The sequence below is a fragment of the Mus musculus genome, chromosome 15, assembly GCF_000001635.26.
Source record: "Mus musculus strain C57BL/6J chromosome 15, GRCm38.p6 C57BL/6J".
Taxonomy (NCBI): Eukaryota; Metazoa; Chordata; class Mammalia; order Rodentia; family Muridae; genus Mus; species Mus musculus.
Window position 1 is genome coordinate 63,107,406 of NC_000081.6, and position 72,089 is coordinate 63,179,494.

General features: G+C 38.9%; 1 long non-coding RNA gene across 1 annotated transcript; it reads right to left on the bottom strand.

Moving 5' to 3' along the window:
- Positions 1-3,059: 3,059 nt before the first annotated feature.
- Gm30159 lies at positions 3,060-38,041 on the bottom strand. The gene is made up of 5 exons (XR_384132.1): positions 36,298-38,041; positions 32,968-33,115; positions 32,038-32,142; positions 5,401-5,906; positions 3,060-3,247 (listed from the first exon to the last, which is right to left on the bottom strand). It is a non-coding gene; the product is annotated as a predicted gene, 30159 (long non-coding RNA).
- Between the last annotated feature and the right edge of the window lie 34,048 nt (positions 38,042-72,089).

A 72,089-nucleotide genomic window follows, 5' to 3' on the forward strand; every position in this document is an offset into this window, starting at 1 on the left:
ATAACACTACTTGATTTATTCATATAGATCTCTAATGTATCACTAAGTAAATAGAATACAACAGAGTTACTCTTTACCTCTTTGTTTAGACTATTTCCTTATAAGAACTGTTGGTTTTGATCATGTATTTTGGGTTCTTATGGGAATAGTCCTAGGGATGAAGTTGATGATTCCTAGGTTAGGCATATGTGTTGCTTTAGGAGAGATTGTTACTGGGGTATTTCAAAGTAGTTGTCTCCCTTTACACATTCATACACTTAGGGGTTTTATCTTCAACCATCTTTGATTCAAACAGTCTATGCAATTAGTCTATGACTTATTTCAATACTATTCCAAATCTACAAGAAAATGTAGCAATGTGTTTAACAGTCTACACTTTAAGCCCAGCTGCTGAAGTTGTAATTCCAGGTCTAAGACTTACCACCCATGTAAGTTTGATTAAGATTCCCAGTCTCTCTATGCCACAGCATTCTTAACTACAATATACAATTTACAGACATGCTTACCCACAGAGTGGTTTGACAAAGTGAATGAGTATTGTTCAGTTGCTAGAAAAACACATTACACACATTAAAATTGTGTTTGAAAAGTTGCTTTTGAAAGTTATTATATTTGTTTATTTTGTGTATTTGTCTGTATATGCATATTCATGAGCATGCCACTTGTGCCTTTGAAGGTCGCAGAACAACTTGTGGGAGCCAGGTCTCTCCTTTTACCATGTGGTCCTGGGAATTGAACTCAGGTAGTCAGGCTTGGCAGCAAGTTCCTTTACCCGCTGAGCAACCTGGCCAACTCTCAAATTTTTTTACAGGTTTCAAAAAGTCATAATACATTTCATGTCAGTTAATTATACACAAGAAAACAAGAGAAGAACAAAAGAACCACTGAGGGTGTTCATTGTTCCCCAGAAAAGTATTCAGAACACACTAATTTATACAATGACATTAGGCACAAAGAAATATAATCACTAAACCTGGACTACTGAAGAATTTCAACACCCACCTCCTGTATTTTACCCTCTGAATGTTCTAGTGAGCACAAGATCGTATTCAGCCAGGACAGAGAGGAACGGTGAGCATACTCTCGGGTAAAGAAGGATCTCATGGTCTTTCAACTATGACCCCCCTTCAAAGAGGTTTTTCCAGGAGTGATTATATTTTCTGTCATAGACCTAGATATCAGTGCTGTTATTTTCCTTATTTTGTTGCCATAACTGCAGGGCAAAGTCATGAGATCATCAAGGTTCATGTTGGCCTTGGATGTATCAAGGCTAGAAGAAGTAAATTACGGCCATTACAAGCACTACGATTTCTTTCTGAGAGTTTCTACGTCTTCTTTGAAGTCAAACATCTGACTTGGCTTATGGCCTGAAATTGCAAGTACCTCCAAGTTCTGCTCTACTCATTCTCACCCATCCGCCCTGCTCTAACACATAGGACCCCTATGGATCGCATGACCATTTCTACTCCTCCATTGCATCCCATGCAGGCCCCAGAGTCCAATTAAGTCCTGCTGAGTAAGGACAAAAGGGCTCTGTGCACACTACCCTTTGCAACAGGATATTGCTGTTATTTCTTCCCTTGAATAGGCTTTAAATTATGTTAACAGAGACCATTGTGCCACATCCATGTTTTTCACGTTCCTCTTAAATTCAGGAGCAAGAACAGTAGATAGTGAACTGTGTTTGAAAGTGAACCCGGATCCTTCAGACCTGAATTGTGAATTTTTCTTGACTAGTATATATCTTGTACAGAATATAAGCACAGAATGTTTGTAAAGGCTTCAGTGTCATTACCTGGCTTATGAGGAAATAACATTCTACTTGCCTGGAAGAATATACACCATATGTTGTCTGCTCATTTTAAGATAGAATTTGTTTTCCCACTATGCTTCAAAAATGTTTTAAGATGTACACAAGCTATTTAATCTTACTTTGAAAACTGAATTATCCTACCCAAAAAAATTTAAAAAAAAAGGAACAAAACACTTTCTTCAAATTTTTCAAACTAGGGTAAAGAGGAAAAAGTATCACTGTATGGTCTAAAATTAAAAAAAAATAAAATTGAATTAGAAAGCTTCCCTGAGTGTCAGCTGGGGGCCCTCCTGCTCTGTACACACAAGTTCATGTGTTAGGATTCTGTCTGTCCTCACCTTCGTAGGCTTGCATTTCATGAATTTTGTAAGATATGTGGGCTAATCTCATTTGCATTTTTATCCCTTCAAGCGGTTGAGTAACATAGTATCCTCAACCATTTCAGAGATCATCAACAAATACCTAGTCAATGAAGGACTAGCATTCTACACAAACATTCTTGAAAGGTTCTAGCAAAAAGACGGACTCAGCAAAATATATGGTCTACTTTAGTCCTCCATGTGGGCCTGCCCAACTGTTACTATTTATATTATTTTGCAAAGATAAAGTAAACAATTATAACTATATCTAAAAGCTAGCTCATTGGGTAAAGTGCTTTCTCAGCAAGCATGGAGATCTCAGTTGGGATCACTAGTACCCATGCAATAGTCAAGCATGTTGGTCTGTACCTATAACTGCACGCTGGAAGGTGGAAACAGAAGGATCTAAAGAGCTCACCGGCCAACCAGCCTAGCCAATCAGGTCATTCCAGGTTCAGTGAGAGACCCTATCTCAAACCTCCAAGGTGTTGAAGTGATTGAAAAAGATACAGGAGGACAATCTCAGGCTTCCACATACACATCTTTCCTCATAGACACACAATTTGGTACAAGACAATCTCAGGCTTCCACATACACATCTGCCTTCCTAGACACACAATTTGGTACAAAAACATGCTCATAAAGGGGGGGGGGGAGGGAGGGAGGGAGGGAGAAGGAGGGAGAAGATGAATAAATGTGCAAATGTCTTTTATGATATGTGATTTGTAAATAAGTCTTTTTAACTACCAATGTTTTTCTTGCTTCTTCTCTCTCTTACCCTTACCTTCCCCTTATTTATATTTTGTCTCTTTTTCTCTTTTCCCCTATGACCAGCATAAAAAGCCTATAAACCCTTTAATGAAAGAAGGAATGAACACAAGCATGTTATATGTGATAACACCATTGAGGCTTTATTTAGAATGAATATTAAAGTAGATACTAAAGAGATCATTCAGTTAGGATGGGCAACAGAGACATGAACCTGACCATTCTTCTTATCAACATTTTCCACGGTGAGAACCTTCTGTTTCTTTCCATCTACTTGCTAGGCAAGCTGTTCAAATTATTCCATTGCCTACAAGGCAAATGAAGACAACACAAGTTACATAGCCGTGATGTCAACAAAAAGATCCCATACTTTGACATATAAACACAGAAATCTTCTCTTCCTTCCTCTTCATCCACTAAGGGATTTCAAGTGGCTTTTTATGATCAAGCATTTCAAACATTTTTTTTTTCCTCTGCTCATTGGTTTGTAGCTGCAGCTTTCTTTTCTTTTCATCTCTTTGGTAATTTGTGCATGTTTTTATAAAACATATTTCCTTGGAAAGTATTTCAAGAAAAAAGTAGGAACTTTAGTCCTTTTTGGCAGACTGTAGATGATGTTCTTAGACCTCCAGACTGAAGATGGGGGCACTGCCACCAAGAGAGATGGCATCAGGCCTGGCTCGCTGGTTTCCTGGTGTGAGGCTGGCATTGCTCATGTGCATTTCTCTTCTGTTTGTCAGTAAAATAGGAAATGCCAAAAAGGAGGAGGTCTGATAGGTAAGTCAGAATCTTAGAAGGAAAGACCACTGTGGACTCCTTGTTACACTGGGACTAAAATATTAAAGAGTTTCTGGACAACTGTCAACAGACCCACAAGTACAAGCTAAATTTAGGCCACAGAGGATGGGCTAAGAACAGGGAGTCTGATCCCAAACTGGTTTCAAAACTCAGTTAATGATGATTAATATACATGTGTGTTGGCATGTAGATTGCCCAAAACTGTGGCACCTTAGCATCTTCAATAGCTACTTGAACAGCAACCTGAAAAAAGACATTGGAAGCAAGATCTTTCTAAACTTCTGTCCTTTCTCTCTATCCCTTTCCCCAAGATACTCCCTAAAAAGCTGGAGCCCCTTTCCTTTACAAAAAGTGAAAAAGTATTATTCAAATCTTCCCTTGACTTCCTGTGTAAGGACTGACCAGAAGGATATTCTCTAACACATTCTTGTGTGAAGAAAAGTCATAGATGTGATCCCAAAAGTGTCCTGTCATTTTTGATGAAAAACTAAGACTTATATAGAAGAATCAATAAGAATCTGAACAGTCTGGTAATGCTGAGTTTCTTTCCTAAGTCTGTTACTAATTTTCCTGCCTGATCATTGTGGGAAGCCGCAAACGCCATTACAAGATGGTGCTGGCTACCACTGGCCACCGCCCATGATTATGGGTAAACAACCAATGTGCGCATGTGCATAAGGGTTTTTTTTTGCCAAGTCACTGCCTGGCCCGACGCATATTAATGAGGTACTGGTAGCATAACCAATCAGGTATGGACACGTCACTCCTAGGCCTATATAAGCAGCACCATTTCTGGGCTCAGGGTCTTTCGCCGATGCAGTCAATGCTCTCCCAATAAACGTGTGCAGAAGGATCCTATTGTGGCGTCGTTCTTGCTGGCGAGTCTGGCGCGCGCAAGAGATCATGTGTCTATTTGGCTGTCTGCCTTACATGTGACCTAAGTGCAAAGGAGGAAAGTATTTTCGAATCGTTGAGTCTTCATCCTAAAGCCTCCTCCATCATATAAAATTCCAATTGACCATGTTATTTTTATTTATTTATTTTTACTTCCAGTGATTGTGTCTTTGTTCACATTTTGGTTCCAGTCATCCAGGAATCAAAGACTCCTTGTCTCTTGCTTACAAAATTGTTCTTCATGACCTGAAAGTGCTAATGTAGCAGAATCAACATGGTGGGGTTATGAAAGACCTTAAACAAATTTGCACATGCAAAACATTTAGAAAATTTCTTGCCACTCAATGCTATCTAAGTGTCACCTATAATAGTAGCATTTCTATTAATATCATCCAGAGTCATATGGGTAAAAGAAGATAAGATTAAGAGAAATGTGCAGGAAGGATTTGAAATGTTAGTTGGTATGCTACCATCCTTTTTTCACTCTATCTTATTCCCATGACTAACACTTTGATACTAAAAGTACGGAGTCACATAGGTAAGTTAGTGTTTCCTAGTATTGTTTTTTACCAAGTACACTCACCTGTCCTCAACAACAAAACAAAACAACAACAAAAAACCAACAACAACAACAAAAAAACCCACAAAAAAAAAATGTGTGCCCAGAGAAATACTGTGATTAGTCTCTGTAATATGAATGTTCTACATTTGAATTTCTTACTTCTTTTAGTCTTTAGAATAAGTCTGTGAAGGAGGCAATATTCTCACCTCTCCATAGAGAATGACTCTGGCCATACGGAAAGACTTTGTCCAAGTGTATTCAGCTGTCCAAAGCAGAAATGAAATGTCATCTTTGTTCTCTTATACGAACTTCAGAGCTTTCTTATCAGAGAGCTTTTCTCTCTCTGATACATCACACACTATAGACGATCCTTATGGTCCAGCTCCTTGGATGACATTGAGAGGTAGAAATAGACCATCCATCAGTGGGTTCAATGTCCAGTTCCAGTTATGAAATTTAGATCCCGAATCCTTGGCTACTTTTTTCCCATCCTCCACAAGCTCTGAGAACTGCTTCCATAGAGCTCCATCTAGTGCCCTAGGGCAGGGTGAGGCACAGGGGTGAGGGAAAACAAAGGTCAGGATTCCCTAGATAATCCAAGGATTAATGGAAATACTGGATGACTTGGGCAGCCTCAGCAGGAAAAAGGCATGACTCTCCTTTCAGGATGACTCTAATTTGTTTCCTGAAACCTGAAAGAAACAACTTTGGACTCAAAACATAGATTGATAAAGATTATTTTGACTACTCGAATTGATAATCAATCATTTCTCACTGAATTGTTTTTGTTCATGCTGTGCATTTCGTTATTCTGGAACAGTGTTCATATCTTAAAGTTTTCGTCCTTGGAGAGTCTTTAACCTTCAGACTCTTTCCAGTAGTGCCCCTCTGTGCTCATAGACACCCCATTGTCTTGATCATTACACGTAACTATTGATATTGGAGGAGACTAAGTATTGTAAGCTTCCAGATATAGATATAATTCTTCTTATTACACAGATGTTAAAAATGAAACCCAGAGAATTGATAGTCTTCAAAGTCTTGTGTCATAATATTGGTGTGAGAGAAATGAGAGGACTCGAAGGCAGAAAGGTCCTTGTTTCCTTGTTTGCTCTGTTAAGACTTTTTTTTTTAAGGCGAACAAAGAATGAGGCTAAGTCACAGCTATGCTGTTATATCAACAACCAACCAGGAAATGTGTTTCTTCTGATTCTAACTCAATAGCTATTCTTTGGGCAAAATCTATCACTGCCTTCACACATTTGATCTCAATCAATAGGTATCCCATTATATAGATTAGTTGTTTTATAGCTTCTTATAGAAATATATGTTAGAAAATATATATTAAAGGTATATGATCATATGAATATATAGGAAAAATAAAATATTAATAAATGGAACCCAATACAGAATAAAAATAATTACATAGCTTGGCCAAATAAGATTTATCTAAACTATATAAATTAGCTTGAAATCTCAAAAGCAAATAATGAAAACATGCAGCTATAAAGAGCAGTCCTGTGATCAGAGCTGAGAAAGCAGAAACATTTGGCAAATATCAATACTCATTCAAAACAAAATCTCAGAAACCTAAAAGCAGGATTCATTTCCAACTTAATAGAAAAAAATCTACCTTTAAAATACTTTTTAATGATTTCATTGAGAACTTCATAAAATGTATTCTGAACCTTAACTGCTACCATATCAACCTTTGTTATTTTCCCTTACCTCTGGACATACCCAACTCATACATTTGAGTGTTTTTCCTACCCACCTATATTGTGTCTGTTTTGTATTACCTAGTTAAGACTTAACAGTGAGGCTCTTCCCCAGAGTATGGTCCAGCAATCGGGGTCACATAATTAAAGAAAGCCTACTTTCCTTCTACCAGCAACTATCAAATGCCAACAGGTCCCCAGCTACTGGTGAGATTTTATTTCTGCCTCCCTCTCTCCAGGCTTGAATTTTGTCTGCATTAAGATTGTACAAATGTGTGCATGCTGTCACAAGTTCATAGATGGGATTGACCTGCCACCCCCAACAAAATCTACTGCCATAGTTAATAGGAGAAAGTTAGACTCATCTCCTTAAGTTTGAGAACAAAACAGAGTATCCCTTCTCATTCCCCCTCAACATGGTATTAGAAGTCCTTAAAAATGCAGATAAGAAAGGGGGAGCGAGGGAGGGAGGGAGGGAGGGAGGGAGGGAGGGGAGAGGGAAAAACGGAGAAGGATATTCTCTCTCTCTCTCTCTCTCTCTCTCTCTCTCTCTCTCACACACACACACACACACACACACACACACAGAGGGGGTTATTTTAACATAAAGAAGCAAAACTATCCTTGTTTGCAAGTGACATTACAAGATTGTAAGATAAAAGGCTAATGCAAACAGTCAATTTCATTTTTCTTCATTAACAATGAATTCACAAGTTTCAGATTAAAAACACACTTTAATTTTATATTTGCATCTACATCAAGGAGATACTGCAGTCCATATATACTAAGCATATCATAGAAAGTCAGATGATGCTAATACACAATATCACATAATTAAATTAATATGTTTCTCATTTTATGTAGGAAGCTTTGATATTCTTCTGGTATCAGTTTTCTCAAGTTTTTCTATACATATTCATTACAGTTCTAATTAAACTCCCAGAAAGTCATTTTGTAGATATTAGTAGATGATTTCTAGAGTTAACATGGAGAAGAAATCTCCCTGAAGTCAACACAACACTAAAACACAAAACCAGAGGAATGCTATCACCTAATATAGAGACTTATATTAATGATATGGTGATCAGAAAGACAATGTGGTATTGGCAAAATAACTGACAAATGGATCAAATAAATAATATAGGAACCTTGAAATACAGTCTAGTCAGTTGACCTTCAACAAGAAAATGAAGGCAATTCAATGGAGAGAGGACACTTTCCAATAGAGGCTACTGGAACAAGTAAATATATACCTAGGCTGTCACAAAAACAAAAAATGATCTTTGTAAATAAGAAAAAAAATGCATTTAGCTCTAAGCACTAAAGAGCTGTCTTATTGTGCTACAATGAGATTCAGGCATACTTTTCATAATGGAATCCTGAGTCAAATACTTCATGCTTATCAATAAACTAACCCTTATCTAGCCTCATGTTTCATATGCATTGGTCCAGTAGCCTCAAAATCCATTCTCAGCATGTTTTTTTAAACAGTTACAAATATATGTAACTGGTACTGAAACACCATCATGAATCATCCCTTTCCCCTAAATTAGAAACAATAATTCCTCAAGGTGGAAGTGGTAAGACTCTAATTATTGGTCTGTTAGAAATAGGAGAAGAAGCGGATTCAGATCTTAAGAAAAAAAGCCCATGTGATGATTTACTTGCCTCAAGTATGGTCTGCATACGATGCAGGCAAAAGGTACCCTGTACCTTCTAGTGCAGTAAGGAAGATATTTGAGCCATGGAAAGGGTTGAAGAGAATGGGAGTTTCAAAGTTCTCAAGCACTGTTGCCCAGAATTCACTAATCTGGATCCAAACCACAAAAAAGTCTTAAAAAGACTTGAAGAGCACAAAACGTAATCCAAGATAGATGCTGTGGCTTCAGAATCTGTCCTTAATTGGTGCCATCATAATCTTATCATGGTTTCCAGTAGTATCTAGTAGCTATAGAAGAGACTCTGTTCACATACTGCCATGGATATTATTTAGATTTATTTCCAACAATCATAGTGATTGTAGTTGGTTGAGAGCTAGTAATAAAAGATATACTCACTGGAGCCAATATGATTTTATTTGAATTTAAAGTCCTTGAAGAATATATATATGTATAACTGATAAATGAGTCAAAAATAATATAGGAATATTGAAATACAACATCCAGTCAGTTGACCTTCAACAAGAAAATGAAGGCAATTCAATGGAAAGAAAACAGTTTCCAATAAAGGCTACTGGAACAAGTAAATATATACCTAAGCTCACTCACTTGCTCGCTCTCTCTCTCTCTCTCTCTCTCTCTCCCTCTCTCTCTCTCTCTCTCTCTCTATATATATATATATATATATATATATATACACACACACATATATAAATAAATTACTTCAACATTGAACAACATTGAATATGAGTTTCATCAGTACCAGATGTTGATAAAAAAACAGAACACACAAAGACACTGGGAAATACATCTGGCAGCAAAGATGGAGAGGTGACCGTCAGATCCCAGGGTTTCATCCATGAATCAAATATTAAAATTTATTTGGGGGGGGGGGGAGTCCCAGGAACAGTATTGTCAAAGAAGACAAGTAAAAGCAGATAGCAGATTCCTTGAAACTTGAATACCTTATGTGAGCTTGTGTGGAGCACTTTCCCGAAGGGTACGCTCATTCAGGAGACCTAGAACCTCTCGTAATATCCAGCATATTCTGGAGTCTTCTGCTACAACTCTTTAAGTGATTTTTTTTTTTTTTTTGGTTAGTCACCATTTTTTTAATTTTTTATTGGATATTTTCTTTATTTACATTTCAAATGTTATCCCCTTTCCCAGTTTCCCTTCCTCCCAGAAACACCCTATCACATCTTCCCTCCCCCTGCTTCTATGAGAGTGTCTCATGAGGCTGCCTCCTGAGAGTGAAGGCTGTCTCCTGAGAGGCTCTGTCAGAGCCTTACAAATACAGAGGTGGATGCTCACAGCTAACCATTGGACTGAGCATGGGGTCCCCAATAGAGGAGTTAGAGAAAGGACTGAAGGAGTTGAAGGAGTTTGCAACCCCATAGGAAGAACAACAGTATCAACCAACCAGACCCCTTCCCCTTCCAGAGCTCCAGGGCCTAAGCCATCAACAAAGGAGTACACATGCTTAAGTGATTTTAACTATGCTTTGATTCCATTTTTCTATAGCCTTGATCTACAGAGGTCAAAGAAACCTTCATCCCAAGAGAACTAGAGATGAGTGAGACCAACTGGTATAAGATAAAGGGAAAATGAAGGGGCTATGCATTTATGTGAATATGTGTTGAATACCCCAAATCTAATACATGACTCAAGTAAGGGAATGAAAAGGCTGGTAAGAGGAAAGCCTATTGTCTTAAGTATAAGAGTAATGTGTTATTCAGTATCTACCTCTGGAGGTTTAGTTCTAGGAGTCCCTGCAGATATCAAGATCTGAGGATGTTCCAGCTCCTTACATAAAGCACTTCAGTAGGCCTTTAAACATGCTTATCTCTATATTCTGAGAAAATAATAAAATAAAATATAAATTATACTTGGGTAAGTATGTTGGTTTAAATGAGAATGGCCTGCATAGACTCATATATTTGAATGCTTGATCCACAGTTTGGGAAGGATTGCAGGGTATGGTCTTGTTGGCAAAGGTATGCTAACTGAGGTTGGCTTTAAGGTTTCTGAAACCAAAGCCATTCCCAATTTCGATTTTCTCTGCCTGTCTTCTTTACATCTTGCTTGTGGATCAGCTGTGTGTGTTCATAGCTATTACTCCAACAACATGCCTGCCATGCTCCACATGATTGTGGTCGGGGACACTACGACCCTTTGGAACTATGAGGCTCAAGTTAAGTACTTCCCTTTATACACTGTCTGGGTTGTGGAGTCTTTTCACAGCAAGAAAAATGCCCAAGATCACAGGTATAGCAATATATTGTTTAAGAAATAACAAAAATAAAAAGTTGTATGTGTTCTGTTTAGATACATTTTAATATTTTGAATCATTTTCCCTTTTATTAACATTATTTTCTCATACAGTATATCCTGAGTACAGTTTCTCCTACCTCTATTCCTCCAAGTTTCTCTTCCCATCCTTTCCCCTCCAAATACACTCTGTTTCTACCTATCATTAGCAAAGAACAGGCTTCTAAGAAATTACAAAATAAAGTAAAATAAAGATAATAAACTAAAACCAAACCATCACATTGAAGTTGGAGAAAGCAAATCAACACAAGTAAGACAGCCCCAAGAAAAGGTACAGGAATCAGAGACCCACCCATTCACACATTCAGGAGTCCCATAAAAATATGAAAGTGAAAAATATAATAAATAAGCAGAGGAGGTAAAGACCCATGTAGGCACTGTGCTGCCTCAGTCCTTGTGATTTCATATGGCTTTGGTCAGGTGACTTACACTGTCTTCTTCTCCTGGTGTCCTCCATTCCTTCTGGCTCTCCCATCCTTTCCACCTCCTCTTTCCACTTCCATAGGGTTCCTTGAGCTCTGAGAGTTGGGATTTGATGGAGACATGTCACTTAGAGCTAGGTATCCCAAAGTCTCTTTTAGACATATACCACCACACACAGTTTATGCAAAGTTGGGGACGATTCCTGCATACTAGTCACGCACAGTGCTGAGTAAGCTATGCCCCTCTGCACATTTTTCATGCATACAAATTAAATTTTAGTGAAGATATTTGAGTAAAAGGTACATTAGTAGTTTCATATTCTTCTCATTCTATGCCTAGTCTAATAAAAATAAACCTAAACAAGTTAGAAATTATTCCTCTTTTTTATACTTTAACCACCCAACAGTAATTTTCTTTCTTCTGAAAATTTTGGCATTCTGCCATTAATTGTATGATTTCTGCCCCCAAATATTATGCTAACATATATTTTGTACTTGAAAAGGTAATGTAAAATAAAATGAATTTTAAGAGTTATATGACACATCAGAGAAAACCCGAGCCAACCATACTTCCCTGAGCACAACGGTAGACTATAGGCATACTCATCAAACCCTGCTTGTTTTTGTTTTCTAGTCAAGTTCTAGTTTAATAAGAAGAAAATGTGAAGTTGTAAAACAGCATCTCTCTCTCTCTCTCTCTCTCTCTCTCTCTCTCTCTCTCTCTCACACACACACACACACACACACACACACACACACACACACACCCCTCAGTAAAGAATCATTGTTGACCTTTCTTTAGTCCACAGTACATGCATCTACCTAGACTTTTAGTTTGAAGTGTTAAACATTAGAGTCAGTATTTAAGAGATTTAAAACCTCAGCAGCAAATACAACTTCAAAGTCTCTTCTTTTGTCACATGTGCTTGTTGGTATCAGATTTTCCTATTAGCACCTTCTTTAAATTTCTTCTTTACACAACACCCCCCCCCCAAAAACAAAACAAAACAAAAAAAGTATAACAGATACCATGGCTGTATGTACTACCAGCCATGTACATTTGGTTCAGAAAGACTGTGGCATGGAGCAGAATAGTTGTGGCTCAAAACCCTCTCTTGTGTATATTTGGAATGAGATCCTGGAGAGAAGAAATGTACTGAGGCCTCTTAGAGGCAACATGTTGAAGATTTAAGACTTTCATGAACAAAAGTTTAAAAACCATGGAGTCAGGTGAACTGTATTGTAAATGGAACTGATGTTTTCAGCTTACTTTCCAAATGTTTGCAGCTGGTATTAACAAAAATTGAGAATTGAGAACAGTGGTGACAGATGTTCATCCAGCAAGAGGTATAGTCAGGAGGACTAAAAACGCAAAGTCAGCATGGACTACATATCTCAAAAACTAACAGATGGGAACTCAGTAAACCTTTCCTTGCTTACCTAATTTTGGATCCCTGGCACCCATATAACAATAAAAGTTGTATGTGGCTGTGTGTGCATCTAATTCCAATGCTTGGAAGGTAGAGACAGGAAAACCCCTGTGGCATACTGGTCAGCCCGTCTAACCAAGTAGAGACCTTCAAGTTTAATGAGAGAGCATGTCTCTAAAACAAGAAGATGTAAACCTCAAATTCTCATTCACAGTTCTGCATCTCATGATCAGTATTTGGCATCAGCTGGATAAATAAAATGATCAGAATTTGTGACTTGAGGATGATGTAGTTAAGTCAGAAGACAGTTTTTGCTGTCTATAACTTGCTTTGGAAAATAATTTAGGCTGTTATTAAGTTGGGAGTATAAATCTGGGAATGAACTTTCTTTTGTAAGTGCAAGACAAAGCAACCCAACAAAAGGAAAAGAGCCCTAAGAGTGGGAAAAAGAATGTAAGGCCCACTTCCACTTGTTCATTACGTTCATTACATAGAGATCTTATAACCACCTACTCCTACTTCCCATTGCCTTTGGATTTTTGTACTGGTCATTACCATTTTTATACCATGGTATAAATTTGCCTTAAATAGTCATTAGTAAATCAAATATTTTGGAGGAAACTATATTTTTAACTCAAATCTTTGCTACTTCAACTAACCCTTCATTCCATCTTGAAGATGCAAATTTCTATCTGTATTCTTCTCCTCTGGCAGAAATATTTTCATTCTTTCTATAATACAGGTTTTCTGGGGACAAACTCCTGTAGTTTCTGTTTACTTAATGTTGCTTTCTTCAAGTTTCCTGGTTCTAGATGAGCAATATTCCTTCACACAAATTATAGTTTTTCTATATGCCATGTTTTGTAAAGCCTCATTTTTTCTCTTTGCATACTTTCCAGTACTTCTGTCTATATGGAGATGATGTAACCAGATATGAGCAGCCCATGATGACCAGGTGGAAAGTAAAAAGTCGTTTAACTCATAAACTAAAAGCAGACGTAAGTTCTTGGGTGGGAGGGAAAAGGCAGAAGTTGAGTTTGCTTCCCTGGCGATATAGACCCCCTGACAGTGTGTGAAGCAATACTTCCCACTCTTATGGGAAAGGAGATCTGTCCACATGGGGTAGCGACTTTGATTTCCAGCTTGTTTGTTGTTGTTCGCTATCTGTGCCAAATAATTGTATCACTGATATAAACCTTTAACCTTGGATCTCATTCTAGATCTAACCTCTATTCATGTGGACAAGCCTCACTATCCCATTACTCCAAGACCAGGAATTCCTACAGGCACATCTGGGTGTTTCTAAGAGCTCTCTGGTAAGTGTTCTTCCCTTCCTGCACTCCCATGAATCCAAATCTACAGAAGACTCAAGAGGAAAAAAAAAAAAAAAAAAGAACCCCTTGTGTCTTCTTGGCTCTTCTTACAAATATACTTTGCTGCACTGGGATTCTTAGCAAATGAAAGAAAGTGGAGATTTTCATCTTCAAGCCAAATATGAAATTAAGTCCCCTTTTGCTGCACTTCCAGATGATACTGTTATTGAAATTAAAGGGTCTGTCAGACGAAGCCTTCCCAGATGCACTTGTGGGTTTTTTCTCCCCTCAGTGAAGTACAGTCTGTCCCTACATTTTATTTTTTAAAATCGCTAAAGATGTGCTCCTCTTGTAAACAGACTCTGTAGCCTTAGTAACAGGAATCACAGTGACCCAGACAGTGATGAGCTTGGAGCATGGGATCTTTGTAATCAGGAGGGAATCTATACTTTTGTTTTGTTCTGTTTTTGTTCTTCTCTCTTTGTTTATTCTGTTTTGCTTTTGGTTAGGGTTGATTTATACAAGAACTTTGGGTTCACTTTAGAAAAACATGGATTAGTAGAACTATGAATTATTCTTGATAGGTAAAAATCAGATGAGATAAAAGTGTAGAGGTTTTCCTCATTTATGAGCTCCTCTCATTTTCTGATGTAACTGAAACTCAGGAAGCTAGGATGAGTAGGCCAAGTGTTGGGGAGTGGAAATTCAAAAAGGGGTTGTTTGTTGAGGATTTGATAACAGCCAAGAACTTCATAGAAACTATAACTTAATCCAAATGACTTTAGGGATAGTTAGATTTGTATTTGCTTTATAAATGAAATTAGGGCTCAGAGATGCTATGGTCACCATACTTGCACAGACTGCACATATTTAGAGCCTGAAAAGTGTTTATGATGTGGAGGGCAAGTCACATGCAAATCTCTGTCACTTGAAAGCTCCTAATTTGGTTTAGGTTTTTAATTGGCTCCGATTGTCTGAGAGATCTGAAGTGGGAAAATGAATACATGTGTTTAAGGACTATGATTTCAGCAATTAGTACAGTGTTTACATTTAATAGCTATTTATAAACATTTCATGAAACTATGCTTTAGATTATTGGAGTTTTATTATAATAACCCAGTCATGCCAATAAATATGATTCTTATAGAAAGAAGAGATCACTGTTTGTATATATTCTGCCCTCAAGGAAAATAGAAGACATCCTGCATCAAGTTAAGTTATTAGACAGGGAAAATAAGTGAAGTCTCAGCAACTATAACAAACTTGGGCCATAGTCAAGTTGAAAGCAGACATGAATGGGTGGAAGATCATCCAGTTAATGCCAAAGATGAACAGGAAGAATATGCTCATGCCGTTATAAACATTGCACACATGCTGGGTTGAACCTGTATTAATTACCATGACAAAATAACAAAGATGTGTAACTTAAGAGAGAGCTTATTAAGACTTATAATTTAAGGGTACAGTCTATAACTGAGGAGAAAGAATAAATAAGGAACATTTTGCAGCCAATTATGCTGTGTGGACAGTCAGAAAGTAGAGAAGGTCAGGGTTCCACAGACTTTCCCCTTTTACTCACTCCTGGATCCTATGCCATTAAATGGTGTCACCCATATACTGGGTCAACGTTGTTTCTCTGTAAACCTTTCAGGACCTTCATGTGACCTTTCCCCCATGGTCACATGAAGTGGTCTGTTCCCATAGTGATTCTGAATCCAGTAAAGTTGACAATTAAGTAGAGTGCTGCAAATGATTTTCTCAGAAAAGTTCTACATGAAACCAAACCGAAAGAGAAAGCAGCAAAAGGCAAGCAGGAAATAGTTGCACATAGGAATTCACAGCGATTGAGATAGCATGCACAAGACACATGGAAGCTCAAGACAGTCACAATTCCAGCATGCCTGGTGAGTTTTGGATGCCTTCCCCCAAGCCACTGGGCCATCTCTACTCATAGGCTTAGGTCTAATTGAGAGGCTCATGCAGCAGCTGTCCCTCCTCTAGCTTCAGTCACATAGTTCCTGTACCAGCTTAGTCTAATACAGGATAGACTCATACACCACACACACAAACATAGATAGGTATTCACATGACCAGCTAACATGGCCAAACACAAACTACATAAAAGGACAAGCATGCATGTCCTCTTTGAGTCCAATTAGTCCTTTAGAAACGTTCTCCAGTGAAAATTACCTAGGTGAACCCCATGACAGAGAATTTAAAAGAGTATTCATGAAATTTACCAAAGAATTTGAATATTCTAAAGATAACTTGAGAAAACAGCTTAATGAACTTAAAATGGATACAAATAAATGTCTGAATTTCTTGTTTTAAATATATTATTTTTTATTTGTCTATTTATTTATTTACTGATATCAGCTCTCCTCTTCCAAATATGCCCTCATGCAGATCCTCCCCCCATTCTTCCCTCCTTGACTCCTCACACACTATACCTCCCTACTCGCCTCCCCAGCACATCAAGTAACTACAGTACTAGGCACATTCAGTCCCATTAAGGCCAGACAAGGTGGTCAAGTTAGAGGAAATGGGAACTGCAGCCAGGCAGGCAATGGATTCAGGGATAGCCCCCACTCAAGTTGTTAAGGGACCTGCCTGAAGACCAAGCTGTACACCTGTTACATATGTACAGGGGCCTAGGTCCAGCCTATGTTTGTTCTTTGCTTTATGGATAGTTCAGTCTCTGAGGGTCCAGATGCCTGAATCTTCTTCAAGAAAACAGAAATAGGTGGCTAAATGAAATGATGAAGACAATTCAAGATTTGAAAACTGAATTTAAGGATGATATAGAAATATTGAAGAGAATTCAAGCTGAGTTCATTTCATCTCTGAAATGAAGATGAAATTGAAAAACCCAGTAACTCAATTAAAATGCAGAAAAGACATCTTTCAGTAGGAAAAATAAGAATATAGAATAACAATACTTAAAGTACAGAAGTAGGGATAGTCCAAAGTATGAAAAGAAAGATTAAATGAAGAACTGTGGGATACCACAAATGGAGTAATCTTTGGTTATAGACAGAGATGAAAGAGAATAATGCTGGGTTAATGGTACAGACCAGATAATCAAGAATATAATAGAATAAAACTTCAAGTTAATAAAACATAGACCCATACAGATATAAAAAGAGAAAACACCAAATAGATGGGAACAGAAAGGAAAAGGAATATTTAATATAGAAAGAGAAAAATCACAAGTAACATTTACAGGAAAATTTATGAGAATAACAGATGATTTCTCAATGGAAATCATAAAAGCCAGATGAGTCCAGAATAATATACTTCAAAATTTGAAAGACTGTGGATACTAACCCATACTAACTGTCTTAGAGCTGCGAACAGACACCATGACTAAGGAAAGTCTTATTAAAGACAACATTTAATTGGGGCTGGCTTACAGGTTCAGAGGTTCAGTCCAGTATCATCAAGGCAGAACCATGGAAGCATCTAGGCAGGCATGGTACATGAGGAGTTGAGAGTTTTACATCTTCATCTGAAGGCTGCTAGTGGAAGACTGGCTTCCAGACAGCTAGCTGAGTGTCTTAAAGCTCACACCTACAGTGACACACCTACTCCAACAGGGTCACATCTTCCCTGGGTCGAGCATATACAAACCATAACACTACCATAAGCAGAAAAGATATCATAGCTCAAAAAAAAAAAATAAAAGAAAAACAAAGCTTGTGATGATTCAAATAAGTTAAAAGACCTAATATCCATTAAAAAGCAACACTGGAAGCAACACTTTATGCTGAGTAGAGAAATAACCATAGCCAAGGAATGATAGAAAGAAAAGAAATGAGGTTTTAGTTATTGGATTATATAAGACTAAGAGTACAAATAGCAAAACAACAACAAAAAAATAAGTAAGCATCACATAACGTTCAATGATAGCTTTAAGTATTAATGACCTCGACTCTCTTAATGAAAAGATTCATCACATATAAATTAAGAAACAAGTCTCCATGACTATTGCCTACAGGAAATCTATCATATATTCAAAAACAGGGTCCAGAATTTTCCTGCCTACAGGAAACACACCTCAGTGACAAAGACATTACCTCAGAGTAAAAGGCTAGAAAAATTTCCAAGTAGATGGCCCAAGAAACAAGCTGGAGTATCCATTCTAATATTCAATAAAGTAGACTTTCAACCAAGTTACTAAAAGAGAGGAGAATGAACACTTCAAACTCAAAAGAAAAATACATCAAGATGAACTCTCAGTTCTGAAAGCTATACCCCAAATATAAGGGCAACCATGTTTGTAAGAGAAATGTTACTAAAGCTCAAAACACATTGAATTTCACACAATAATAGTGGGAGACTTCAACACCCCACTCTCACCAATGGACAGATCAAGGAAACAGAAAATGAACAGAGACATATTGAAACTAACAGAAGTTTTGAACCAAATGAGTTTAACAGATAGCTAAAGAACATTTCACTCCAAAACAAAAAGAATATACCTTTTTCTCATCACCTCATGGTATCTTCTCCAAAATTGATCATAAAATTGGGCACAAAATAAGCGCCAACATATACAAAAAGATTGAAATAATCCCATGCAGTCTATCAAACATCCATGGACTAAAGCTGCTATTCAATAACAACAAAAACAGAAAGCCCACATCCTCATGGAAGCTGAACAACTCTCCACTCAACAGTAAATAGGTCAGGGAAGAAATAAGGAAAGAAATTGAAGACTTTTTAGAATTTAATGAAAATTAAGGCAACAGCATTCCCAAACTTATGGGACATAAAGTAGAGCTAAGAAGAAAATTCTTAGCACTGGGTGCCTTCATAAAGAAGTTGGAGAGATCCTACACTAGCAACTTAATAGCACATCTGAAAGTTCTAGAACAGAAAGAAGCAAACACACCCAAGAGTAGATGGAAGGAAATAACCAAACGCAGGGCAGAAATCAATGAATTAGAAACAAAAAGAACTATACAAAGAATCAAAAAACTAGAAGCTAGTTATTTGAGAAAATCAACAAGATAGATAAACTCTTAGCCAAACTAACTAAAGGACACAGACAGCATCCAAATTAACAAAATCAGAAAAGGTAGATAACCACAGAAACTGAGAAAATTAAAAAAAAAAAAATCACCAGATCCTACTACAAAAGCCTATACTCAACAAAACTAGAGAAACTAGAGGAAATGGAGATTTTCTAGACAGATACCAGGTACCAAATTTAAATCAGTACCAGGTAAACTTTCTAAACAGTCCCATAATTCCTAAGGAAATAGAAGCAGTCTTTAAAAGTCTCTCAACCAAAAACAGCCCAGGGACAGATGGTGTTACTACAGCATTCTATCTGACCTTCGAAGAAGACTTAATACCAATACTTCTCAAGCTATTCCAGAGAATAAGAACAGAAAGAACACTACCTAACTTGTTCTATGAAGCTACAGTTACTCTGAAATAACTCTGTGCATCCTACCTGATAATAGCACAATAAAAATCAAAATCAACATCAAATGAACTACTAGAAATTACAAAAACTTGTAGAGCAGAAACATCATATCACTTAATGACACATAGTTTAAAAAACCCTGAAATTAAATGAAAACAGAAAAACCTCTGAAACACATGACAAACATTCCTGAGTAAATATAGCTCATAGCCCCTACATTTAAAAAATTATATAAACACATGTACACACAAGTGCTCACACATGTGCATCCATGCATGTGTGTGCACACACACATAAGACTTAATGATACAACTCAAAAATATGGAAAAACAAGAACAAAACCAAACCTAATCTGGTATGTGGAAAGAAATAATAAAAAAATTCAGAGCAAAAATTAATGCAATAGAAAGAACCATAGAAATACAAAGAATCAATGAATCAAACAGCTGGTTCTTTGAGAAGATAAACAAGTCAACAGACTTTTGGTCTACTTGACCAAAGGAAGACAGAGATGATCCAAATTAGCTGAATCAGATGAACAAGAACACCTTTAGGACTCGAGACTCGAGCCCCGGGCTACCTTGCCAGCAGAGTCTTGCCCAACACCCGCAAGGGCCCACACGGGACTCCCCACGGGACCCTAAGACCTCTGGTGAGTGGACCACAGTGCCTGCCCCAATCCAATCGCGTGGAACTTGAGACTGCGGTACATAGGGAAGCAGGCTACCCGGGCCTGATCTGGGGCACAAGTCCCTTCCGCTCGACTCGAGACTCGAGCCCCGGGCTACCTTGCCAGCAGAGTCTTGCCCAACACCCGCAAGGGTCCACACGGGACTCCCCACGGGACCCTAAGACCTCTGGTGAGTGGATCACAGCGCCTGCCCCAATCCAATCGCGCGGAACTTGAGACTGTGGTACATAGGGAAGCAGGCTACCCGGGCCTGATCTGGGGCACAAGTCCCTTCCGCTCGACTCGAGACTCGAGCCCCGGGCTACCTTGCCAGCAGAGTCTTGCCCAACACCCGCAAGGGTCCACACGGGACTCCCCACGGGACCCTAAGACCTCTGGTGAGTGGATCACAGCGCCTGCCCCAATCCAATCGCGCGGAACTTGAGACTGTGGTACATAGGGAAGCAGGCTCCCGGGGCCTGATTTGGGGCACAAGTCCCTTCCGCTCGACTCGAGACTTGAGCCCCGGGCTACCTTGCCAGCAGAGTCTTGCCCAACACCCGCAAGGGTCCACACGGGACTCCCCACGGGACACTAAGACCTCTGGTGAGTGGACCACAGTGCCTGCCCCAATCCAATCGCGCGGAACTTGAGACTGCGGTACATAGGGAAGCAGGCTACCCGGGCCTGATCTGGGGCACAAGTCCCTTCCGCTCGACTCGAGACTCGAGCCCCGGGCTACCTTGACAGCAGAGTCTTGCCCAACACCCGCAAGGGCCCACACGGGACTCCCCACGGGACCCTAAGACCTCTGGTGAGTGGAACACAGCGCCTACCCCAATCCAATCGCGTGGAACTTGAGACTGCGGTACATAGGGAAGCAGGCTACCCGGGCTTGATCTGGGGCACAAACCCCTTCCACTCCACTCGAGCCCCGGCTACCTTGCCAGCTGAGTCGCCTGACACCCGCAAGGGCCCACACAGGATTCCACACGTGATCCTAAGACCTCTAGTGAGTGGAACACAACTTCTGCCAGGAGTCTGGTTCGAACACCAGATATCTGGGTACCTGCCTTGCAAGAAGAGAGCTTGCCTGCAGAGAATACTCTGCCCACTGAAACTAAAGAGAGTGCTACCCTCCAGGTCTGCTCATAGAGGCTAACAGAGTCACCTGAAGAACAAGCTCTTAACAGTGACAACTAAAACAGCTAGCTTCAGAGATTACCAGATGGCGAAAGGCAAACGTAAGAATCCTACTAACAGAAATCAAGACCACTCACCATCATCAGAACGCAGCACTCCCACCCCACCTAGTCCTGGGCACCCCAACACAACCGAAAATCTAGACCCAGATTTAAAAACATTTCTCATGATGATGATAGAGGACATCAAGAAGGACTTTCATAAGTCACTTAAAGATTTACAGGAGAGCACTGCTAAAGAGTTACAGGCTCTTAAAGAAAAGCAGGAAAACACAGCCAAACAGGTGATGGAAATGAACAAAACCATACTAGAACTAAAAGGGGAAGTAGAAACAATAAAGAAAACCCAAAGCGAGGCAACGCTGGAGATAGAAACCCTAGGAAAGAGATCTGGAACCATAGATGCGAGCATCAGCAACAGAATACAAGAAATGGAAGAGAGAATATCAGGTGCAGAAGATTCCATAGAGAACATCGACACAACAGTCAAAGAAAATACAAAATGCAAAAGGATCCTAACTCAAAACATCCAGGTAATCCAGGACACAATGAGAAGACCAAACCTACGGATAATAGGAATTGATGAGAATGAAGATTTTCAACTTAAAGGGCCAGCTAATATCTTCAACAAAATAATAGAAGAAAACTTCCCAAACATAAAAAAAGAGATGCCCATGATCATACAAGAAGCATACAGAACTCCAAATAGACTGGACCAGAAAAGAAATTCCTCCCGACACATAATAATCAGAACAACAAATGCACTAAATAAAGATAGAATATTAAAAGCAGTAAGGGAGAAAGGTCAAGTAACATATAAAGGAAGGCCTATCAGAATTACACCAGACTTTTCACCAGAGACTATGAAAGCCAGAAGAGCCTGGACAGATGTTATACAGACACTAAGAGAACACAAATGCCAGCCCAGGCTACTATACCCGGCCAAACTCTCAATTACCATAGATGGAGAAACCAAAGTATTCCACGACAAAACCAAGTTCACACAATATCTTTCCACGAATCCAGCCCTTCAAAGGATAATAACAGAAAAGAAGCAATACAAGGACGGAAATCACGCCCTAGAACAACCAAGAAAGTAATCATTCAACAAACCAAAAAGAAGACAGCCACAAGAACAGAATGCCAACTCTAACAACAAAAATAAAAGGGAGCAACAATTACTTTTCCTTAATATCTCTTAATATCAATGGACTCAATTCCCCAATAAAAAGACATAGACTAACAGACTGGCTACACAAACAGGACCCAACATTCTGCTGCTTACAGGAAACCCATCTCAGGGAAAAAGACAGACACTACCTCAGAGTGAAAGGCTGGAAAACAATTTTCCAAGCAAATGGACTGAAGAAACAAGCTGGAGTAGCCATTTTAATATCGGATAAAATCGACTTCCAACCCAAAGTTATCAAAAAAGACAAGGAGGGACACTTCATACTCATCAAAGGTAAAATCCTCCAAGAGGAACTCTCAATTCTGAATATCTACGCACCAAATGCCAGGGCAGCCACATTCATTAGAGACACTTTAGTAAAGCTCAAAGCATACATTGCACCTCACACAATAATAGTGGGAGACTTCAACACACCACTTTCTTCAAAGGACAGATCGTGGAAACAGAAACTAAACAGGGACACAGTGAAACTAACAGAAGTTATGAAACAAATGGACCTGACAGATATCTACAGAACATTTTATCCTAAAACAAAAGGATATACCTTCTTCTCAGCACCTCACGGGACCTTCTCCAAAATTGACCATATAATTGGTCACAAAACAGGCCTCAATAGATACAAAAATATTGAAATTGTCCCATGTATCCTATCAGACCACCATGGCCTAAGACTGATCTTCAATAACAACATAAATAATGGAAAGCCAACATTCACGTGGAAACTGAATAACACTCTTCTCAATGATACCTTGGTCAAGGTAGGAATAAAGAAAGAAATTAAAGACTTTTTAGAGTTTAATGAAAATGAAGCCACAACGTACCCAAACCTATGGGAAACAATGAAAGCATTTCTAAGAGGGAAACTCATAGCGCTGAGTGCCTCCAAGAAGAAACGGGAGACAGCACATACTAGCAGCTTGACAACACATCTAAAAGCCCTAGAAAAAAAGGAAGCAAATTCACCCAAGAGGAGTAGACGGCAGGAAATAATCAAACTCAGGGGTGAAATCAACCAAGTGGAAACAAGAAGAACTATTCAAAGAATTAACCAAACGAGGAGTTGGTTCTTTGAGAAAATCAACAAGATAGATAAACCCTTAGCTAGACTCACTAAAGGGCACAGGGACAAAATCCTAATTAACAAAATCAGAGATGAAAAGGGAGACATAACAACAGATCCTGAAGAAATCCAAAACACCATCAGATCCTTCTACAAAAGGCTATACTCAACAAAACTGGAAAACCTGGACGAAATGGACAAATTTCTGGACAGATACCAGGTACCAAAGTTGAATCAGGATCAAGTTGACCATCTAAACAGTCCCATATCACCTAAAGAAATAGAAGCAGTTATTAATAGTCTCCCAACCAAAAAAAGCCCAGGACCAGATGGGTTTAGTGCAGAGTTCTATCAGACCTTCAAAGAAGATCTAATTCCAATTCTGCACAAACTATTTCACAAAATAGAAGTAGAAGGTACTCTACCCAACTCATTTTATGAAGCCACTATTACTCTGATACCTAAACCACAGAAAGATCCAACAAAGATAGAGAACTTCAGACCAATTTCTCTTATGAATATCGATGCAAAAATCCTCAATAAAATTCTCGCTAACCGAATCCAAGAACACATTAAAGCAATCATCCATCCTGACCAAGTAGGTTTTATTCCAGGGATGCAGGGATGGTTTAATATACGAAAATCCATCAATGTAATCCATTATATAAACAAACTCAAAGACAAAAACCACATGATCATCTCGTTAGATGCAGAAAAAGCATTTGACAAGATCCAACACCCATTCATGATAAAAGTTTTGGAAAGATCAGGAATTCAAGGCCCATACCTAAACATGATAAAAGCAATCTACAGCAAACCAGTAGCCAACATCAAAGTAAATGGAGAGAAGCTGGAAGCAATCCCACTAAAATCAGGGACTAGACAAGGCTGCCCACTTTCTCCCTACCTTTTCAACATAGTACTTGAAGTATTAGCCAGAGCAATTCGACAACAAAAGGAGATCAAGGGGATACAAATTGGAAAAGAGGAAGTCAAAATATCACTTTTTGCAGATGATATGATAGTATATATAAGTGACCCTAAAATTCTACCAGAGAACTCCTAAACCTGATAAACAGCTTCGGTGAAGTAGCTGGATATAAAATAAACTCAAACAAGTCAATGGCCTTTCTCTATACAAAGAATAAACAGGCTGAGAAAGAAATTAGGGAAACAACACCCTTCTCAATAGTCACAAATAATATAAAATATCTTGGCGTGACTCTAACTAAGGAGGTGAAAGATCTGTATGATAAAAACTTCAAATCTCTGAAGAAAGAAATTAAAGAAGATCTCATAAGATGGAAAGATCTCCCATGCTCATGGATTGGCAGGATCAACATTGTAAAAATGGCTATCTTGCCAAAAGCAATCTACAGATTCAATGCAATCCCCATCAAAATTCCAACTCAATTCTTCAACGAATTGGAAGGAGCAATTTGCAAATTTGTCTGGAATAACAAAAAACCTAGGATAGCAAAAAGTCTTCTCAAGGATAAAAGAACTTCTGGCGGAATCACCATGCCAGACCTAAAGCTTTACTACAGAGCAATTGTAATAAAAACTGCATGGTAGTGGTATAGAGACAGACAAGTAGACCAATGGAATAGAATTGAAGATCCAGAAATGAACCCACACACCTATGGTCACTTGATCTTCGACAAGGGAGCTAAAACCATCCAGTGGAAGAAAGACAGCATTTTCAACAATTGGTGCTGGCACAACTGGTTGTTATCGTGTAGAAGAATGCGAATCGATCCATACTTATCTCCTTGTACTAAGGTCAAATCTAAGTGGATCAAGGAACTTCACATAAAACCAGAGACACTGAAACTTATAGAGGAGAAAGTGGGGAAAAGCCTTGAAGATATGGGCACAGGGGAAAAATTCCTGAACAGAACAGCAATGGCTTGTGCTGTAAGATCGAGAATCGACAAATGGGACCTAATGAAACTCCAAAGTTTCTGCAAGGCAAAAGACACCGTCAATAAGACAAAAAGACCACCAACAGATTGGGAAAGGATCTTTACCTATCCTAAATCAGATAGGGGACTAATATCCAACATATATAAAGAACTCAAGAAGGTGGACTTCAGAAAATCAAATAACCCCATTAAAAAATGGGGCTCAGAACTGAACAAAGAATTCTCACCTGAGGAATACCGAATGGCAGAGAAGCACTTGAAAAAATGTTCAACATCCTTAATCATCAGGGAAATGCAAATCAAAACAACCCTGAGATTCCACCTCACACCAGTCAGAATGGCTAAGATCAAAAATTCAGGTGACAGCAGATGCTGGCGAGGATGTGGAGAAAGAGGAACACTCCTCCATTGTTGGTGGGAGTGCAGGCTTGTACAACCACTCTGGAAATCAGTCTGGCGGTTCCTCAGAAAACTGGACATAGTACTACCGGAGGATCCAGCAATACCTCTCCTGGGCATATATCCAGAAGATGCCCCAACAGGTAAGAAGGACACATGCTCCACTATGTTCATAGCAGCCTTATTTATAATAGCCAGAAGCTGGAAAGAACCTAGATGCCCCTCAACAGAGGAATGGATACAGAAAATGTGGTACATCTACACAATGGAGTACTACTCAGCTATTAAAAAGAATGAATTTATGAAATTCCTAGCCAAATGGATGGACCTGGAGGGCATCATCCTGAGTGAGGTAACACATTCACAAAGAAACTCACACAATATGTATTCACTGATAAGTGGATATTAGCCCCAAACCTAGGATACCCAAGATATAAGATATAATTTGCTAAACACATGAAACTCAAGGAGAATGAAGACTGAAGTGTGGACACTATGCCCCTCCTTAGATTTGGGAACAAAACACCCATGGAAGGAGTTACAGAGACAGAGTTTGGAGCTGAGATGAAAGGATGGACCATGTAGAGACTGCCATAGCCAGGGATCCACCCCATAATCAGCATCCAAACGCTGACACCATTGCATACACTAGCAAGATTTTATTGAAAGGACGCAGATGTAGCTGTCTCTTGTGAGACTATGCCGGGGCCCAGCAAACACAGAAGTGGATGCTCACAGTCAGCTAATGGATGGATCATAGGGCTCCCAATGGAGGAGCTAGAGAAAGTAGCCAAGGAGCTAAAGGGATCTGCAACCCTATAGGTGGAACAACATTATGAGCTAACCAGTACCCCGGAGCTCTTGACTCTAGCTGCATATATATCAAAAGATGGCCTAGTCGGCCATCACTGGAAAGAGAGGCCCATTGGACTTGCAAACTTTATTTGCCCCAGTACAGGGGAATACCAGGGCCAAAAAGGGGGAGTGGGTGGGCAGGGGAGTGGGGGTGGGTGGATATGGGGGACTTTTGGTATAGCATTGGAAATGTAAATGAGTTAAATACCTAATAAAAAATGGAAAAAAAAAAAACAAAAAAAAAAAAAAAAAAAAAAAAAGAACACCTTTAATCCCAGCACTTAGGAGGCAAAGGCAGGCAGATTTTTGATTTCGAGGCCAGCTGGTCTACAAAGTGAGTTCCAGGACAGTCAGGGCTACACAGAGAAACCATATCTCAAAAAAACAAAAACAAAAAAAACAAAAACAAAAACAAAGACAAAAACAAAAACAAAAACAAAACAAACAAAGTAAATGACATAGCAGACAAGAAACAAATCAGAATATTTAAGGACTGTTTTAAAATATATACTAAATTTAAAAATTTATAAGAAATGGATAAATTTATAAATTCATCAAACCTTCCTCAGACCAAGAAAAGCTCAATGATTTAAATAACCATCAATTATTTAAACAGCCATAAGAATAAGGAGATTGAAAACATAATAAAAAGCTTTCTAACTGAAAAAAAGGCCCATGTGTATTCTCAGCACAATTCTACTAGATTTTCAAAGAAGAATTTTAACTGACATTTCTCCCCCCTTAACTGACATTTCTTAAATTATCAAAAACTTATAATCAGAAAGTGAATTTTCAAACTTCTTCTATGAATCCAGTTTAACTCTAACAATAAAACCAGGTAAAGATATAAATATAAAAAGAAGAAGAAAAACAGGCCAATACCACTCATGAGAACAAATGCAAAAACCCTCTTAAAATTATTACAGCCTGAATATAGATATATATCAAGATTATCCACCAAAACCAAGTTGACCTTATCCCACACAGTGGTGCAGGGATAGATTAACATACAGAAATCCGTACATGAAATAAACCACACAAGTCAATGGTTCTCAACCTGTGGCTCATGACCCCCTTGGGAGTCCAAGAATCCTTTCATGGAGGTTACTTATGACCACTGTAAAACACAGTTGTTTATACTATGATTCCTAACAGTAGCAAAATTCCAATTATGTGGTAGCAATGAAAATAATTTTATGGTTTGGGGGGTCATCACAACGTGAGGAACTGTACTAAAGGGTCGCAGCATTAGAAAGGTTGAGAGCCACTGATATAAATGGACTTAAAGACAAAAATACATAATCACCTCAATAGAGGAAAAGAAAAACTTTGATGAAATCCAACAAGCATTCATGATAAAATTCTTAGATATAGTTTGATGAATAGGAACATACCATAACACAATAAAATCTATATATGAGAAACCAACAGCCAACATCATCCTAACAGGCAAAAACTTGAAGCAACCCCACAGGAATCAAGGACATGGTTGCCCACTTTCTCTATTCCTTTTCAACATTATGCTCAAAGCAATTGTCGAAACTATAAGGAAATGAATTATATAATCAGGAAATGAAGAAGTCAAATATCCCCATTTGTAGATGACATAATACTATATATAACAGATTTCAAGATTTCTACAAAAAACCCCACCTGCACAACAACAATAACAAAAATTGATCAACAATTTCAGAAATGTGTGAGGATGCAGAATCAATTACAAAGTAAATCAGTAGCTTCTCTATACACCCAAATCAACCATACAGAGAAAGATATCATGGCCACACTCCCATTCATAGTAGCTTCAAACAAAATGAAATTATCTAGGATTAAACCTATTTAAGGATGCAAAGGGCAATGAAAACATTAAGCCTGGGAAGCAATAAATACAGATACTAGAAAACAGAAACACCTCTTTTTCTCATGTTGCTAGAATTATTGTAAAAAAAGTATCATCCTGCCAAAGGCCATTTAAAAATTAAATGCAACGTGAAATCTAAATGCTCTTCTCATTCTTCACAGAAATGGGAAAAAGTTTATCGTAAAATTCATGCAGAATCAGAAGAGACCTGGGTCACCAAAACAATACTAAGTTTTTTAGCTTAGGCAGTTACCATTACAGATCTCAACATATATTACAGAACCATAGTAATAAAACAAAAAGGTACGGCACAAAATAGATATGTAGATCAGTGGAACAAAAATGAAGACCTGAGCATGAATAAATGTAACAGCCACCATTTAATATTTGACAAAGATGCGAATGACAGAATATTTGACAAAGATGCGAATGAAGAATGTGTCTTCAACAAATGATATAGGGGAAACAGCATACATAGAAAAGTTGAATTAGAACTATGTCTATCAATTTGCACAAAAAACTATCTCCAAATGTATCAAAGGCTGCAACAGGAGACCTAGAAACACTGAAACTATTAGAAAAATACTTAGGCAGTAAGCTACATGATATAGGTGTAGGAAAGGACTTTCTGAATATGCCTCCATTTGCCCAATAACTAAGGTCAACAATTGACAAATGGGGCCTCATAAAACTGACAACAGTCTATACAGCAAAGGACACAAGGAGGAGGAAGCCCAGAAAGTGGGAGAGAGTCTTTGCTGGTTTACAGCTGACAGAGAATTAATATCCAGAAAATATAAAGACTCATAAAATAAACAGTCTGGAAAGCAAGCAACCCAATTTTTAAAATGCCCTGATTCTCAATGGAAAGTTCTCTAAAGAGGATATAAAAGTACTTAAGAATGTCTTAAAATGAATCCTGGCTCCTTAATGACTAGGGAAATGGAAACTAACACTACATTGAGATTTCATCTTACCCCAGCCAGAATGGCTAAGATCATGAGGCAGAAAGATTGTTAAGAGCCAAGAGATAAGAAGACTCTTATGAGATTGTGTCTTCTAGAAATAACAGAGATGCTATACTTATGGTATTTTGACATTGTGGTGACAAAACAGGAATTGAACAATGGATAACACTGATGCCCAAATGAATGTGGAAGAAGAAAATCTCACAGGGCTCTATGTATAGGCAACTCTACTAAACTAACAACTTCTGAGAGAGGGAAAGCTACTCAGGGTTATTCAATTCTACGTTCAACTCTCTGAAACCACAGTCATACAAACAAGTCTAAACAGAATCAGCAGTAGTAATTGTCTACACATTTATACATATGTGCAATAATAACAATAAAAAGGGAAAAGGCAATGAATTTGAATATATGGAAATATATAGAAGGAATGAAAGGGAGGAAAAGGAAGAGGAAAATTAAACTGGTGGAACTACTGTGGAGAATTCTCAAAAATCTAAATAGATATAAATTATGACTCAGCTATACCACTCCTTGGCATATACCTGAAAGACTCAACATCCTACTCTATAGATATTTACTTAGCCACACTATTGTTCAACTCTACATAACTGGGAAATAGGAACAACATAAATGTCCTTTAACAGATAAATGAATAATAAAAATGTGTACATATATACAATGAGTACTGTTTAATCTCTAAATAGAAAGAAATCATGACCTTGGCAGGTAAATGAATGGAACTAGAAAAAAGAGTGACTTAACCCACATGCAAAAATGCAAATACTCGCTTATTTGTGAATACCAGATTTTAATCTTCAGGTGTGATTAAATAACCTGGAGTAATTATAGATACCAGAAAATAAAAGAAAGCATGGGCTAGAGGAAGAGGTCTAGGGAGAAGAATAAGGCACAGGTGCTGTGAAGGTAGAAATGGGTTAAACAAGCAAAGGGTGGACATTTACTGGGGAAGGAGGAAGGGTGGGTAACAGAGGGTAAGGGAGGCAGGAAACATAAATAACACTAAAGAAAAAAACTATAGGGAATTATATCATTTTGTGTCTCCTTAATATACAAACATTATTTTATTTTATTTATTTTATTTTATGTGAGTGTAACGTGTGTGTGTGTGTGTGTGTACACACATGCTCATGCATGTGTAACAAAGTTATAGCATTTGGGATAACATCACTCCTCCAAAAAAATTGGGCTAACAATACTCTCCCCAAAATCTCACTCGCTAACAAATAATGTTTGTTTCTCATGCCAGGCATGAGAAACTTCTCCCCATGTTGTTCAGAGAAGTTTAAGAGACCCTCAAAACAATATAGGCAATTGCTGTTGTACTCATTTGCTTCCTAGAAATTGATGATAGTATTCTATTATTCAAAATCACCAAACTTTAGATGAAAAGCGTATAGGAACCAGCTGAAGCAGACTGAGAAGATGCGCTTTCCCTGAGGACTGGTTTTCATGGTACCGGAAGGAGTTTTCAAGTGACCAAGGCAGAAAACCAATCATCAGTAGTACCTTGTAGTCACATATTATTTTGCAACCTACATTTAATAACGGTTCAAACTCTACTCTAGCGTACCACCTACCCAGCACAGGCAGTGGAAGGGAAAAGTTATTAGGATATGGGGGAAGTGTACCTGTTTAGCAGTAGTTCTTTTGGGGGTGAACTTGATCTCCTTTCTTAGCAGTTCAGTCCCACAGCAAACACCAAATACAATTCAGCAGCTGCAAACCGGTCCTCTAGGCAAGCATATACCACATGCGAACCAGCAGTTTTAGTTCAATCCTGAAGGAACCGGCAGACCTGAGGCAGTGGAAGCAGCAAGCTGCCATAGGAACCTCACAAGCAGTTCATTTCTCTCAATGGCCACATTATCACAAGTTGAGCTCAACAATGCTATGGAAAGTGAACCAATACATATGTGCTGTCAGCGAATCCAATGCTCGGAGCTCCTCTCTCTCACGGTCTGTGGGGCCATATATATACTCCTTCATCACAGGTCCTTCCATGTGTTTGCTGTATCAAAACATCTTTTCACCTGTGTCTACTTCAGGAATCTTTCTAGTGTCTGCTCTAGGAAAACATCCTTTCACCTGTGTCTACCTCAGGAAAACATTCTTTCACGGGGTACTCTAGCAAGACATCCTTTCTCACCTGTGTGCCCCAGTAAAACATTCTTTGACATAATTAACTTTTCTACAAAACTAGAAATTTCCATTTCACTACCCAGCAATGAACCACAACAACGACCAAAATACCAATGTGTTTCTTGTGATTTTTTCTTTGGCTCTTTTCTTTCCCCCTTGTCTTAGTTAAGGTTTTACTGCTGTAAACAGACACCATGACCAAGGCAAGTCTTATAAAAAACATTTAATTGGGGCTGGCTTACAGGTTCAGAGGTTCCTGACTTCAGTCCATTGGTTGGTTGTATCTCCTTATGTCTCAGTCAGCTGTTTGTTGGGCCTTTCGGAGGGAAGCCATGTTAGGTTCCTGTCTGTAAACACACCATAGCATCAGTAATAGTGTCAGGCCTTGGAGCCTCCCCTTGAGTTAGATCCCCATTTGGGCCAGTCACTGGACCTCCTTTCTCTTGGGCTCTTCTCCAATTGTCCCTGAAGTTCTTTTAGACAGAAACAATTCTGGGTCAGAGTTTTTGACTGTGGAATGGCAATCTCATCTCTCTAATTGATGACCTGGCTTTCTGCTGGAGGTAGATTCTACAAGATCCCCCTCCCCACTGGTGGGCATTTCATTCAAGGTCACTCCCATTGAGTCCTGAGAGTCTCGTACTTCCCAGGTCTCTGATACATTCTAGAGTGTCCCCCCACCCCCCAAGGTTGCATATTTTCATTCATTCTGCTGACCCTCAGGACTTCTCTCCAGTTTTCCCCCCACCCCAATACCTGAACATGTTCCCCTTTTCCTCTCCCCCTCCCCTCTTCCACCCAGAAGAAAGGATGTGGACACTAGGTCCCATCCCTAGCTAAGGAGCTATTGGCAAGTGATGGCTGCCGGAAAATGGGGAGTCAGTTTTTTAAAGGTGTGAGGTTTGGTACCTAGTGTCCACACATCCAAGAACATGTGGGCAGCATAAACTATACTTGAAGAATGGGGAATAAAGAAAGGACACAAAGTTGGATGTGTAAAGAAGGGGAGTGGATCTGGATCAGTGGTGGGAGGAGGTGAACAGCATCAAAACACATTGTACAATTCTTTTCAAAGAACAAATAAAATATGAGGAGAAAAAGAAATCCCTTTAACTCTAGGCAATTTCTTTTGAAGAAATTATTTTCTGGCTTCCCGGAAACCAGATCCTTACTTTGTTTTCTTCGAGGGAAGAGAGTTCCAAATATTACTTAGAGAGAGGCTTCTCGGGAGGATCAAACAAGGATCTTCTAGAATCCTCGGCAGTCTATTACTTGATGTTCTGGTGGTTCCGAACTCCAATGCACAGTTAATCTGGGGTTCTTTTAAAGGCAGAATGTTAGATGTTTGCAAATAGAGCTTAAGCCTCACAGACAGATAAACAGTAGATATATTTACAAGTTTTTTGTACAATATTTCGGGTATACTCATACTAAAGGAGCTATTTGTTTATTTAAAATTTAACAGCTTTTTGTTTTGTTTTGTCACAATTCTAACAAAGAGAAGACTCTCATTTAGATTTTTTTTTAAACTTCTATTGTGTAACTATCTACGGCATGTCTAGGAATAAACTTACACAATAATAGGTGTCTTGATTCAAAGATTTTCTAATTCAGCTTATGGAGGAAAGCTATGGAGTTGCTCAAAATTTAATGTTTGTATATAGCATAGCTAAAATTCCATCCTGATTTGGAAGATAATTTTATCCCCAACCTGTTTGTTTCTATCAGTTGTTCTCAGACACAGCAAAAAATAACCCATCTTAGCTCTCACACTGGGGGAGTTACCAATTATCATTGGTTTATCAAGTTGGACTTTGGTGGTATCCATACTTCGGTCTGTTGTGACTTCCTTATTTGGGGTGAGTAGACATAGTGTTTTCTAACTGGTGAAAGCTTGACATACAATAGTCCTCCAGTAGTCATCAACTGCCAATAGCTTTTCAAACAGGAGTGGGGCCTTGGGAGCCTCTCCCAAGCCTTTGCTGTAATTTTTAACTCTTACTCTTGTAGAAGTTTTGTGCTGGTAACCATAACTGCTGTGGCTCCACATGTAGAAGAGCAGTAGAATTGTTGAAGCCAGCCTTTTGTCCCATTTCCCCACCATCTGGTTCTTATATGTTTTCTGCTCCATTTTTCGGGAGCGATCGGCAAGACAAGGGGTTGATTTAGATGTTCCATCTAGAGTTGAGGATTCACAGCATTTATTTTCCGAATTTTGAACAATTATTATATTAACTACATTCTCTGTAATTAGAATCTTCCCTGACCAAGGCTGAGAATGGCACAAATCGGGGGTTATAAAGCATAAATATTTAGAATAGATTTTGATGTAAAGAGAATGTATATATATATATATATATATATATATATATATATGCATATCTCTCTCTCTCTCTCTCTCTATATATATATATATATATAGAGAGAGAGAGAGAGAGACAGACAGAGACAGACAGAAAGAGAAAGAGGAATGAGCTTCCTGGTAAATTCAAGGTTAATTTCTTTCATTTACCCATAGTGTGCAATGACTTTCATAACAAGGTCTTACTATCCAGTTAGGAAGGGTAACCAGAAGAGATGGCAATAGCCTGCCTTGTTTTGAGTATTTGGGGATATTCTCAATCAATGACTTCTAGGAAGGTACCCCATGCTTGGCACTGTGATTTTCATTTAATAACCTGCGTCTTTGGGGAGCTGTACTGTCCATCCATATGGGATATCTCTGCCCAAACTCCTGGGTTTTGGTTGGTTGGTTGGTTTTTGTTTGTTTCAAAGTGTTAAGTTGTTTAAAAACTAGTTTAGTTTCATGTGGCTTCTTCACACATCGTCAGTTTTGGCTAGTCCGTGCCCTATCTTTATTTGCTCACCTTGCCCTTATCCTCCTCCCCACTCAGACCTCCAACTCCTAGCTTTCCTGCACCATGTGTTTTTTTTCCTGCCACGTGTATTGTCCTGTCCCTATTCATTGTATTTTTTACTTTCTATAAAATCATAGGTCCCCTCATGGCTTGTTCATACACACTTCATTTGTGTTCCCACCCTTTCCCTGCCCCTCATTTCCCATTCCCCTCATGGCACAACCGGCCTCAATCTTTCTGCTCCTGGTGTTCTCCTTCTCTGCTTTACGTCACCTCTAATCTTTAATCCACCCTCTATAAATGCATGTTCCCTCTCACTGGCCCTTTGCTAATTTCCTGAATTTCGTGTGTTCTGGCTTCAAAATATCAAATGCCTTTCTTCACAGGCATAAGTAAAAAAAAGAAAAACAAAACAACAACAACAACAACAAAGAAAACAAACCAAACACCTTTCTGATGGAAAAATAATCTGAGGGGGAAAATTCTGTGGGTGGTATCGCCATGCCTCATTTCAAGCTAGTTGAGAGCGATGGTTATAAAAAAACAGCATGTACACAAAAATGTACACGTCAATCTATATAGACAGAACAGAGGACCCATACATAAACCCACACAATTACACATAATTGATAAATGGAAAAGATGCCAAAAAAAATACATCAGAGATCAGAACCTATCTTCAATGAACGGTGGAAAGAAGGAGTCTTTATCAGTAACATCAGCTGCATTGAAATTGTTCAGTAGCTGGATGTGGGCTTTTGCTACTCAGATGGAAAATGCAGTTTTCCAGAACATTCTTTGACTAGAGACTATTCTCCTTAATTGAACTATTCAGCTCTATTTTATCATATGCTTCTTAAGTACCCGTGCTTTTAGTAAAGGACCTATTCATTTATTGTTGTTTTGGTTTGGGGGTTTTATTGTTTTGTATTGTTTTTTGTTTTTGATTTTCTGTCCCCTGTCAGAAAAGGATGTAGGGAATAAAAAGTTGTAGAGGTTTCATTCAGTGTTCATAGAATGAATTACTAGTTTGTTCTTTTCACAGAATATGTATTCCTTAAGGTAGATCAATTCATTTATCTAAGCTCCCACATGATTCTTAGACTATAAGAAGAATAAAACTTCTGGAAAAGTCCAAAATTTCTTCCACTGATAGATTTTGTTGTTTCTTTTTTTCTGTTCTTTTCTTCACCCCTTTCCTTCCTGTGGGCCCCCTTCCCTTCCCCTACTTTCTGTCCAGTATATGAAACACATTGTCAAGTGACATTATCGATTAAAATCATTTCAAATAAAGACATTGGGAACAGTAAGGGAGGAAGTTGGTTTTGAAGCAGAAAGAGCCCTCCATGTTTTAATGATTATCTCTCATCGCTTTCTTCAGAGCAATGTATGGGCATACACATGTCTCTAAATTCCAGCTATTCCTACAACTGCACAAAACATGGTCTTCCTTCAATAATATTAATAAGAGTCCACAAATTCACACTATGGGCTGCCCCCAGAGAAAGCCAAATGGGGTAAATGCACATGCATATTTCTAATTTTTCATAGGAAAGAAAATTATGTGTTGAAAAATAGCCAAAAGTCTTAATTTCTCTTCTCTGCGTTATACTGACTTGTTTGTGCCATTTATTCTCTACTCACCCAAAGGTCTTTTAATTTTTATTCTTGGTGTGGCATTCCTTCTGTCCCTTCAGTGCAATGGAAACTAAGAGAGAAGATATTTGGATTTACTTTTATAGCTAGCACCAGAGAGTACCTGGGTCAAGGCTGGCTCAAAATAGGTGTCAGTGGAAGTTTGTCAGGGGAGTTCCAGGCAAAGTGCAGAGACATTTTCAGCATCCCCTACTTTTTATTTTCTTCATGATTCACAGTGTGGGCATAATATTTAAATTTCCCTCGACTTTCCCAGCCTTTGGCCATGTAAATACAATGCAGCACAGACATCAGAATCACACTAAAGATGCTGATACCTTCCTACCTCCCTTCCTTTCTCTTTTTCCTTCCATCCTTTCTGTTTTGTTTTAGTTTGGGTTTTTTGAAACAGGGTTTCCCATGGTAGCCCTGGCCACCCTGAAACTCACCCCGAGGAACTAGCTGGCCTTAACCTCAGAGATTTGCCTGCCTCTCCTTCCCAAGTGCTGGGATTAAAGGCGTGTATGATCACCATCCAGCTGTGATACCTCTATGTCTATGGTAACTCCATTTATTTTCACAGATCAACTGACTTGATATTAATGAAATATTGTCCTTTTTACCATTACATTACCTCACTTAGCAGTGGTTGGGCATCAGAGTTTTCCATTTCTATGGCCTCTTCATCAAAATCATCTATTCTGTTGCTTCTTCTCATGGCCCAAGCATAAATACTCACCAGTTTAGAAAGCATATGGGTAAATTTGTGACTTCTAAAGTGAATCTCATAGCTGTACTTTTAGTAAGGCAGTTATTTCTTTAAGTCTAGGATTGTCTTCTTTCCACTAGGATTTTCCATTCCCCACACAAATGTGTATCACTCTCCTCTGAAATCCAGCATCAATAGTAGTACTAGGAGCCAGACCAGTGCCAGTTTACAAGTATTGCTACTTGTCATGTGTTATGTGTGCTTTTAGTCTTCCCAATTTTCTCCAATTTTAATGTAGTTGCTTCCACTTCTATATTGTCCCGTGTTACAGCCAGCATTATTCTTTTTTTAAAAAGATTATTTACTTTATATCTGCCTCTCAGCCCCCCTCCTTCCTCTATTCCCAGGCCCACCCTTACAAATCTCCCCCACCCATTGCCCCTTCCCCTTCTCCTTAGAGAAGGGGAGTTCCTCTTGAATACCACCCCAGCCTGGGATATCTAGTCTCAGCAGGACTAGGCACATCTTCTCCTACTGAGGTCCAAACTGGCAGTTCAGGTATGGGGAAGGGGATCCAATGCCAAGGAACAGGGACCAAGACAGCCGCTGCACCAATTGTTAGGGGATGCACATGAAGATTATGCTGCACATTTGCTACAAATGAGTAGGGAGTCTAAGTCCAGTTCCTGTGTGGTTCTTGGTTGGTGGCCAAGGCTCTGTGAGCCCCCATAGTCCTAGACTCGTTGACTCTGAGTCTTTTTATGATGTCCTTGGCCCTTCTGACTTTCTCACTTCTATCACCTACGCTTCCACAAAACTCTAGGGGAATCCTCCTGATGTTTGGTGGTGGGTCTCTGCATCTACATCCATCTGCTGATGGATGAAGCCTCTCAGGAGAGTATTATGCTAGGTTCTTGTCTGCAAGCATTTCAGAGTATTCTTTTTTGTTTGGTTGGTTTTTTTTTTTTTGTTTTTTGTTTTTTTTTTTAAATTAGGTATTTTCCTCGTTTACATTTTCAATGCTATCCCAAAGGTCCTCCATACCCACCCCCCCACTCCCCTACCCACCCACTCCCCCTTTTTGGCCCTGGCGTTCCCCTGTACTGGGGCATATAAAGTTTGCAAGTCCAATGGGCCTCTCTTTGCAGTGATGGCCGACTAGGCCATCTTTTAATACATATGCAGCTAAAGACAAGAGCTCCCAGGTACTGGTTAGTTCATAATGTTGTTCCACCTATAGGGTTGCAGTTCCCTTTAGCTCCTTGAGTAATTTCTCTAGCTCCTCCATTGGGGGCCGTGTGACCCATCCAATAGCTGACTGTGATCATCCACTTCTGTGTTTGCTAGGCCCCGGCATAGTCTCACAAGAGACAGCTATATCTGGGTCCTTTCAGCGAAATCTTGCTAGTGTATGCAATGGTGTCAGCATTTGGAAGCTGATTATGGGATGGATCCCTTCAGAGTATTCTTAATAGTGACGGTGGTTGTCTGTCTCACATGGGATGGGTCTCAAGTTGGGGCAGTCATTGGTTGGCTGTTCCCTCAGTCTCTGTTCCATCATCCCTGCACATCTTGTAGGCAAGAAAAATTTTGAGTTGAAATATTTTGTGTGGATTGATGTCCCCATCCTTCCTCTGGAATCTCTGTCTGGCTACAGATGGCCCCCTCAGTCTCTGGGGTGGGAGAGGTTATAGGAAGACTATGAAGGTGACCTAGATGACGTCCAGTATTATTCTAATCACAATTGCACTAATACCTTGAGGTTAGGAGACATGGATGTGTGTACATCCTGAGAATCTAGTATAAAGCCTCACATAAAGCTCTTTTCAAAAGGTAGAAGCTGCCGTGAATGGCCTGGTCAATTTGTACCTCCAGGCCTCCTACACCTCCCTCTCTCTGGGCTACTATTTTGATCAGTACAATGTGGCCCTGGAGAGTATAGGTCACTTCTTCAGATAATTGTCCAAGGAGAAGCTCAAGGGCAAAATGATTATGGGAGCTATGTACTCTTCCAGGATATACAGAAGCCATCTCTAGATAAATGAGGTAAAAACTAAAAGGCCATGTAAGCTTCCTTAGCCTCAGAAAGAATCAGACCTTCTTGGATATCCATTTTCTAGGTTCTGCCTGAACTGACCTTGGTCTTTGTGACTTCTTAGAAAATCACTTTCTGGATGAAGAGGTTAAGCTCATCAAGAAGATGGGCAACAACCTGATCATCCTCAACCTCTGTAGGCTAGCCAAATCAGACTGGCTTGCCCCAGCCATCACAGGCAAGTATCTCTTCTAGTAACTCACTCTTAAGCATGACTAGGGGGCCTCCTTGACAACAAGGGTCTCCCTCCTCTGCTCTATATAAGCCAGCCTCAGGACCTCCACCTAAATGAATCTCTTAAGCCAGTAGGTAGTTTCATTAGCACCCTTGCATCTACCTCATGTTTTGGTACAAGTAGCAATAAATCTTTTTGGAATAAGTAAAACAAAAGAAGAGGAAAGGATGGGAGAGTGCCTGTGTGGAAGAGCTGATGCATCAGTTACTGGGTTGAAACCTGGCACAAAGAAAGAAAAGGAAGAAACAAACAAACAAACAAACAAACTACAGCAAAATGTTCATATGTTATTGAACTGCAAAGTCACTAGCTCAAAGTCACTGAGCTTATTGGTCATGCTAGAAGGCATTAGGCCACTCTGCACGTGCATGTGTGCAATACATATGTATGTATACTGTTGATACACAACTTTTAAGATGGCCAGAAGTTTAAAGCTTCCTTACAACTTATACTAAGACAAAGGCTTATCTTTTAATGAAGAAATGTGATCATTCTATGTCACTTATTCAAGATTATTTCAATTATATGTGGTTAAGTTCCTTCAAACATGATAGACACTGTAATATATAATATATGTGTTTAAATAATTTTTAAATGTTGAGAAAGATTTACTATCAACAACATCTTTTTTTGTATTTTGCAGATGGAAAAAATAAAGATCAAGGAAATCAAGTAACTTGCCTAAGATCATATAACAAATAATAAGGGAGAACTCAGACTTGCACTAAGAAAAGTGGACTCAGTTGATATGCAAAATACCACACACTGATGGCCTTATTTTCCATGTTCTCAAACACCTAAGGTGAACCATGTCTAAAATCATTAACTAGAAATATGCACAAATATCTAATTTATAGGCTTAAAATACGTCACATTTTATGTTTTATTGTTGTTAATCTATTGTACCTAATCTATAAGTTAAAGTTTATCCTAGTCATATATGCAGAGAGAAAACATGATTTATTTAGGATTTGGGTCTTATCCCCTTTATCCTATAGATAAAGGTAAAAAAAAATTTTTTTGTAGACTATATTAACCAGAAACAAAGAATGTTCTGACTTCTACTGAGTTCTGATTGGGCGGTGTCAAGTAGATGGTCAGTAGTCTACCCAACCTAACATTCTAGCTTGGTTTGTTCCTTGCCCAGGGCAAACATTCACAAGGTACTTTATAATGCTACTATGTCAGCTTATCCAACAAAAAGCTCTCTCATAGTTTTTGAGCACTGATATAAGCATGACAAAACATTGATACTTCCCTTAAGGTGGGCAACTGTACACTGGTCTGGACGGTACCAAAATTCTAGATGGATTTCTGAAAAATCAGTGTGATCTGCTGCCCTCTTATTCTATGGTCGGCTGTAGATTCCTGCTTCTCTCTCCACGTTGGAAGGAACTGTTTATCTGTAGTCAGTGACCATGGCAACCACTTCTCCTCTGGTATACTTCCCTTTTCCTAGAGGAATTGCTAAAAGAATAATAATAAAAAAAACACATGGAAATTAATGAAAAGTTTCTGTTGAATGGGTAAGAGAAGGCATAGAAGGTTCTGTAAGATTATGGTGGGAATCAGCATCTTGGACAGTTTTATTAAAAGGATATAGCTTCATACCCATAGTAGAAAACAATTTCTTGTCTCAGATGTGAGAATGTACATTTTACCATTTTTACTAAAGGATGATTCCAAGAAGTAGATGAAAGAGGTTTTATAACTATTACTTTAAAAAACACTATCAGTTTAGAAAGAATAAATTTGAGCATCCAATGCATTTAATGTTGTTCACCTCTGAATTAACAAAATTCATGCATTCCTTGTTAATTTTTGGTCAATGAGAAACAGCCTAAAGAGACAATTAAGCTCAAGATTTTATGTAAAGGCAAACATGATGAGATGTATCAGTAGTCCCATGGCATGGAAGTCTGAGACAGGAGACTGTCAAATTCAAAACCAGCTGAGTTTGCATAGTTATACAGTTTCAAACAGAATCTAAGACTGGAAATGTAGTTTAGTAGAGTGTTTGCCTAGCATATTCAAGCCTAGCTCTTCAGCTTCACCAAACACAGACACACACACACACACACACACACACACACACACACACACACAGAGAGAGAGAGAGAGAGAGAGAGAGAGAGAGAGAGAGAGAGAGAGAGAGAGAAACACACTTAAAACCCCAACAGATAGCAGAATTAACCATCAACTTTAGTATAAACATAAGATTCTATCCTGCCCTGATCAGAAGAGATCAAAATTATGATGATTTCTTGCACATTCACATCAAAATATACATGATACTTTCCTGTTTTGTTGATCATCAAACTCAATATTTTGTAAGAAACAAAAGAGAAAATAGAATCACTTCCACTTAAAAATATTTAAGTTACCATAATGGACATTTATATAGAGATAGAGATGAGAGAGACAGAGACAGACAGAGACAGAGATAGATGATATAAAAGTAGATATATAGGTTCTTTTTCTGTTCTTCTCCTACCCTTCAATTCCCCATTCCACCTACCTCCCTCTTGATGGCTCTTTTCCTTCTCTACAAATTATTTCCCTTTCTGTCTTCATGCCACATATATCTCTACAACGTGAGTGTGTGTGTGTGTGTGTGTGTGTGTGTGTGTGTGTATACAATTTGAAATTACTGGGTTAAATGTACCCACAGGCTGAACCTGAATATTGAACTAAACAAATTCAGAATCATTTCTTAATCCTCCATCAGGTTGTACCACCTAGAGATAAGAATATTCTGTGTCCCCTGATAAGTGGTGAAGTTTATGATAATAGGGTTTCTGAGCTTGGCTCATACAAGACAACCCAGTAGCATTTGTTTAAAGCTGAAATGAGATCTTCTATGTATAGTTCTAGAAAGAGTATCTTCATCTACATGAATACACCTCTAACATTGCATTCAGCTTTTTCTTTGGTACAAAATTTAATCTGGCTGTCAGTCAGTAGCCTATATAAAACAAGAAGTGACACATACCTTCCACTTTTTCAGAATGACACCACTCAAAATGACAGAATCAACATTCAAACACATAGACAGGTCTGGAATTAGGTTTGAGGTATCACCAAAAGAAGGACTAGATTTAGATCTACTCACTCCATCAGTACTAACAGACCATTCCTGAATTTTATATACTTGTGATGTACTAGACATCATTGTGAAACAAGTCTGATCAGTTAAATAATTTTATCTTGATGTAGTTTCCATATAGGAAAACCCAGGCTTCAAGATTAAGACCTCATAAGGGGTAGTAGCAATAGAAAGCATGGACATTGGAGCTAGTCAGAATTTAATGAATCCTTACAGCAGCCACCACATAACTTCATCATTATTAGTAAATTGTGGAAGTAGAAACATCATATCTATATCATCTCTGTCCTCCAAATTGGGGAACCAGGACCAAGGTGACATATACAAGGGATACAGTTCAGTTCAGGATGTTAAAATGTAGTCTAAGCATTATGTTGGGGGGGAAATGAAAGCTAGAACTGATTCAATATCTTTGTTATTGTGATTAATTCTAGAATTAACAAAGCAATGCAACTACCCCTTTGATACACTAATTTTATTGTCTTTGAATGTATATTCATGGTAGGGTCATGGAATCATGTTGGGGATCTAATAATTTTCTGAGGAATTTCACCACTGACTTTTTATTTATCTATCTATCTATTTATTTATTTATTTATTTATTTATTTAGGTTGTGGAAAACAGGATCTCTCTATAACAAGGCTAGTGGCCTAGAACTCATGCTGTGGATCATGCTGTCCTCGAACTCACAGTTATCTGCCTGCCTCTCCCTCTGAGTGCTGGGACTAAAGGCGTGTTGCCACCACATTCAGCGCCACCACTACTGACATTTTAAATGGCTGCCTTACTTCTCTACTAGCAATGTACAAAGGTTTCCTTTTCCAATTATCTTCAACAATACTTGCCATTCTATTTCCCTTTTAAAAAAAAAGTAAGTGTGAGACTGTAACATGTTCTAGTTTTAGTTTACATTTAGTCAGGTGACTTACCCATTTTTGAATGTGCTCATTTTATTTGCTCTCCATGGTACTGAGTTCCTGAATCTGTGATTATTAATTCATTGTCAGATGCCCTTTGCAGACATTTTCTCACCTTGCTGATCAGAAGCCATATTAGTAGACACAATCCTGGTGGTGTGCTTGTTTTAACATATGTTGCCTGTGATGGTCTAGGAAGCTAGACCCATGCCTTGTAACTTTGCCCCTGTGTTTTCTGTTATATTTTTACAATTTCAGATTTACATGTATGTTGCCAATGCATTTTGAACTGGTCTCGGTATGTGCTATGTCTAATTTCATCACTGGGTATGGTTAAGAAGCATGTGTGGCACACATACATCAGGAATGACAATGGGCATTTAAAAATGACCACAGAGTAATGGTGGCACATGCCTTTAATTCCAGTACTTGGGAGGCAGAGGCAGGTGGATCTCTGAGTTCATGACCAGCCTGGTCTACAAAGCAAGTTTCAGGATAGGAAGGTGTAACTCAGAGAAATGCTGTCTTGAAACCCAAAATAAAATACAATCAAAAAATGAAAGAACATGGTTGCTTGAGCATTTATGTTAAGGATATAATCCAGATAGGAAAGGCATATGTCATACAATCCTACTTTTATTTGCAGTCGAAATAATATTTAACTCATGATGAAGAAATTAGGATGGTAGGTTCCAGGAACTGAGGGGTAGGGGATGGAGAAGAAAGTCACCAAAGATTATAAAACTTCATTATACAGAAGGGATGAGTTTCAGAGATCTATTATGTAGTGTGATGAATGTTGGTAATGTATTATATATACTTAAAAATGTTCTGAATAGATATTTTAGGTTCTTACCATAAGATCTATATAAATATCAATTAGCTTGATTTAGGCATTTCTCAGTTTATAATTATTTCAATATTTTCTATGCCATCAATATAAAAATATTTTATTTGTCAAAAATTAAAAAAAGTAAATATGAGCTATGTTATCTCTAGGACCGAGCTTACTGAATTCAGAAATAAATAATTGGCTTTCACTGATTTTATGATATTTCTACCATACAGAATATCATGCAAGATATTGCTTAATTTAACCCTAAATTCCAGGTTTTCATACTCAGACTAAGTAGGGACTTGACACACAAAATGGAATGATAAAGGACATCTGAAAAATTAATTCTGTGGCTTCATATTACAGCCATATTGACTAGATTCGAAATAACAGAAATAATAAAAGTGAATGTGGATGTGCTTCCATTTGTAGATAGATTTTATATATGTATTACTTACTTACTTAATTAATTAATTAGTCAATTAGTTAGTTAATAACAGTAGGGGGATCTACTACGTACCCACTACAATATGGTATATAAATTTAGCTAGATTATCCATCATTAATGGGAGATCCATACATCTCAAAGTAGACATTTGCTTAGAAATACTCAACCACTCAGCAGAAACCAGACAAGGACTTGGAGTCATCTTTACCCATGTAGCCTTCTCATTTAACATTTTGGAAATCTTCCAAGACCATCTCCTATTTTCAAGGCAGTCCCTCCTTCCTTTCTGGCCTCTTGATCTTTTGGTCCTTTTTATGAATTCTTACTGGTTCATTCGCTTCAATACCAGCAGGTTTTTTTTTTCTTTCTATTTTCCTTTCCACTTCAGCGCTGTGCCCAGGAGTTCAATAGAATATCTTTATGAAGCTGTAGAGTGAGCAGTGACTTAAGGCAAGGCAGTTATACTTAAATCCTGACTGTGTCTATTACATCTGTGTGACCTTGAAGAAAATCTCTAACCTCTCCAGACCTCATACATAAAACAAGATTAAGCAGTGTTACAGAAGCTGTGTAATAACTTGGAATGATTTTATATTGAGAGATTGATACAGAAGTTAGCTGGATTGAGATAAAACTTCCCTGATTACCAGCAGTAAAGCTGAGTTAAACACCATGGTTTAAACTGTTGATAGAATCAGTGCTTCAACTGAATGCCTGAAGTACAGAGACCTACCTCCACAGAACCATAATCTCTTCCAATAGTGAAGAATGCACATAGGAACTTAAAATATGTACATTTAAATAAAGTGCTACATAGAAATCATAGGAAATAAAGAGCCCAGGGAAGCACATACCTAATAATTTACCAGTTTCAGGGACTCTATGAATAGCTCTTCCTCCCGTAAGGAAATAAGAAAGTAGGCTCCAGAGAAGGGCAGAATGTCCTTCCATGAGAACAGTGAAGTCTTTTGCATGGGCTCAGGCAGAAACTCAAGAAGTTAACATTACCTACTACCCAAAAGGCAATATAGTGAAAGCAGTGTATATTCTGAATATACTGAATATACTGAATATACTGAATATACTGAAAGCAGACATATTCTAGTAGGTTAGTGACAGAGCTTCTCTTGTTATCTTTAGGTAGAAGAAAGATGAAAAGACATCAATGTTTGGTATACCCCACACAAACAGCCAATTCAGGAAGTACGACTAAAACCAAGAACTGCACAGGTTCAGAGCAGCCAAACTTTTCCATTACTCTTAATACTGATAGGGATGGAAATCAATTTCTAGAAAGAAGAAGAGACCAGCTGTTTCTGATGCTTCACCATTGTCAGTTATTGATTGTGACTCTCTCCTCTTAGACTGGTCAATGGTTTTCTTTTTTTTTTTAAATTTTTTACAAGGTATTTTCCTCATTTACATTTCCAATGCTATCCCAAAAGTCCCCCATATCCAGCCCCCCACTACCCTACCCACCCACTCCCCCTTTTTTTTGGCCCTGGCGTTCCCCTGTACTGGGGCATATAAAGTTTGCAAGTCCAATGGTTTTCTAAAACACAGTACATCTTAAAAGTCTCACTTACCTAAAAGTTCTGCTATAAGACCCTTTAGCAAAAGGCATGATTAAGATTAAAAACTAAAAATAAAATATAAAAAACATTGAAGACAGAGGTTTTTGAAATGCCAGAATATCCAAACATTTTAAGTTTAGCTACTCCCTAGCACACTGTGATTTTAATATTGTTTTGCCATGCTTTACATGAGATTTGGCCACAACTGGTTTTCCTCATTTGTTGTTTTGGGCCTATAATGGAATATGGTGGTTCCCACAGACCAAAAAAATAATAATAATCAATATACATAGCTAAAAATACCTTGGACTTATCTCAGCTTGCAGTTCTGACAGCTCTAAAAAGAAAAGAAAGAACAATGGGGGGTAGATTTTCAGGTCTTGGCATTTGGGGTTCTATTTGATGACTTGTAAGTCAATGAACCAAAAATATTCTCCAACATCTGTCTACAAGCACATTCTTCCTGCATTATTCTGCAGTAGCACAAAATTCATGCTAAAATCTACCAATGTGGTCCAACTGTTTCTCTCCCTGCCACTAGTCCTGTTCCACTCTGTATTCTTGCTAACTAGTCTGGATGTGGTGACATTCCATAAAATGGATGTGTGTGTGTTGTGTGTTAGGATCTTGGGAGGCATGCCTGTTGTTCCAAGAAGCTTCCTCCACCCTCATCCCCAGTCCCACCACTACCCCACCAAATAGGGATGTCTAAAAGCAATGTCCAGATGTAGAGAAAAAGTCTCCTTTGTTCACTTCTCATCCAGCCACAGGGTATTTTGTTCCTCTGGATGCATCTCTGACCTGAGCTGCTTCCCAAAACTGGACTATGTTTTCTAATCAGCATCACCATTTATTCTAGCGATTGGAAGAAACTGAAATTTTAATGACTTAATTTCAAATTTAATATGGTTTAGTAGAAAAAGCACTTGCCTATCCCTTCCAGGGACAAGGTATACACACACACACACACACACACACACACACACACACACACACATATGCACACACAATTTAGTAGTAGTAGTAGTAGTAGTAATAGCTACATGGAGATATACCAGAGTCTTAGCAATTATTTCATACACACACACACACATATGCACATACAATCTAGTAGTAGTAGTAGTAGTAGTAGTAGTTGTAGTAGTAGTAGTAGTAATAGCTACATGGAGATACACCAGAGTCTTAGCAATTATTTCATAAAACATGTTCTTTGTTTGCATCAAAACAGGAAATGTATATATTTGTGCTTCACATACAAAGAAAAACTATCACACAGTTCCTGTGCAAATGGTTGGTATGATGATAGATGGGTGAAGATCTGAACATAGTAGGACCAACATATAAAGCACAATCTTTTCTCAAGGTTTGGAGGTAAATAGGAGATGGACTTCTTTGGGCGTTCTTTGCACCAGTTGCTGAAATGGCATGTTGAGTCAAAGTTGAATATTGTTTTAAGAAATGAGCTTTGAAAACTGGGAAGCCTGAGTATTAAATTTGGATTCTTCTCTATAGACTTAACAATGTAATTCACTATTATAAAGCTGTAGTTTCCAAAACAGGTAAATTTTTGGCAGCTACTTTGGGACAGGCATAGAGAACTCACAGGTTCTACACACTGAGGTAGAAGCTTAAACAGTATGGACAAAAATGATGGTGAGAATTATGTAGCATGCAGTAAGAATTAATAAACGACAGGTCTCAGCTTCATACTTCCTATGAAAGAGGAATTGAGGTGGTGAAAACTAGGATGAAGGCACACACATGTGCACTGAGGGGCAGGGCAGAGGTAGATGGGCTAAGGCTGTCCAGAGAGCTCTGAAGCAGATATCCCTCAAGAGAGAATTGTACAACAGTAGTGGCCCCGGCTGTGAGAGTTGCTGAGGAGTAAGGTCATGCTACTTAACCCCCCCCCCCACACACACACACACATTTTCTTTACATTTCAATTCACCCATGCTGGTACATATTATAGAACCCAGTGTTATTTTTTTCCTATATGTTTATTGTGCGATGACATGAGAAGAATAATTGCCACCCCAGTTGCTATAAACATGGCATGCCAACATATAAGGCAGTCTTGCAGTATGTGTAGCTCTTCCCATCATGAAAAAGCCATCTCTAGCTACTCTGTTAGATATGAATTAAAGCATCCTGACCTTTATTTATGTCTGAGAACAGCAATTTTCCTGGGATTGCAGTTGGGAAATCAACTTATAAATAAACCATTTTGTTTGTTCCCTGAACTACCCTGTCCCTGGCAGGGATGTGCTGACTCAGGTGTTGCTGAGTTGGAGTGTTTACACGAGGTCTTTGAGGGCAGAGAGTTGACATTGCTCCTAAGTCAGAGGAAGTAAAATTTAGGAGACTGACTTCGGTTGGGTAAATGACTCACAGTGTACAAGTCAAATGTGTTGTCAAGAGTTTTATCATCAAGGAACTTCCTTTCTTTTAAATCTGTATAGCTTAGAGCCCCAGGTAAATGAATAATCACCTGCAGCCTCCTTCACAAGAACTCGGGAGCTTCTTAAGTTCTGATTCATATACATGCTTGGAAGAAAAGAAGCAATAACTACACCAAAACTTTATTTTAGGCATTCATCTTCTGTTGGGGCATTACATACATATAATCCATCCAAAGGGGCGTGTCTGTCATGTGCCTCCCCAACAAGGCCAGGATGAGCTCTAAACTAAGAGTAAGAGTAAAACCTGTCATCCAGGAAAAGTCGACTCTATCCTGAAATAAAAGCTCAGAGGACGTAAAAGGCACACACCCAATAGAACCCAAGTAACAGGACCCTAGCTACTTTACCCAGAGAGCAGTTATTTCTGAATTGCCTGAACACTCAAAATTTTTTGACTTCTCCTTCTTTCTGTCCAAAGCAAGACCTTCCTCTTTTTTTCTGTTTTCATGATCTTTTGGTCCTTCCAGCCCTTCCTTTCTTGTCCATTTTCATTAATATCACCTTGCCAGGGAGCTCAACAGCATATCTGTATTCAACAGTAAAATGAGCACTGGTATAGCAGAGTCTAGATCTGTGCTTTGACCCCAATATCTCCATGACTTTGACCTTGAAGATAACCTGTGGTCTCTATTAAGTGTTACAGCTCTGAAGGGAAAGGTGTCCTGGCAGTTGGGCACCGAGGAATACTATAAAGAAATGCTGTACAGCAAACCTCACACAAGAGATTTATTGAGAGGGAAAAACCCAGAAGGGGCTGCTTCTTCTTTATTGAGAAGCAGCACAGAGCTGAGCAGAAGACAGAGTTTATATTGGATTTTTTGTGGGGCTGGAGGCGAAGAGCTTTCCAGAGTGGAGATTTCTGGGGTGGGAACTGGTGACATTTCAAGTTGAGAGATTGGGGTGAGCAAAAGGATTAGAGTGATTTTAAGTCCTGAGTCTGGGTTTTAACTTTGTAGGTGGGGGTTGGTTCCATCTGTTAGGGCAGTTAAAGTGTTCCTGTGGTTGGAGCCCGGTGGTTGAAGGTCCTCTGAGGAGTGGTCTACCACTGGTGTGCCTCAAGGGGCTTATGGTCTTTTTACAACAAGGAATGGTCTTTCACAAATTTGTGTGAGTATTCAGTGATAAATATTGCACACACACAGCCAACATGGAAGCTTAGTTGTATTTTTGTGTATATGCATATAAATTTACTATGCCTACAAATACATTAATAGCTACACATATGGCTAGTGGCATATAAATCACAATCTGTATTTATATTGCTTTAACCCTAGCCCATCCTCTGTTCTTAAAACCATGACTGCCACATAGTAGGCATTCAATAAATGTTTTTATGGTGAGAGAATGGATGAATCACCGGATCTCAATAGATAACAGATTCTTCCCAAACTTCATATCAACACTGGGGAGGGTTTTTTTTCCCCCCGTTCCTCAGCTGTGCCCTATTAGTGGAAAATTGTGTAATCATGCTAATTGACTTCAAAACAAATTTATGATTTCCAATCTTAGCCAGGCTCTAAGTATTTCTTCATAATCCTTTAGCATGTCTCTACTAAATTTCCTTTCATGTTCCCAAAGCAGTTGCTTCTGGTGTCACCTTTTCTCCTGAGTTCCATAGTCTTTCATCCCTCTCTATCCATTGGCAGAAGAGCTGAGGAGCCTCACAGCCCTCATCTGTTCTGTCTTGCTCTTGTCTCTTGTGGACCTTGCTCCAACTCTCCCTTTAAGATTCTCTTCCTCCAGTTTGTTTATATGATATATGCCCTGATAATCACTGATAGAATTCCTCAAGGACATTACCTCTTACTGGCCTCACATACATGTGAACAGAAGCAAAACAATGAGTCTGTCCCCTGACTTGATTTCTCTTGCTGTGGTAACACATTCTGACCCAAAACAACTTGAGGAGGAAAGAGGAATTTTTCACCTACAGCTTTCAGTCGATCATTAAGAAAAGCCAAGTCAGAAACTCAAGAGAGGAGCCTAGAGTCAGAAGCTATGGAGAAACACTTCCCCCAAGGCTTGTACAGATTACCTTCTTACACCCTGTAGGACTACCTATGCAGGTGTGTTACTGACCACAGTGGCTAAGTCCACCCTTATCTGTCACTAATCATAAAAACCTCCCATAGACTTGGTTACAGTCCTAAATGATGAAGGCAACTTCTCAACAGAGTTAATTCTAGTTGTTCATATTGACAAAAGCTAACAAGCACAATGTTATAGGGTATAATGATGGGCCATTTGTGGTTTAGCAGAAATCTAAGTCTAAGATGATGAAAACTACAAAGTCGCCTTCTTGGCTCCACATAGCCTCTGGAATCTAAAATAAACAAAATACAAATGTTGGATGGCATTAATATCCTAGATTTGTCACATAGCCCATCAAAATAGTTTTGCATACCATTAAAATATGAGAATTATTTAAAGACCAGGATGGATATCATTGTCATTGATAATGAGAACAGGAGTGTGGAAACTAAAATGAATTATCTAAGGTCACAACATCATCGCCCCACTGTTTCACCTGTAATAGATCTTACTCTAAGTTTTCGGAGCTGCCTATCAGACCATGTTGACTTTTACTGGCCTCACCCCTTGTCAGGGTCACGTGTCTTTGCCCTAGTCCTCTCATACATTACTTTATCCCTCAAAGGTTAAGGTCTCAGAAACATGCAGTGTAATGGCTTAGTATAAAGTGTCAGGAACCAGGCAGACACTAGCCATGTAATATTTGTAGTTATTATTCATCAATAGATGAGGATAATAATATCTTAATACCATTCATTCACTGAAAAGTAAAATGAATTAATACATGAAAGGTACATAGAGCTATGTTTGATGTATATATAGTAAGGGCACAGTACATTATTCTTATATGTTATTTTATAACCAGGGATGGTGTGAAAGTACACGTGAATGGTAGGTTGTCAGATCCATCCATCAAAACCTATTTAATGCTTCTCATTTTTTCTTGCTCTCTCCTGATCCTTTACCTCATGTCTGAGTAGTGGTGTCATTCATCCACTATGCTTTGGCAGTTTCTTTTAAAGCCATGGGGTATTACTAAGATGTGCCCGGGTTAATCCCTTTATCTCCCTAAAGACTTTCCTTATAGCCTTGCCCTAAGTTTTAATTAGTGGCAATCATATTACTAAGAATGACTCCTAAGGTCCATTGCTTTCACCTCAGGAACTTACAAATTGCTCCAAATCATTGTCTGGTTTTATATGGCACAGTTGCTCTTCAAAGGAGAGCATCTAGGTGACCATGACTTTGTTTTTTTGTTTTTGTTTTTTTTTTAAGGTATTTTCTTTATTTACATTTCAAATGCTATCCCAAAAGTTCCCTATACTCTCCCCTCACCCTGCTCCCCTACCCACCCACTCCCACTTCTTGGCCCTGGCACTTCCCTGTACTGGGTCATATAAAATTTGCAAGACCAAAGGGCCTCTCTTCCCAATGATGGGTGACTAGGTTGTCTTCTGTTATATATGCAGCTAGAGACACGAGCTCTGGAGGTACTGCTTAGTTCATATTGTTGTTCCACCTATAGGGTTGAAGACCCCTTCAGCTCTTTGGGTACTTTCTCTAGTTACTCCATTGGGGGCCCTGTGTTCCATCCTATAGATGACTGTGAGCATCCACTTCTGTATTTACCAGAAACTGGCATAGCCTCACTGGAGACAGCTATATCAGGGTCCTTTCAGCAAAATCTTGCTGGCAGAAAATGTGGTACAATTACACAATAGAGTACTACTCAGCTATTAAAAACAACAAATTTATGAAATTCTTGGACAAATGGATGTATCTGGAGGATATTATCCTTAGTGAGGTAACCCAGTCACAAAAGAAGTCACTTGATACGCACTCACTGATAAGTGGATATTAGCTCAGAAACTTAGAATACCCAAGATACAATTTGCAAAACACAAGAAAATCAAGAAGAAGGAAGACCAAAGTGTGGATACTGCATTCCTCCTTTGAATAGGGAACAAAAAACCCATGGAAGAAGTTACAGAGACAAAGTTTGGAGCTAAGAGGAAAGGATGTACCATCCAGATACTACCCCACCCGGGGATCTATCCCATAATCAGCCACCAAACCTAGGTGGCCATAAGTTAACCATATGTGTTCTTTTAAAAGGTAAATTTTGTCGACTTACTTAAGAAGATGAAGGGGGAAAATTCAGAGAGATACAAAGTGTGAGAAAGATGAAAGATGCTAAGGGGCACATGGGTAGTGATTGTGGGTAACATCTCAGAGCAAAGAATAGTTGCTGACCAATAGTCACAATATTAGGCTCTTCATGCTAATGTAAGAAAACACTTGAGAGCAGATAATGTATAAACAATACAGCTTAATGTTTCATAGTTCTGGAGGACATAAGCCCCAGGTCAAAATGTTGGCTGGCTTCATGAAATTTCTCTTGACAATTGTGAATTGCTCCCACAATCATCTGGTCTTACATGGCACAGTTGACATTCAAAGGAGAGTATCCAGGCAGTCATAGTGCAATCATATGAATCCTTAAGTGAAGTATACTAAAGGTTCATTCCTACTTACAAGATATCATGCTGGGAAATGCATCCCCCAAAGGTAGGGAAGAATGTGTTTCTGATAAGGCAAATGGGGTGGAAAGATGGAAAAAGCTGAGCTAGTTTCTTCTACCATATAAAAATGTTTATCCATTTCTGAGATTAGGGCCTTTGTCATTCCGTTATTTTTCAAAGCCATACTTCTTCATGCCCCCTTCCATTAAGTTTAAATATGAATTTTCAAATAAACACAAATATTTGAACAGCAGACATCAAGGAAACAGGCATCCATTTGCAACTACAAAGAGCTAAATTTTACCAAACATCATGAGTGGATTTAAAAATAAGTTTAAATCTGTTTTCTCAGAGCCTCCCCAAAAAAAAAAAAAAAAAAGAGAGTCCAACCAGTACTCACCTTGAATTCAGCCTCATGTTTTTCCAAGGATAGCCTAGCCAAGTCTACTTGAGACTTCTGACCTACAGAAAAGTAAGACAATAAGGGAGCACTAGAAAATGCCAAATAAGTGTTAATTTTTTCTGGGACAAACAGAAAATTAGTACAGTGTTAAATGAGGTCATGCACACCACTAACCTCAGTATTCAGGACATAGGCATGGGGGAATCATGATTTTGAGAGGAGCACAAGGAATGGAGGGAGTGGGTAGAAGCTAAGAAGGAAGAGGAGGGAGAAGAGAAGGAGGGAGGAAAGAAGAAGAGAGGAAAGAAGAGGAAGGGAATAGCAATGCTTATACCCAGGGTTCCATAAAAACTGGACATACACATGTATGTATTAGAACAGAAAGGTGCTTTACAGGAGTCTAAAGTGATAGCACAAATATTCATATTAAAGGACTTTGGAAATTAGCAACGTATAGAAGGTAGACCTTATGGAAATGATCGTTTTTTTTAAAAGGCTTATGTAGTTAGAGAACTTGTGAACTAAGCAAAGCTGGATTAACTGGAATAGGTATCATCTTTTACAGATGCTGGTTTCACTGAAACATTGGCCTCTGTGCCACTGTTATACAACATAGAAAGAAATAAAGGACACATGCTCCACTATGTTCATAGCAGCCTTATTTACAACAGCCAGAAGCTTGAAAGATCCCAGATGTCCTTCAACAGAGGAATGGATACAGAAAATGTGGTACATTTACACAATGGAGTACTACAGAGCTATTAAAAACAATGAATTTATGAAATTCTTAGGCACATGGATGGAATTAGAAGATATCATCCTGAGTGAGGTAACTAAGTTACAAAAGAACACACATGGTATGCACTCACTGAATAAATGGATATTACCCCAAAATCTCAGAATACCCAAGATATAATTCACAGACTACATGAAGCTCAAGAAGAAGGAAGACCAAAGTGTGGAAGCTTCAATCCTTCTTAGAAGGGGTAACAAAATACTCATAGGAGCAAATATGGAGACAAAGTTTGGAGCAGAGATTAAAGGAAAGCCATCCGGAGACTCCCCAACCTGGGCATCCATCCCATATACAAACACCAAACTGAAACACTGTTGCAGATGCCAAGAAGTGCTTGATGACAGGAGCCTGACATAGCTGTCTCCTGAGAAGCTCTACCAGAGCCGGACAAATACAGAAGCAGATGCGCACAGACAACCATTGGACTGAGCATGGGATTCCCAAGGAAGGAGTTAGAGAAAGAACTGAAGGAACTGAAGGAGTTTGCAACCCCATAGGAAGAGCAATAATATCAACCTACCAGACTCCCCCCACCCCCATCCCCAGAGCTCCCAGGGACTAAACCACCAACCAAAGAGTACACATGGAGGAACCCATGGCTCCAGCTGCATATGTAGCAGAGGATGGCCTTGTTAGACATCAAGGGGAGGAGAGACCCTTGGTCCTGTGAAAGTTTGATGCCCCAGTGTATGCCATGGCAGGGAGGCAGGAGTGGGTGGGTGGGGAAGCACCTTCATAGAAGCAGGGGGAGGGAGGATGGGATAAGGGGTTTCTGGAGGGGAAACTGGGAAAGTGAATAACCTTTGAAATGCAAATAAATAAAATATCCAATAAAAAAAAAGGAGAGAGGGAAAGAGGGAGAGGGGAAGAGGATAGGGAAGGAGGGGGAAAGGGAGGGATCAATTCTCTCTTTCAGATATGTCTGTATTTCTCAAAAAGTGCAAAACAAAGGTTCTTATTGCTATCCATCAGAGACCCATCATCCTTACTCTGAGGACAGAGCATCCTTGAGCTCCAGATAACTGGGGTTGCAGAGCAAAGACACTTTATGCTCAAGGCTTACAGATAAGGTTTTGAGCCTCAGCAATGACACTGCTGCTCTCTACATGTGACAGCTATACAAGTATTTTTAGCTTTGCTCCAGAAAGGATGAGCATCAGCTCTGGAGTCACATGTCTTTTGCTACCACAAGCCAGGCTGTCATCTTCAGCGAAATGCTTTGCCTAAAACCTTCTCTCTTCACATCTGTGCAACTAGGAGAGTATGAGCACCTCACTCACTGGCTCTTGGCGAGGGTTAAAGAAGAGAATGGTTTATGAAGCACATTTCTTCTTGCCTGGCACTTGCTAAGTGCTAACTAAATGGTTGCAATTATAATTATTCATGTATTCATTCAAAAACTATGTATTAATCATCTTCTCTGTGCCAGGCATTGCTAGGCAATGTGAGAATACAAAGATGAATAAATGAGGAGTCCCTCTCCTCAAAACTCTCCCTGCATTATGTCCATATGTAACCTTTGCATTTATTCATGTATGTAAATCCTCGTCTGTGTGTGTGTGTGTGTGTGCCTGTGTACTCTGTACATTGGGAGTGCCCATGGCATGAATTCTGCACTCTGTGCAAATTGCAGTGAACAAAGTCCCGCTTTGAAACACAAGAGAAGGGTGGGGGCTGCTGATGTAGCCATCCATCTTTCTCCTCTTCAGAGGTGGGTGGCTGTTTGCTCTGGGAACACTGACGATATGACCATTAAATCATTTCAGAATGGTGGAGCTGGGAGGTCCTAGCAAGGCCTTCCCTCACACCCACCCTGTTCTGGCACAAAGAAGGGTGTTATACCTCATACACAGAAACAGGCAGGCCACAGGAAAAGGGCTCTTTGTGCCAAGTAGTTTTGCCCAGTCCTCCTCCAAGTGGGGAATCAAGAAACGATCCATCAGCCTGGTTGTCTGGGAGTACCGAACTCCTCGAAACAGACCTATTAGCTGAAAGGATAAATATTTACTCTGAGTTCATCTGAATAACCCAGAAAGGGAACTCTGGTTTTTGTCAGTAATAAAAACACTCCCACCTAAGTCTGGAATTAGAGCTTTTTGTCTTTAAATCTTCCCTGCCTAGAATCACTCAGACTTCCTGTGAAAAACTAGATCAGGATTTCCTCATGTCCTCCAGAGCAGCTGGGGTTGGGGGTGGTGGTGGTTGGGGGGGGCACAAAGGCAGGCAGGGGTCATTCTACATGGGGGGTATTTTCTTTTACTGCACAAGTATGTGTGGCCTCTGTTTGCCTCTTAGTACACAGGTAACTGAAATCTTTGCCCTCGGGAGAGAAGGTGCAGACCGTTCTCTTAAAACACTCCAAATGGTGAAACAAGAGATTTTAGATAAACAGTTTTCAGAGGACCCCATTTCCTGAGCTATGCTTTGATCACATGATGACACCAGCAGCAAAAACACTGTTGTTATCCTTCCAAGGAAGATGTTCCAGAAAGAACTATTGTCTGGCTCAGAAAGGGGAGGATTTGATGCCATGGGGGAGGAGGGGAGAGCCATGGAGGAGGCTTGAGTAGAAGGATGGAGGAGGTGGGACATGCATCCCACACCAGACAAGTCCAGGGTGTTTGCCACAAGCTCCAGCCCCACTTCCCCCTCTTATGTCCCCTCATCTCTTTTGCACATCCAACAGTGACCTGAAGGGAAAATGTGCAGATGCTAGAAGCCATGCCTTTGTCTTCAATCTCAAGTCCAGTTCAAGGTCTGGGGTACAAATGTTCTTCAGAAAACATCAAATGAATGAGAGTGTTCATCATGATCTCTCCTTCAACCCCTCTGACTTCTTACTTCTCTCTCTATATATATTATGGGGGTAATGATATCCCCCAAGATTGTATAAAAATGAAAATGAACACCTATGCATTGCCACAGAGCCTGGTGCATTATATGAATCTAAAAAGTGTTAGCATAAATCTTCATATTAAAGCACTAGAAAAAGGCAAGTCATGGAGCTAGATCATGTGAAAGTTGTCAGTTCAAAGGCAGTGTAGTTAGCAAATTTGCAAGGCTCAGTTAGCTGGGATAAGCAATCTATGCTGGAGATGCTCCAACCTCATGATGCCTGTTATAGAAGACTGCTGATTTTTACTGGAACTGAGCAGAAAGATGCCCTGTGCTCCCAGACCAGTTTGTATCTTATAGGATCAGAATACCATCAGTAAACAGGTAGAGACCAATGGAAAGATATTTCTCCATTATTAGCCTTACAATTAAAATACATTTGTGCCCTGTCACAGTGAGTCTGTTGTCTTAATCAAAATGATAAATAGATGAAAGACAACATTGCTGTCTCTAATGCAGTGGAGAAACTGCTATATAATTTCTTTGTATCATTTATTCCTACATAGTATAGACATAAATACTTAATTTGCTTTAGAAATAAAAGCAGTTTGTGGTGAATTAATTAATGGGGAAAATGTGATGATGAACCTCATGCACGTCTTTGGATGTGGACTTTCTCTCTCTTCCTCCTCAGTCTTACAGGTCATCAAGCTTCCTGGTTGGTGTAGTCCACCAAGTCACATTAGATTCACCTGTGAGTGTTGAACCTACCATGAGTCTAAGAAAAAAAATGATCTAGATAGGCTCTATCTCAAAAGGCTTAGGCTGCTTTATTGGAACAGGGAGGAGCCCCAACTTTCCAGGGGAAAAAGGTTGAGTGCATTTAAGGGGGCTGGGGAGCTACACACACACACACACACACACACACACACACACACACACACACACACACACAGAGCTACCTGGAAATGGCAGCTATATTTTTGTGGCTTGACTGGAAACAGGTAGGTTATTTTCAATATCTGGGTATACTGTTTCTGCTAGTGAAGCAGAAGGCTCAGGCTGGAGCTGAGCAATTCATTATGGCTCAAGGCTATTGTCCAGGACAGCTTGACTAAATTCCTTATGACATGAGGCCATTACCCAATTTTTGTATTGTCCAGTCTAAACTTCTGCAGTGTCTGAGGAAAGAGAGAAAATGCTTGGTTCTATCTATGTCATGGACACGGTTCCATAATTATGCTAATCTTGCCCTCATCCTTGTGTCTACTATGGTCCACATTCATGCTCCCCACAGGAGCTGAAATACTGATGTGTATTGTATACTTGCAATTCCATTCAGGAGAGCTTTATGTCTCTTCTCTTCCTGCCTCATAATAAAATATGTTTCCTCAAGAAAAAGGAGGAGAGGACACACTCTATGTCGGTCTGGACATAGGTAATTTGGGTGAACTTTGAGGTTTGAGCCTAGTAACTATTCCTAACATAGATAGGATTTTGCTTTAATATGTTTACATTATATTTTATATATTAATATATTTATATATTTTATATAATATTTTATATAATTTTTATTACACATATAAAGGCCTTAATTCCTTTTATTTCATAGTAATATATTTTATTTCTATTTATTTTCAAAGATTTATTGTATACTCTGTTCTGATGGTTGTTTTAATAAATACTCTTATTTAATTAAATAAGTATTATTTTAATAAATAATAAATACTATGTTTTAATAAATTCTATATCACTTAGCTGGTTCTCTGTGATCAACTTGGTCATCAATTGGACTGAGCTTGTATTTCATATTTTCTCAGAAGATGCACAGAATTATCTATTTATCCCATAGGGACATTAACATTCATTCTATCTAAAGCCATATTGCTGAGTCAAGGAGTTGTCAGGGTTACTTAAGAAGCATGGGTGAATCAGACAGCCACACTATGGAGAAGCACATCCCAGCATGAATGGTGACTCACCAGCTGTACCACTGGAGTTCATGGTACAACTTGCAGGCAGTTTCACTGAATAATCTCCTATCCCACCTCAACTATTTACTGAGTCTTCCAAATGTCAGGATGTTTGGTGATTAACTTTCTTGTGAATTTCATGAGTCTCCCCTAATCCCCAATTAGGAAATGTTTCCATTGGCAACACTGTAGTTCACTTGGCTTCTAAGTCTTTCCATCTCTATACCAGGATACAGACTGCTCTATGGAGAACTGCTACCAGACAAAGGTTGGTACCTAGATTCCTATGTGTGTAATGTTAAAACAATAACGTAAAATAGAACTTGTGTTTTTAAAGAATGCTCAATTTATGAGAAATAGAAAAGTGATAAGAATATTACTATTGATTTCTTAGACAACAGTAAATAAAAAAAATTGCAGTCTAGAGAAATGCTAAGGCTGCCTTTGTAACTTGTAAAACAAGCATTTGTGTTTCCTAGCTGCCACATGAGTTAACTGGAAGAGATAAAGTGTCCCTGATGTATTTGTGGATCTCAAGAAGGAGATTACCAGGAAAGATGATAGAAATGGATTGACTCCCATTGGCTGCACTCCATCACTTTGTAAGTAAAATCCAGAAGAGCTGCAATGTAGTTGGGTTCTTCTGAATTGCAAAATATAACTTTCATAGTGTGTTTCTCCAGAGAGCCACGCTAATCTAAACAAACAAATAAATAGTCACAGTTCAAAACTAAATCAAGAATTTGACTATATAACTCTTGATAAACATAACTAAAAGGTTAAACATAGCTTTGGTAGGCCCTCTCATTTGGTCAAAATTACTTCCAAAAACCTTAAGAGCCTGTTTTTATGGAGTCATAATCTCAAAACAACTCTGAGTATTTGTAGTTTCAGAAGGTTCTTTAAAAAGAATCCTGGGAATAGATTTGGAGTATCACAGTGCACAAAATATGATCCATAACAAGTTTAAAAAGCCAAAACTCAAAGATAGGTGTCCAGTCTGAGGGCAAGGACTGTAGATCTCTATTTTTTGATAAGAGACAAGCTAAAGAAGTAAATCCATTAAATTTTCTCTAAGAAAGTGGTATTTTTACAAGATATATACTGGGATGTAGATAAGGAGTAGAACAAGAGTTCATCATTAATTGAAGTCTAAGGAAACAATCCCAATGAACCACACTTTCTTCTTTCTATGGGACTGTGTGTCTTCCCTTACATCCATTTGAGTGGAGGTGCTCATTGTAGTGTGCTAATCTGGCCTCATCACTGTATACCAGCCATTTGAAACAGATGGCTTGTCTTAGTTGTCTCATCTCTGTATCAATAGGGAATGTAGTCAAAGCAGGAGTTCCATATGTTTCTAGATCCAACCGATACTAGCCTGATATCACATCTGAACCACATATCAGGGATCTTAGTAGAGGGTTTTTATATTTCATATGCTAATGAGACATCATTACTTGGGACAAGCAAGAAGATGGTGGCAGGTTTATATGTGACATATCTTTATATATGCCTTTAGACAATTCCCTCTTTAAAAATGATCCAAAGAACTTGCACAATATGTACTCACTGATAAATGGATATTAGCCCAAAACTTAGGATACCCAAGATATAAGATAGAATTTGCTAAACTCATGAAACTCAAGAAGAGTGAAGACCAAAGTGTGGACACTTTGCCTCTTCTTAGAATTGGGAACAAAACGCCCATGGAAGGAGTTACAGAGACAAAGTTTGGAGCTGTGACGAAAGGATGGACCATCTAGAGACTGCCATATCCAGGGATCCACCCCATAATCAGCTTCCAAACGCTGACACCATTGCATACTCTAGCAAGATTTTGCTGAAAGGACCCAGATGTAGCTGTCTCTTGTGAGACTATGCCGGGGCCTAGCAAACACAGAAGTGGATGCCCACTGTCAGCTAATGGATGGATCACAGGGCTCCCAATGGAGGAGCTAGAGAAAGAACCCAAGGAGCTAAAGGGATCTGCAACCCTATAGGTGGAACAACATTATGAACTAACCAGTACCCCGGAGCTCTTGACTCTAGCTGCATATGTATCAAAAGATGGCCTAGTCAGCCATCTCTGGAAAGAGAGGCCCATTAGACACACAAACTTTATATGCAGGGGAATGGCAGGGCCAAAAAAATGGGAATGGGTGGATAGGGAAGTGGGGGGGGGGGTATGGGAGACTTTTGGGATAGCAATGGAAATGTAATTGAGGAAAATACGTAATAAAAAATTAAAAAAATAAAATAAAATGCATATTGAAAAAAAAACATGATCCAAAGATAGTGCGAAGAGAGAACATTCTACTCAACAAAATTACAGAGAAACACATCCCCCCAAACGGGTTTCACCTTCATAGGGGCCCTGTTTATTGTGACCCCAAAGTAGAACCACTCCAAAGGCCCATTCATGTGTACATGAATTTTCAAAACTCATTTCCACACAAGGGAATTGTTATTGGCAATGCATTAGTTTGCTTTGCTGTTGCTAAGGTAAAATGCCCACCAAAACCAACTTAGGGAAGGAAAGGATTTATTTGGCTTACACTTCAACATCACAGTCCATCAATGAGGGAAGCCAGAGCAGAAGCTCCAAGTATGAACCTGGAGGCAGGAACAGACCACTGAGGGAAATTTTTAAGAAATTAAAATTGGCTTTTTCCAGCCTCAATTACAGCTAGCGCAGGCCCATCTGTCTAGGGATGGTACTGCTCACAATCAAGAAAAATGCTTTGCAGATACCCACAAGCTTTCTGATGAAGGCAGGTCATAAACTGAGGCTCCCTGTTACTGTCGAGTTGATAATGAAAAGTAACCAGTATAGGCAATTAATTTTCATCCAAAAAGCAAAATGTATGCATACTACAACATGAACATCAAAAAAAACATTGTTAAGTGAACGAGTCAAGAGAAAAAGGATTGCATGTAGGAAACGTCTAGAAAAGATAACTCCATAAAGATATAAAACATATCCACAGTGGCCTTGTGGAATAAGTGGAGCATTGCTATAAAAAGGTTCAGGAGAGCTAGCTGGATGGAAATGTTCTGAAATGATTAGGCAATGAAAATCATTGAAATGTTTACTTACAATAAGAGAATTTTATGGGACACAAGTACCACGCCATGTAGGTATTAAAATGTATAACTAATGGAACAAATGAGACTTTGGCATTACCCTTAGCCATGGTTTCAAAGGCACTAGGAAAGGATTGGTTGGATACATGTGGAAATATTTACAAAAGTCTCTCTGACTACTGTCTTTCTTTAAACAGTTCCTGAGGGAAAAAGTTGTTTCATCAGAAGTATCAGAAGTATCACACTGCATTTTATAATTGTTTTTTTTTCAGTGATTCAGCTTTATCCATAAATAACAAACATCTTTAATTTTATCCTGTGAGCTACTGCATTTTAAGTTGGTACATGTGGTAAAAAACAAAAATTGGCTCACATACAAGCAACTGCAATTAATGAAGCATGCCCCACTTATTGACTTTTCTTATAATATGTACAACAGAAACATGCTCTTATAAACAGGTCAAGAACTACAAAATGTTCACTAATTGCTGGAATTTGCTCTTCTCTTTGGAATGAAAAGGATTTAACAATCAGAATAGCTATTCAAGGGGTAATAGAAGCAGGAAAGAAGAGCCTCTGTTATTAGCTAATCTAGCAATTATTCCCAAATCAGAGCTTGTGTTCTACATGAATATCAACTGAGTTGGTTGAAGAGTTGCAGCTGGAGAGGTGAAAACAGCTGCCTGCTCTGATGCAAAATTCCTTTGGTTTGGAGAGTGTACTAGCTTTAATCCACGAGATCTAGGATGAACCACATTCTCTAAGCAGAAAATGCCTACTTCTATCATAGGCCAGCAACAATCCCTCACACTTCCTTTCCAGTGCATGGGGAATGTGCATGCTATGACTTCATCTCATTTAAAAACTCCGACAAGCCTGGGTTTGAAACTTAAGCAAACCTCTGTTCTGCGACCCAGTGACTGTAACTAAGCCCCCAGTGAGGTTAGGGAATTATTCTCTCACTACCTTCCTTTTCCATGAGGAGACTGGGGGGAATGTTCTAAAATTGAGGAAAGACACAACAATAGTTGAATGTCACTTACAGCTTATAATACATCACAGTCATTGGCTGTAAGTTAAGACTTACTTCACAAATATCCATGAAGAACTTTGGTGAGCTCCTTTTATTCAACTAGGTACTGTACTCACTTCACTAAAACAGCTGCCTTGAAAGATCATATAACCTCATAGCTTCCTGACTTTGGGCATAATTCTTCACAATTCAAAGCCAAGAGTCCTCATCTATAAGATTTTATCCATACCTCTTGAATTTAATTGAAAAGCCCTAGCTTGAGTCCTCTTTGATATCCAGCTTCTAGTCCATTTCTCTTTTTTTTTACAACAATAAAACAAAAACAAAAACAAAAATGTATGCATTTAATCTCTAATTTTTCTCCTGCAATGTTCCTTGCTCCTTTTTAATTTATAGAACTTCCTGATCACTCCTGGAGTTCTTGCCAGAATGAACTTTGACCTGCTCATTGCATTATGTCAATAACTGTGTTTGTGGCTGACCTTCTGCTTCTGTTGTACTTCAGTCTGGTTCTGTTAAACTCTAAATCAGGCTAACTAAACCCTCCTGCCTAACCACTCCAATGATGCTGGGATGAGGAGTGGGTTTTTGTAATCCCAGGGCAGGGGAGATGGATGCAGGAGAATTTCTGGGGTCTCTTGGCTATTCAGTTTAGCCTAATTGGTGAACTTCTGGTAAAAGAGATCGGGTTGTGGATGGCATTCCTCAGGATGACACTTGAGGATATTTTCTGCCCACCACACACCCACCATATCTGTGCAGATGTGCATGCACGAGCACTCACACACACCACACACACAAACACACACACATATACCACACATCATACATACAGAAACAAAAATATATACACACACTACACATCATACACACAAACACACACACACTCATACTTTGAATGGTTTATATCTTATACACACTAAAAGTAAAACAAACAAACAAACAAAAAGTTCCTGTGCCCTATAAGACTTTTGTTGATCTGCTATCTTTTCTTGGGCCTTATTTCCTATCACTGATTCTGAGCTCATGCATTTGGACTTGAGCACGTTTCTGTTCCTAACCTATGCTGAAGGTCTTCTTACTCCTCTTTCTCTCTACATAATAGTTTATTTTGTAATTTTCCTTTCATAAAAGTTTCTTCTTATGATTCCCACACATGACAGCCCATCCGTTTATGCAAATGGAACAATGACAGCAAAGGCTTCCTGTCCATCCTATTTTAATCTGCACTCACACTTGCTGTTCTTAGAATAACAGTCTCTGTGCTTGGATTTATTTCTCATGAGAATGCTTATCAACCTTTGATGCATTACATCTCTCCAGACCTGAATGAGACCATCACAGGCACAGGGATTTTGAACACTTTAATTCACTATTTAATTCTTGCTATCTAGAAAACCCCTGTGCATTCCAGGAACATGTACTTTGCATCGTGTGGCACATATTGAACACTTGATAAATTGAGGGCTATTGTTATTATTGTTATAAGTACATTAGATAGGAAGTGGATGAATTGAGGGAAAATATTAAACACAATAGTAGATTGAATAACTGCTCTGAATTTCCAGAATCCTATTTTGAATTTTATTCTGAACATCACTATTCAATATGCTTCTGTGTTCACCTCTGTACATTTCTGAAAACATGTCCTGCAAATGACAGATGCCTTTCCAGGCTCTCTACATAATGCCTTCCCCTAAACACTGAATGACAAAAGGTTTGGCAAAGCTCTCTCTATCTTTCTTACAGGAGAGCATTTTGCTTACCTGGTACATTATAGAATGGTTTTATTAGGTGCTCATTCCTGGGGCACATTCCCCAGAACCCCTAAACACTGAGGCTTCCTACAGCCCTTTCCCATTGTCAAAGAAGCTTCAAATTTTCAAATTTTGGTTTGCATAGAAAGAATATTAGGTTAAGAGTTAAAGGAGCATATTAGAAGCCTGTGTGATATTTGCAAAGCAAGATGCCTTGCTGGGCTTCCTTTTGAAAATGGAGTGGGGTGTGGTTATTAGTCTTTCTAGGTCTCCTCCAGTTCTATACAAATGCATTTTTTAAAGACCAGATATCACTAGTAACTCAATTAATTGTCATGTAATTGTCTAGTTTGTTCCTCTAAGAGGTTACATTATCTGTATTTCTAATACAGTCCTGGTATGTCCTCTGTCAGTCCTAGCTGACAATCAGAGGGAAAGAACTATTTATCTCTGCAGTGGTATTTTTCTGATTTCCTATTTCTGGGAAGAATTGTAAAAGGAGGCCCCTAGAATTGTCTTTAGCTCTGTGGTGAACAACTAATTTGAAACCACGGGGTGCACACTGAGAAACTGCAGGCTCACATCTGATAGCCATTTTATGGGAATGCGTGTTTGCCCCTCAGTTGTGGTTCTCCACAGAATCCTATGATGAGCGACATGCTTCCAGAAGATGAAAGCTACATGCTGGCCTATGCCAGAGACCTCTGACTACAGCACTTGGCATTTGCTGGTTTCTGCCTGTTTGCCCTATGTGGATATTTAAATCTTTGCTATTCCAATGAAAGTCACATGCAGCCAAACATAAATGCTATCTCTAAAAAGGATGTAAATTGGACTCACAGAATTAAATTCTAGCATTTAAAGATGTATATCCAGGCAACTTTTTCAACCACAGGCCCTTTTTAACTTTACATTTTTTGGGAGACTATGACCTTGGTGGATGTCAACACCTTCATTAGTGCTGAGTTCTTATTTTCTATCCTCTTGAAGAAGGAGGGAAGTAAGGTTAGAACAAAAACAGGGGAGAAAATGGCATAATAGTTACCCAATTAGAAAACATAGACAAGTATGTCTTTGAGAGTAAGTAAAGAACCAGATTGTTTGATAGATCCCACTTCCCTACTAGTTACAAATTCCAAGACTTTGAGCAAATCATTTCACATGTGCCCCAGTGTTTGAATCTATAAAGTGGGCTTACTAAAGACAAGATAAATATTTCAGGAAGAATAAAAAGGCCTCTGAAATTATGGTACAGTTAGGATTCTGCTAGCACATGCTACTTTCCACAATCTTAGCTCATAAGAGACCTTATGGCTATAGCAAGGTTAGTGTTTCATGGTGAAAGTATTATTCATAGGAAAAACAGATTTTTCCCCAGAATATAACATTTGGAATCTACCCAAAAGACAGAGTAGGGATTTGGTATTACACATGGAAGAGCTAGCACTAAAACATAGAAATGGCAAAAGTCTACAGGGCATGGTTACACAAGTAACCTAGTCATCAGTTGGTCACTTGCAAGACAGCCCCAAGCATGGTATTTGAATGATCTTAAAGATGGAGGTCATTTCATCTCTGTGCATCCACAGCAGAATGTCATCACATGATCAAGTATAAGCACTGTTCAGGCTATGTGAGATGGATCATTGGGTTAAAGGCTACTGCCACCCAGACCGAAAACCTGGGCTGGATCCCCAGAACACAAATGTTAGAAGGAGAGAGTCAACTCCAGTGAGCTATTGTTTAAACCTCTACACTTGCACACCCATCTCTCCACAGTGAAGACCAAAGTAAATAATTTTTAGAGATGAAGTCATCATTTTTAAATTTAGAATCGGAGTGCAGGTAACACTGAGATCTGACACGAAGGGTAGATAAGCAAAGGAAGGAAGGAAACCACAAGAATTCACCATGAACAATGAACAATGATGATTTACTAGTCAGTGAAGACACCTAACATGGCTTCTACTCAATTAAAAATAAACAATCAGGTGACTCCACGTAAGCTTGAATGTTTGTTCTCATAAGGAACAAACTAAGAAGCCTAGTGAGTAACCCTAGATTTTAGTTATCACTGACTACTCTCTATGATCATTCATAAACTTTGACTTAGATGTTCATACAATAAATGAATATGTGTTCAATTTGGAGGATATTATGGAAACTAGGTATACCCTAGAGGATTGGGATGGTTAGTGGTTGATATATTAGTGCTACATATTAGGAATGCTTCACTTCAACTCTGCGACACCTTCAAAGCCTACCCACATTTCTACCAACTACTACTCAAACAATTGCTGTGTGGTTCTTTAGTGAAACTGTTATGCTCTTCAAATTGTTGAAGAATTTCTGCCAATTTATAGTTTCCCTCTGAGATGCTTTTCTTTTTACTGTGTTCTGTAAGTGGATGCCCTTTTAGCTTTTCATGCCATGATAACAAGACAGTGCACCCTTAACCAATAAAAGAAAAAAAATTAAAGGAAAAGAAAAAGACACTGTGGTCATTCTAAGATGACTTACTGAGGCTTATCAACTCCCAATATATGATCAAAAACACAAATAAAATTTATATTAAAACACACTGCACCTTAGGACCCAGCTATGCCACTCCTAGGCATATACCCAAAAGATTCTCCAATATACAACAAGCACACAAACTCCACTATGTTCATAGCAGCCTTATTTACAATAGCCAGAAGTGGAAAGAACCCAGATGTCCTTCAACAGAGGAACAGAAAATGTGGTACATTTACACAATGGAGTACTACTCAGCTATTAAAAACAATGAATTCATGAAATTCTTATGCAAATAGATGGAACTGGAAAACATCATCCTGAGTAAGGTAACTCAATAACAAAAGAACATACATGGTATGCACTCATTGATAAGTGGATATTAGCCCAAAATATCAGAATTCCCAAGATACAATTCACAGACCACATGAAGCTCAAGAAGAAGGAAGATCAAAGGGTGGGTTCTTCGGTCCTTCTAGAAAGAGGAGCAAAATACCCATGGGAGGAGATTCAGAGACAAAGTTTGTAGCAGAGATTGAAGGAAAGTCCATTCAGAGACTGTCCCACCTGGGGATCCATACCATATTCAGTCACAAAACCCAGACACTCTTTTGGATGCCAAGAAGTGCATGCTGACAGGAGCCTGATATAGCTGTCTCCTTAGAGGCCCTGCCAGAGCCGGACAAATACAGAAGCAGATGCTTGTAGCCAACCATGGGGCTGAGCATGGAGTTCCCAATGGCAGAGTTTGAGAAGGGACTGATGGAACTGAAGGGATTTGCAACCCCATAGGAAGAACAACAATATCAACCAGCCAGACTCCCAGAGCTCCCAGGGACTAAACCACCAACCAAAGAGTAGATATGGAGATACCCATGGCTCCAGCTGCATATGTAGCAGAGGATGTTCTTGTTGGACATCAATGGGAGGAGAGGCCCTTGGTCCTGTTAAAGTTCAATACCCCAGTATAGAGGAATTGGAGGGTGGGGATGTGGGAGTGGGTGGGTGGGTAGGTGGGGGAATATTCTCATAGAAGCAGGGGTAAGGTGGATAGGATAGCAGGTTTCTGGGGGCAGGGGGGCAAACAGGAAAGGGATTAATATTTGAAATGTATATAAAGAAAATATCCAATAAACACGTGCACACACACACATTGCCATGTTCTGTAACATGTAGTAGCTATTCCTGTTGTCAACTTAACTATATCTGGAATGAACTACAATCCAGAATGGAGGCTCACCAGTGGTCCTAATCTGGAGGCTGGGAGATACAAGTTTCTGATCTGAATCTTGGCATGGAGATCTTGAGGCATAGAGGCTATGAATTCCAGAAGATTAAGACAGGGAGACCTCTGAGTTCAAGGTTATTTGGGATTAAAGGCATGGTGGGACACATCTTTAATCTGGCTTACACCTTCTGCTGGAGACCTACATAAGGACATTGGAAGAAGGAAGATTTACACTCTTTTTCCCCTTGCACATTAGCCTTGTGGGACTGAGTAACTGCTAGATCCTTAGACTTCCATTCACGGCTGCTGCTGACCATTGTTGAGAGTTGGACTGTAGACTGTAAATCATCAAGAAATTCCTTCACTATATAGAGAATACCCATAAGTTCTGTGACTCTAGAGAACCCTAATACATAACATCATATACAAATACATATATTGTAGGAAATAACGTTTAACTAATTTCTGATATATAGAGTCATTAAAAGACAGCATGTAAATGTTTATAGGTAAGTGAACTGCATTATTAAAAAAAACCCAAAGCAGGCACATGTGGTAAGTAGTAAAATGATCAGTCAAGTTAAGGGTTAGCAAGTATAAAGAAGGTGATATGAAGAAATGTTTGGAAAGGCTATATTGAAAGATGCAATAGAACTAGGGAAACAGGTGCTCTCTGGCCATGTTGACTTCACTTGTCCATATTGTGGATGTATCCTTAGAACTCTAATGATTCTTCAATTTTCCCTAGTCATCTGAAACAGACCACGTAGAAAAACCAGTAAGTGCATACTCGAGATAACCAGTCTTTTTTTTTTTAAACATCTATAACATTTTATGATTTGAATATGAATATACACATATGCAAACATATATTCCCACCATTCACATATCTGAGCACTGACTATACATGTCTATACAAGTTATTTATTTATTATAGCTGACTCATCTCTACTTCTATAATGTTTAAGACTTGTCTGGAAATCATCCCTTACTAATTTCAATAGACATCATGTGACCACTAACAAATTACTTATTTTCTGACTCTGCTCATCTGGCACACAGTGACAGCCAAGGACCCCTGGTGTCCCTGGGAGCCTAGATTTACTCCTTCTTGCAAGGTTTTCTTGGGATATTGTCTCCTGTCTGACTCTCTAGAGTAAAAGACCGGGATGATGGAAGCATGGACTGGGCATGAAGCAAAAATGATTAGGAAGCAGATTGCCTTAAGAGCCCCAATATCATAGGCCAGTAATGAAAGTGGTGTTCTTATCACAGCTAAGTAAATCAGGAATTCACCTGCTAGTGAGAAGAAATCTTTTCCTTTGGTATGTGGAGCAGGTAGACAGGTGGGAGGGGATGGTATAATTTTGTGAATCATTGCAATTAAGTATTATACCAATGTATTACTTTTGTGTGAGCTGCTATGTTAAACAATGTAAGATTACATAAGTAACAAGAGAAAGAAGGGCCAGGTTAGAAATACAGTGAGGCTGGGTGCTGTTGAATTCCTTGCTGGCTTGCAGACTCTTTGCTATTGAAGAATAGTCTTAGTCTATGGTGATCTGATAGGATGTGTGAGATTATTTCAACCTTCTTGTATCTGTTGAGGCCTCTTTTGTGACTGATTATATGGTCAATTTTGGAGTACCATGAGGTGCTGAGAAGAAGGTATATTCTTTTGCTTTAGGATGGAATGTTCTATATTTGTTAGATCCATTTGATTCATAACTTCTCTTAGTTCATTGTGTCTTGGTTTAGTTTGTGTTTCCATGATCTGTCCATTGATGAGAGTGGGGTGTTGAAGTGTCCCACTATTATTGTGTGAGATGCAATGTGTGCTTTGAGCTTTACTAAAGTTTCTTTTATGGATGTGGGTGCCCTTGCATTTGGAGCATAGATGTTCAGAATTGAGAGTTCATATTGGTAGATTATTTTTCCTTTGATGAGTATGAAGTATCCGTTCTTATCCTTTTTGATAACTTTTGGTTGCAAGTCGATTTTATTTGATATTAGAATGGCTACTCCAGCTTGTTTCTTGGGATCATTTGCTTGGAAATTTGTTTTCCAGCCTTTTACTGTGAGGTAGTGTTTGCTTTGACACTCAGGTGTGTTTTCTGTATGCATCAAAATGCTGGGTCCTGTTATATATCCAGTCTGTTAGTCTATGTCTTTTTATTGGGGAATTGAGTTCATTAATGTTAAGAGATATTAAGGAATAGTGGTTGTTGCTGCCTGTTATTTTTGATGTTATTTTTATGTTTGTGTGTACCTTCTTTTGGGTTTGTTGAAAGATTACTTTCTTTATTTTTATAAGGTGTAGTGCCCCTCCTTGTGTTGGTGTTTTCCATCTACTATTCTTTGTAGGGCTGAATTTGTGGAAAGATATTGTGTAAATTTGGTGTTGTCATGGAATATCTTGGTTTCCCCACCTTTGGAAATTCAGAATGGTGTTGGATATAGTAGCCTGGGCTGGCATTTGTGGTCTCTGGGGGTCTGTATAACATCTGCCCAAGATCTTCTAGCTCTTATAGTCTCTGGTGAAGTCTGGTGTAATTCTGATAAGTCTGCTTTTATATGTTACTTGACCTTTTTCCCCTTACTGCTTTTAATATTTTTATTTGTTCTGTGCATTTGGTATTTTTGACTATTATGTGAGGGGAGGAATTTCTTTTCTGGTCCAATCTATTTGGAGTTCTCTAGACTTCTTGTGTGTTTATGGGCATCTCTTCATTTAGGTTAGGGGAATTTACTTCTATAATTTTGTTGAAGATATTTACTGGCCCTTTAAGTTGAGAATCTTCACTCTTTTCTATACCTATTATCATTAGGTTTGGTCTTCTCATTGTGTCCTGGATTTCTTGGATGTTTTAGGTTAGGAGCTTTTTGCATATTGCATTTTCTTTGACCTTTGTGGCAATGTTTTCTATGGTATCTTCTGCCCCTGAGATTCTTTCTTCTATCTCTTGTATTCTGTTGGTGATGCTTGCATCTATGACTCCTGATCTCTTTCCTAGGTTTTCTAAGTCCACGGTTGTCTCCCTTTGTGATTTCTTTATTGTTTCTATTTTCATTTTTAGATTCTGGATGTTTTGGTTCAATTCCTTCACCTGTTTGATTGTGTTTTCCTGTAATTCTTTGAGGAATTTTTGTGTTTCCATTTAAAGGCTTCTACCTGTTTACCTGTGTTCTCCTGTATTTCTTTAAGGGAGTTATTGATGACCTTCTTAAAGTCCTCTATCA